Consider the following 72,089-nt stretch of genomic DNA (forward strand, 5'->3'; position numbering starts at 1 on the left):
GAACACTTTTTTCAGTGAATTTACTTATAATAATTTTTAATGCATTCACATACTTAAACAAAGAACAAGTATACACACATAAACAAATATGTTATATATATATGTTATAAACAGACAAAAAGAAGTTAAATATTTAGACATAGACAAATAGCAAGGAATTAAATACAGTGACATGCTACATGTCATGGAGCAAGAACTATTATTGTGTTCCATGACTTTTGCCCTCTCCAATATAAGCTAAAATAAAACTGACCTGTGGGATACGTGTGTGGGTCTCCTCCAAGGTGAAGTAAAAATACTTTGTTACATTACTTAAGTAAAAATGTTGGTTTTCTATACTTTACTGTCGTAATATTTTTCAGATATAATCACCCCACACACACTCACACTCCAGCAAGAACATAGCAGACGTATGTAGCCTAGTATGAAGATGATCCTGCAGAGACTCCAGACAAACTCCAGTCCAACTAAGCTTCTTTAATATATTTACATTCTACTAAAATACATTCACTTTCAATGAGCATATATGCAAACATATATGAAACAGGGAGGAGCCTAGTGCATCCCAAATTGTCAACATCAACATTTTAATATAACATTATAGTCATAATGGCTTTTAGAAAAAATGTGTTTTGGGGAGAGGGGGTAGTGCACTATAGGACTCTGTGGGCGTGTCCTAAGCTTTTGCCCTAATGGTATTTTTTTCCTGACATTACTTTTCCTTTTATGCTTTAAGTAGTTTTAAAACCAGTACTTTTACACTTTTACTTAAAGGGTAAAAAGCTTGAGGTGATACTTCAACTTCTACAGACGTATTTTAAACCCTAGTACCTATACTGCTATAATGATCAATTTACAGAAAGTTGTTCCATGACTTTTCAGTCTAGTTTTATTCTAGATTTAGACTAGCAGGAGTCTAGCAGGAGTGGAAATGCTAACTGGCTGAATTTAAAGTGGATCCTGTGATAAACTACCACAGAACTTCATACCAACTGTGAAGCATGGTGGTGGTAATGTGGCAGTCGTAAGACAAGCTATCTTTTGACCATTGAGAAAGTTATGAATTCTATATGATTAAAAGTGATCTTTCTGTGACAAAACAAGAAATTAAAATCTTAAACCTTATTTAATGTGGTATTACTGAAATGAACATTCATGGTTTTGGTTGAAGACACGTCAAATTTCATACAGTTCTTCAAGGAAGAGTGGAACAAAATTCCTCTGTGGTGTGGTAATTAACAATTTTTTTTTGCAGTTATTGAATATGGCAGCTAAGGAGAATGGGATTATCTTAAATAAATACAGGAAATAGCTCCTATCTATTTACTGATGGACAGTAAATACTGATGATCTTACATTCAGGAATTAAGATGTTTTTAAATGCATTTTCTTGGCACTGCAGATAGAAGAATACACTGTATGAACAAATGTATTGTGACATCCGTTCATTAGACAGACAGACAGACAGACAGATAGATAGATAGATAGATAGATAGATAGATAGATAGATAGATAGATAGATAGATAGATAGATAGATAGATAGATAGATAGATAGATAGATAGATAGTTACATATTTATACTAAGAAATAAAGAGATGCTACAAACATGACAGACAGGAAAGGTTTGATTTAAAACATTGATAAACTAATCTACACAGTACCAGTCAAGTTTGGACACGCTGTCAGTGGTTTTTTTATATCTTCTGCATTGTACAAAAATACTAAGTTTCCCAAACTATGAAGATAAATATATTACTTAGTAAACAAAAAAGTGTTAAATAAACCATACTATTTTATATTTTAGATTCTTTAAAATAACACATTTTGCTTAAATTACAGCTTTTGAGGTAGGGTCACCTGGAATGGCTTTCAGTTAACAGCTGTGCTGAACTCGTCAAGCGTTAATTACTTGAATTTCTTAAAAGCATCAGCTGTGTTGTGAAGAAGTATATTTGGTCAACTAAGTAAAGAAAAAAATGTCAATCAATCTGAAACAATAAGAGCTTTTAAAGTATCCCCAAGTGCAGTCGTAAAATCATCCAAAATGTTCTGATGAAACTGGCTCTCATCAGAACCGGCCCAGAAAAGGAAAAGCGAGAGTTACCTCTCTGTTGCAGCACAGGATAAGTTCATCAGCCTCAGAAACAGCAAGTTAACAGCACTGCAGATAAGAGCACCTAAATGCTTCACATTTTGTATTTTGTTATTTTTAACACTTCTAAAATTACTACATGATTCTTTTTGTGTTCATTTATAAATAAAGGAAAATAAACAAACAAAACAAAACAAAAAACATCGAATGAAAAGACATGTGTCCCAAGTTTTGACTGATACTGTCTCTCACAGCGCTGCAGACGGAGCACGCGAGCTGCAGAGCGGGCAGGTGCAGCGCGCGCGCCAGTAAAGGTGGAGTTTGAGCGCTGCGCAGTGTCGGGTGGGCTGGTCTGGGGGTCTGCAGTAGCGCATCCCGCCATCTGTTGGACATCTAGAGGGTGTGTTGTGGTCGGGTTCGCAGAACCGCCAAAAGGGGGAAAAGGCTTATCGATCCAGCTGATAAGAGCAGGGTTTAAAAAGGCCACATGCCACAGACTGCGCCAAAACAGCGCAACGTGCGGCACAAGCGCGCGACACGGACACTCACACGCGCATACACTCAAACACGCGGACACGGGGACAGGGGGACACGGGGAAGACCACCGACATGCTGGTGCTGATACTGATCGCCGTGTGCGGAATTAGCGCTCTGTTCAGCGCTCGCGCCGCCGGGATGCCGCTCTCGGACGCGGGGCCGCACGTGTCGGGGGACTGGGGGGAACCGGTCCGACTGCGGCATCTGTTCGCAGCCAGACCCGGACTGCACCTGCAGATCAGCGCAGACGGCAAGATAGGAGGATCCCACCTGCAGAGCATCCAGAGTGAGTATCACACCTGAGCTACAGAACCCTCAGCACAGGCAGGCAGGTAAAATAACATAAAGGATTTTTCTGAGTAAGAGGCCATCAAGGGCCACAATATTCATATAGGGGTCAACATTATTTCACCAGTCAACTGAACTGCTAACTGAAGCTTCCTATGAATCTTATCAGACACTTAATTTCTACATTTTCACCATTTTTGACCAACTAAATAATGAGGGCACTACAATGAACTACAGAAAAGCAGCTATACTGAAAAAGAGGATTGTACCTTGAACCAACTTAATATATTAGTTTTTCTAAATTTATATTTATGATTTAGTTAGAATCTAACATTATTAATTAAAATTAATAAAAATATTATTAAAATATTACACAAGGACCAAAAAAAAATGAATTCTCAGGCTTAATATTAAGTGTTTCACTTTTTACTTTGGAAAAAAAACTTATTTTCTATTACAAGAATATATTGTCTTTACCTTTGAAAAAACTAATTAAATCACTTAATTTATTTTTTTGATTCAGTACAAACTACAAACTAAATTTTCTAATTATACCTTCATATATTTTCTTTGAGGTTTAAATAAATTAAAAAAGCCTCAATACTCCAATCAAATCTTTGACCAAGCCCAACCATCAACGGAAGGTGGATGATTTTAAAGTCTTTTAGTATTTCATTTTTCACACAAAGACAGTGGAATTGTGTGATAATGAAAGTATAAGCACAGTAGTGCTCAGCAACAAAGAAAATCGCAGCTTGCTCTTACAGCCTACAACACTGAGACCAAGCAGTCAACTATCACATAAAGCTTACCTCGGGAGTTAAGAGAAGGGAGTCTGAGGAATACAATGCCACACTGATGGTACTTCCACAATCTGGCAAACATTTTAGTAGAAATGTAGAATAGAGTACTATTTGATTCAGTGTATTCTTGTCATATTAAAGTGAAAAAATGCACTGTAATATGGATTAGGAAACACTTGCAAAATTACGTGCACAGTTTATTTATCTAGCTACTTTATCTGGCAGAAATGCTGATACCTAGCTACCTCTGTCTCTGAATTTATACTTCTAACAATTACAACCAACCAGTGAAATAACTAAATAAACAAGAATTTGTCATTTAAAACATTAACTATCATATAACTGCCAGACAAAATCATTTAAATGTTTATTCTAACTTATGTTTATTAAACTTCTAAACCTGCATTTTTTATTTAAAAACGCATATAGCATTTTTAGTTTGTAATAAGCACAAAATTGCTTAACTATGAGTTGCCATTAAAATGTTACTTGAATGATTTCAAATACAGAAATCTGTATGTGTTTTTTTGGTGCATGGAGTGCAAGGGGGCAGAAAACACGAATCTGAAATTATTAAATAAGTATTATTATTATTATTATTATTATAATCAACAAAATAACACACTATTTTTGCAGAGGTCTGAAACATGCATTAAAAATCATACATTTATACCATATACAAGAAAACAGTACACATATATTCTCTGATGTATCGTTCAAAATCTTTATTTTAACCAGTTCACAATAACACTCCTGCTAATACCTATTTTCAAAAGGTCTTAGATGGCCTAACTGTTTAATAATTGGTAAAATCAGATAAAAGTTTGCCGTTAAACTAATTAACATGCGAAGCAAATTATTTTATTTGAGTTGAGTTGGAAGGACTACTGCCTCTATCACCTGGTCTAAACAATTGGTCAATAAGCTGGGTTATCCTGATTGATAGCTTGGTGAGGATGGACATGCTGACACCAGAGAAACCATCAAACCCAAACTAAATCATACCCTATGCTGGCTAAAATATTATCTTTAATCTAGGCCTGGGAGGTTATTTGAATTAATTGAATTACTGTTTTAATGTGATTTTTAAAATAAGATAATGGTCATTTGTAATGAAATGTAATAGAAACAATTTTATGAAAAAAGTTATGTAAGAACTAAAATACTCACAATAGTAACTGTCAGTCATATAATTGAAGAATATCAAGATTATTTGTTTTTAAAACATTACCCAGCCGTATTCCAACCATTTATACTATTATGACTAGCATGACTAGCTAGTATGTTCTAGTTTACGTGTTTAGGATCCACATTTGGCCCATTAGATTTTAGTAGATATTTTAATGACGTGATTCTAATTGAAACTAAACTCTTATTACAGGTCTGGTGGAGATTCGCAGTGTAGACACTGGCTATGTGGTTATCAAAGGAGTGGCCAGCTCCCGCTATCTCTGCATGGAGGCAAATGGGAAGCTGTATGGATCGGTGAGTAGCCCACCTATTATTAATAAACACAGTTCACACCTGCCAGTATTAATGCATCTGTAAACTGGCAGAATATTTATTATGCTAATTTACTGTAGGCTGCTGGGTCGTAACTCTAAACGCTAAACCCAGACTCAAGTAAAAGTACCGATGATAAAGTGACAGAGTGAGTCAAGTAACATTCTATACCAAATATATACACAAAACTTGGCAGAGGAATAAAAGTCATAAGCCAAAATACAGAAGAATTCATTAAGCATGATTTAGGCATGATTTCAGGAGTTTTTAGTAGTTAATACAGTGGTTCTTGATAAATTAATGACACCTGTTTTTTTATCTGGATAAATGGTTCTTCACAGTTTATACATTTGAAAGGGTTCTATACAGTATCAGAAATATTTCTGTGTATACTGTATACTGCACAGAATATTCAACAATTGCAATGATTTAGTCCAAAATAGCGAAAAAATAACTTTCGCTACAGGAAAAACGTAAAGAAATAGAATAGTTCTAATCGGACTTTTGCAGAATATCGGAGTGTGACTAATGACTCCAGCATATCCGATTTTAAAAACAGCCTAACTAAATGGAATGGCATATTAAAGATTAAACATGGGCTAAATGATGTATTTGCTTCAGTAAGAGAACTTTGGAAATGGTTAAATACTCAGGTATAACAAGTACATCACGTCCATCACGCTTGTATTTAATGCAACTGACTGAATGAAAATACCGCCCACCTCTAGTGCACGCATTAGTGAAGGGAGCATTTCAGTTTTTGGGGTTAAGGGTTACAGGGAGGTTTGCAGGGAGGCTATTTGAGTTTATCAACATTCAGGAGCCCAAGGTTAATTTCACCCAGTAAACACATGTGTCTATTATTTTGCCAATACCAGTCAGCATGTTGGATAGCCAGGATCATATATACCAAGCTGCTACTGTCCTGAGTGACCTAAAAAAATAAATTTCCCAGGATATAACAAATGACGTCTTAAATACCACAGACATAAGAGCATTTTCCTCTTGGTTTTAATAACACCCACAGACTCGTAATGAACTCTGTGTCAATGTAAGTGAACTCTGTGGTTGGTTTGCTTGGCTGTTCCAATTTATAAAGTAATTCATCTTACAAAATTGACCAAATATGCTTAGTGACGTCATACGAGCAACCTTTGTCCTCTGCTGGGTATGTTTGCTGAGCAAAAAAGCTGAATGAAAAGAAACAGGAAAACAACCTTGGCCCCTGTATGTGCAGGGCAAACAGCCATCGAAGAACCTAAAGTGAGGGCATGGCTGATAAAACGGGCCAACCAGAGACCTAGTTTTCACACCATGTGACCTATATGACTTTCTGCCAGCATATAATTAAATCCCTTCTGTTTTTATTTCTTACCTTTAGCACATCTATGTGAAAGAAGACTGCTCGTTTCTGGAGCGGATTCAACCAGACGGGTTCAACATCTACATGTCAGACAAACACGGGACTTATCTGAGCCTGGGTGGTGGGAAAAAACGGCCCCACAGTGATCTCGCCCAGTTCCTGCCTATGGTCAATACCTTGACACAGGAGCCAAAAGACTTCAGCTCAAGAGAAGGGCACTCTCCGCTTGACCCAGAACAGAATCGTCACTTAGGCCTCCATGTAGGCAGCATGGAGTCCTTTGGGAGGTTCTCTCAGATTGTCATTCAGAGCCCCAGTTTCAACAAAAGATGATTAGAGGATTCGCTCAGAGACTTTCAAAAGATCTGACTCAGGAGTTCAATCCAAAGGCAAGAGGCTGAATGGCAGCAGCCTGCTTTTAAAGAGAAGAACAGAGGAACTCTCTCTTTCTCAAAACTCCACAGACTGTGGCAAGACGAGGATCGAGTTTCCAAAGGCCAATTTCCATCATGGACACACAGGGGGATACGCAGAACAACGGCATGCTTCAAGCTCACGTTAAATCACTCCAAATGTTGAAGCTCAAAAGAGAAGAAAAGACGTAAAAGAAGAAGAAAAAACTATAGTAAATAAAACACTATTTGAGTATCAACAGCAGCTTAGATTTATTTATTTATAATGGTGATCTTCATCATTAATGTAATGCGCAGACTTGTATTAGTCTCATAGTGAAACGCTTACTTAAGTGCACTCATATCTACACTGTGTAGAACTTTCAACAACCACTGTTTGTAGACAGGCTTTTGTACTATTATTGTATTTATCTTAGGCTGTGTTCAGCAAATGATTGTTTGTTATAAGATCCTAAATGTTCTCAATAAAATACAGATTTATTTTAAAGCTGCAGTCCTAAATATTATTTTTTTTGTATTTAGAAATAGTAGTCTTCCTGAGTGAGAAAAGGGCAAAATGTTATAAAAAAAAAAATAGCATCATTGTGCTTCTGATATCATTTCTTCAAAGCCACATATATAGATTTAAAATAAAAGATTGTCTGGTAGATCCCAGGACCTTTGCTTTTTTACCTGAGCAACCATGGTGCTGATATAAGAGCTACTGTGAACACAGAGATAACATAACAGCAAACTCAGTCTTCATTTGCTAATTCACACATCATTAAAACAAAGAAATGCAGAATTAGAACTAAAGAGAGCTGGCAAGATAAATGAGATTGTAACATATTCCTTGTTAAAAAGACCAGATTTATCCACTCTGAAAAGAGACGGCACCACAATGCATGTTTTAAAAGTACTTTCTAGCATGCTCGATGCAATTAGCTCACACACTGTCACCTAGGGTGTCACGATTTAGATATTTAATCGGAATGGATTGAAATTATGTCATGGTCTCGAGCTTCAAAGTCAAAAAGAGGATTGACGATCCCTCCTTCTAAGCTATGCAAGCATGTGCGCGCTACGCAAATGGCGCAGCACACTGTAGCCGCGGACATTGTGACTGCTCAAAGAGCAGCCCTTTCTCCAGAGAGTGTGGACATTTCATCTCATTAAAGAAAAACTTTAAAATATAAAAATAACAGAAAAAAGTCTTATTTTTCATGTTTAACTGCTATAGTAGGATAGAGTTCAGTTTGTTAAGGCTCCAGTTGTTCTATTATTTTGTACATGACTGTTACTGTATTTTTTTATTATTTATTTTGTTATGTTGCTGTTTTAATAGTGCACACTGCTGCTACCAAAAAAAGCCACTAGATAGCATTACATATATATCTTAATTAAATTGTTTAAATTTGACCATTAGTGCCTAATGTGGTGTATTACAGATCACTTGTATCACTTTGCATCACTTATATCAAGCCCACCTTTTGAAATAAGACATTGTAAATTTGATTAATCAAACCAATGACTAACTTATCTAAATTTAGATTTAGAGAATCGTGACACCTCTAGTGTCACCGAAAACCTACAGCCTGTCTCTTTAAGTTTCTTTTAGCAGTGTCTGATCAGGATAAAAACTTTTAACATTAATCAATCACAGAGAAAAGAGAAAAAACAATCCCCATGCCACATGTCATGGGACTGGGGAGAATTATGTCCCATGACTTTTGCCATGTCCTGTGGAAGCTTAGGAGCTTAGCTGCTGCACTTACCTGTGTGATGTGTGTGTGGTCTTTTGCATTAAATGTGGATTTGATTTCTGCATTTGAGGTGTATTTGGTGGTGGTACGGACAATTCTAGCAAGACAGGTGAGTTAAGGGCTTATAATGTGGCTTTGCCTCTAGATCAGGTTCTAGATCTTTATTCAGCATATCTGGAGATAACTGGAGGACAGTGGCTCTAAAAGTGGTTCTCAGCAGATTCTGCATACAGACAATCACCCAAATATTGCCCAGATAACTAAGGAGGTAAAAAGAGTGGATCATTTAAAAACAGGTCATTTAAAAAATAAGGTGTATAGCTTGATTCAGGGTCAGTGGTCCCCATGTTGAGCTTTATCCCATGTGCTGTTAGTAAAAAATAAAGGCCACCCGTGGGTCACTGTGGACACATCTAAGAACAATTTGATTTTAGTTTTAATTTTAGTTTTTCAAGTTTTTTAAATAGGTAATTTTTCTAGGTAACAGTTGAAGTTGCATTTGTATAAAACAATTTTATTTATTTTAAAGTAAGATTTTAATGCCATCCCAATTAAAAGTCCATAACAGAGGATGTTTGTACTTTTTTAAGGGACTAATCATAGGTCTTTATTTTTTGTAAGTAAGGGTATTTATTAATCTGATAAATGATTAAGATTAACTGAAAATAAGTAAACAGAAATATGATATTTAGATAAATAACAATTCTCTGCATATGTCAAATAGAAAAATAAAAAAACTGCATCATTATCTATTATATTATATTATATTATATTTAACACCCATCACATGTAATGATTCTTTTATGCTATTAAATAGCACTTGTGCTTTAGATCACACTTCCACAAAATGATAAATAAAATGATAAAATCAACAAAATATTTATGAAGTGTTTTCAGTACTTGAGGTAGTCACTTACCACTGATTAAGGTGTGTATCAGGTCCCTAATGCCCATCCATACAGCAGGCTCCTGCCACAGTAAAGGGACTGCAGATTGCTGGTCCTCTGGCTCTCTCCAGTGGTGATCATGTTAAACTGCATTTTTTTCCTCCACAGCTGGACCTGAAACACAGAGACACTGAGTAAGAATCTAGAAAAGTTACTAGTTACATTTCTAAAATATTTATAAACACTACTCACTAACTGCTTTCATAATTACATACATAAATATATGTTAATTAATGGAAAGTGACAGAATGTTATAGAAAGTTGGTCCACCCTTTTAAATAAAACCCATGATTATTCAAGAAATAATGAACGAGAAGGCGTCCCAACCCAATACTTTTTTTTCCATATAGTGTATATTATAATCTTACTAATAATAATATTGGAGTACATCCACAGACTGATGCTCTCAAACACATTAAGAGCAAAGAAATTCAAGTAATTAACTCTTGGACGAGTTCAGCACAGCTGTTAACTGAAAGTCATTTCAGGTGACTCTCATAAAGCTAAGGAAATCCAGCCAAGTTGTGCAAAACTGCCATCTAAGCAAAAAAAACAAAAACAAAAAAACATATAAAATATTTATAACATATCCTGGATTGTTTAATTCTTTTTTCGTTACTAAACGTCTTAAATAATGAAAAAAAAAAAAAACCTGAATGGTGTCCCAACCTTTAGAATTGTCTATTTCTACATGAATATGATACTGAAAGCAAAGACTCATTTTGCCACTCACAAATGTGTAATATTGAATCCTTTTCCGCAACAAATAAATTACTAAGTCTCATTTGTTTAACTGGAATCTATTGATCTTCTTTTAGAACTGATTTTAGTTAATATATATTTAGAAATATAGAAAATTCTAAGGGTTCACAAACGTTCAAGCAGCACTGTACATAAACAGACTTAACTACTAACACATGAATAAACACAAAACTGTGAGGTGACTAATAGTGAGCTAATGCTGTGGTAAAACCCATGTTTAAAAAGGAGTTTGAAATGCTTTTAACTGGAGTTTGAGTACATGTTTTAGTCACAAAATATCAAACAAACATTCATTAACTGTGCTCAAACGTTTTCTATGAACCATATACCTATATACACAGCCTGCTGTATGAAATCATTAACTTTACATAATCTAGGGTGCGAAAATCTAAGTATCTAATCATATTTATGCAGGAATATAGAAAATTCCAAAGGGTCCACAAACGTTTAAGCACTACAGTATATAAACAAAACTAACTACCAAACAAAGAAACACAAAAACATTATACCTGAGTACCTGTATACCTGCCTACTTCCTATCCCACCTGTTATCTAGGTGAATGAAGCTAAACGGATAAAACTCAGATATAAAACAGTTTAATCTGTTTGTACAGGATGTTACTTTAATTTTAGAAAGATTAGAAAGCAGATGGATGTATTTCACTAATAAAGTAAAGGAAACGTACCTGTATATCTTAATTTTCCTTCAGTAAACAGGTTTTGGACAGAAGATACTGTGAGCTGATGCTGAGGTAAAAGCCAAAGCACGTTTAAAAGGCTTTTAACTAGAGTGTGCGCTACGGAAACGATTCTGTGTTGAGGAAATTAGTATTTACAAAATATCAAACATTTGATAAAATGTATAAATGTTGCTCAAACACTCGTATTATACACACGTATTATACACACAGCCTGCTGTATGAACCTATTAATCTTAGAATGACTCAAGTGCGCCCTCTAGTGTCCAAACTAATTATCAAGCGGCAACCCTCCTCTGTAGGTCTTTGATTTATATTTATTTAATAAATAAATAAATATTTTTATGTATTTATTTGAAATAAATAAATAATTAGAGAACGTTTAACAACGTTTAATAATTAAATAAATAAAAGAATAAATAATATTTATTTATTTACATTGCTTATAATATAAAAATATAATTATATAATATAATCATTTTTTATCACTGCAGTATTGTACCAGTCAAAAGTTTAAAAATTATTAAAAGAAAGAAACAGATTGAACGAGAACAAGTGTGTCCAGAAATTTGACTTGTGCTGTACAGCTCTGTGAGAAAAATAAAAGACCACTTAAAACTGATGATTTTCTTAGATTTGACCAAATTCAGAGGATTCAAGAGGAAGATGGATGATCAGAAGTCATCAAACCAGGCTGAACCGCTTAAATTTGTGCACCAGGAGTGACATAAGTTATCCAAAAGCAGTGTGTAAGACTGGTGGAGGAGAACATGTCAAGATGCACGAAAACTGTGATTAAAAACCAGGGTTGATTTCTGAACTCTGAAAACTTTATGAATATAAACTTGTTTTCTTTGCGTTTTTTGAGGTCTGAAAGCTCTGCATCTTGTTTGATATTTCAGCCGTTTCTCATTTTCTGCAAATAAATGACAATATTTGTAATTGGAATTTTGGAGAAATTATGTCTGTAGTTTAAAGAATAAAACAACAATGTTCATTTTACTCAAATATATACCTATAAATAGCAAAATCATTGAAACTGAAGTGGTGTCTTATTTGTATATAAAGCTCCGCTCCACGGGGCGGCGGTACTGACCGGTACAGACCGGCGGCTCTGGAGGAGAACAGCCCCTGTCCTGGTGTTCAGTAACCCGCAGTCAGCGTGTTTTGCTCGGTATCTAAGGAAGGCAGAGGCTGGTATTCCTATTTTACTGAAAATGGCTGTTAGATCATCTTCAGAGGATCTGTTTGACTCCATTCTGATGGCGGATAACAGGTACAGTAACCCTGAAGACAGCAGAGAATAAGCTAAGCTAACTAAAGCTAAAGCAGTTCACCAACCCTTCATCTTCTCTATAGATTTACCTCATTTATCACTGACTTTACCTAATCTATAAAGTTATTAATTACGAAAAGCGAAACCTCCAAACATGGGTAAATTAGTATATAACTAACTGTTATATTTATTATGTTAATATGGGTTGTTTAGAGTAAAGAATAAGTTGAACTAATAGTTAGTTAGCTGTTAGCTATCTTAGCCAGTTAGCCTAACTAACTATCTAATATAAGTTAACGTTACCGGTTTAGTTCTATAACGTTACTCACATATTGTGGTTAGATCTGTTCTTAATGATTTCTGATTTTAAGTTTAAAGTTTTGCTCTTGTTGTACAGTATATAGACATGAGCTCAGATTCTGCTGACCTCAGTATTGCCCATTGTGTTTACTTAGCTTTAGCTAATCTATAGAGAACAAACAGTCCATTAACTCTGTATGGCATAGTGTTGCTCCAGGCAACAAAACACTTTCACTGTTGTTTTAGTGTTAAACAAACCAGAATTTGTTTTATACGTAAGATTAAAAATATACATACACAGCTCAAAAAAAAAAAAACAAGAGGAAGATGGATGACCACAAGCCATCAAACCAAGCTAAACTGCATCAGGAGTGGCATAAAGTTATCCAAAAGCAGTGTGTAAGACTGGTGGAGGAGAACATGCCAAGATGCATGAAAAAATAGTTTTATTCCACCAAATATTGATTTCTGAACTCTTAAAATTACTCTTAGAATATCAGTGAAACGTTACTTTATTTCAGTTATTCAATACAGAATGTGAAACTTATATATTCTATAGATGTATTACACACAAAGTGATCTATTGTAAGTGTTTATTTCTTTTATTGTTGATGATTATGGCTTACAGCCAATAAAAACCCCAATAACCAGTGTCTCATAAAATTGGAATATTATCATATAAGACCAACCTGTGCTTTGGGCAGTGTGCCAAGTCCTGCTGGAAAATGAAATCTGCATCTCCATAAAAGTTGTCAGCAGAGGGAAACATGAAGAGCTGTAGGATTTTCTGGGAAAACACTGCACTGACTTTGGACTCGATATAAGACAGTGCATCAACACCGGCAGATGACATGTCTCTCAAAAAACCATGACTGATTGTAGAAACTTCACACTAGACCTCAAGCAGTTTGAACTGTGTGTCTCTCTCCTCTTCCTCCAGACTCTGATCCCTTGATTTACAAATGAAATGCTAATTTGTCTATTTAAATTGATAAATCTGAAAAATCTGACTTTGTACCATTAAAGCACATTTTTACATCCCAATTCCGATGTCTGAGTACTTGTAATAATTTAATGTTTCTTGCTCTTAAAAGGTGATGTGTGATTCTATTCTTCTTCTTCTGTATTATCATTTATATTCTTGTCATAAAATAGTATTACAATTACTAAATTATTGCAATTATTTCTGGATCAGTATATACAATATACAATAGTACAATATATATTGTACTAAATAGTGAACTATAAACTACAGTATATATAAGCAGCTCATATAAACCATATGCAGTACCAGTCAAAAGTTTGGACACATATTCTCATTAATTTTGGTTCTGTATTTGTATTATTAACTACACTGTAGCTTGATTAGTAAACACTTAAAAGCTATGAATGAACAACTATTCAGTTAGGTAGTAGACAAAAAAAAAGTTGGACCTTCACAAACACCTGATTGTTGAGTGAGAGGATCAGCCAAGAGTGGACAAAGTTAGCATTAAAGCAAAAGGTGCTATTTTAAAGACTTATCTGAAGTGTAGAACATATTTTGGCTTGTTTAACACTTTTTCATGTGGTCTGGCTCTAGGTTTCATATTGAAGGCTACCGAGAAGGTTTTGAGGAGGGAACACGACAAGGAATGATTGAAGGACGAAACCATGGGATGCTCCATGGTGCCAAACTCTCTGCTGAGGTATATAACATTTTATAACACACGTATGTTCAAGTTCTGGATGGTCAAAAGTGCACAACTGTTTCTGATGGTGATGTATATTGTTTCAGGTTTGCTTTTATCATGGATTTGCTCTCGCATGGAAGTGTCTTCTCCAAAACAGTGAGGATGTGAAAGCGAGGTATGCACTTGTGGTGATTGTAAAGAGAAATTACATGATATTGCAGCATTTCATTCAAGTCCAACTTCTCTATTATCTTTGATTCAGGAAACGGTTGAAGGCTGTCGAGTCTTTGGTTGGATTGATCCAAAAGTTCCCATATGAAGACCCAGAGTACGAGAACCTCCAGGAGGATATGGAAAAAGTGAGAGCCAAGTTTAGACAGGTACAACCTTATTCTTTACAATTTTTTCCCACATACTGCCATACACAGTACAAGTAGCAGTGCCATTTTGATGACTGAACACTTGATACAAATAATACATTTGTAGACAGAATATATAAAATATAAAGCTAAAAATTTGAGAATTTTGCAAATATTTCAAATCATTAATATTTCAAAACATAAAAAAAATAGTTAAAGGCACTGGTTTTCTGGTTTACATGTGCTTTATGGTTATTTGTTATCATTGGTTATCATTATTATTGTTAGCATTCAAGCAATGATTTAGCATCAGACAATATTTTAGTGTGTCATCATGATTAAAAAAATCCTGTTAAATTGGATGATTAATACATATTACTGTACTATGCATGAACAGGTATCACTTGTGATGCATTTTGTGTGTGAAAACATTGTGATAAATACTTTTGTATGTCTTTAAATATTGTGATATGATTTTTTTTATACATATAACCCAGTCTTATCAGTTTTTGACATACACCACAATAATTTTATATGGTTAATATTGATATCAGAATTGTATTGTATAGACCAAAATTAAGAAATCTATTGTGATATAGATTTTGCTATTATTTTCCAGTTCTAATTGGTGGTAATACAGTATTTTGCCCATTCACATCTACAACATGTCCACAGATAAAAGTTGGATCTAGTAATTTAGCCACTAATATAAACGTATATCTTGATTCCACAGGTCTGTTCTTTACTGAATGTGGCCGCAGACTTCCGTGAGTACCTCAGTGGATCATCAGGAATGTCCTTCTGAAAGACTGAAGACTTCACTTCAAACCCTGCTATGAAACATGTTGAGCTCTGTGAGATGATCTCTTCATCAAAATGGGAATCGGTCACACAGCCAGTAGTGACAGTGACCCTGGACCAGTGCTGGTACTGGCAATAATGTGAAGAGTTGAGTTTTTCTGGAGTGAATGGGTCAGGCCTGTGTATGGTGTGGAAGTGAAAAAGAGGCTTTCTGACATGCTGATGTGAAGAAAGTCTCAGCTGTCACCAGAATAGTAGTCTGGAAGAGTTCTGAGAGTGCTGTGGAAGAAGCCCACTGTGCTTGAGATGTTTGATGGTGAAAATAAAAAAAGGTAATTTGCAAGGCGTTCTGCTAGCCAAAAAAAAATAAAGAGTTGCATTTATGAACTATTGGTTCTCTGATACTTAATTCCAGTATGTGTTCTCTTGCCTTAAAAACACCTATGGGTGAGGATGTAGGTGAAAAAGCAGGGTCAGCATGGTCTGTACAGACTGCAGAGGAAGTAGTTAGAAGAAGAAGAAAGGAGATGCATCGTATAGTCACATATTGGAGGCTAATCTACACACAGGCATATGTTGGCTTTTTTTTTTTTTTAATTAGAATTTCTGTTCATCCACCTTAAATGCTGTTTATGTAGCTGACATTTACCATGACCAGAATGGATGTGCTGCATAATTTAAGGTGGAATGTAAAATTTAAATAAAGAACTTCCCAATAGAAAGCCACCTTAAGCTTTATGCAGTAGTAGTTAAAGAAGTGCAAGTTTAATTCGATAAATGTAGATATTTCCTTTTTGTGCTTAGGTTTAATTGGCTATTGAAATCATCAGACAAGAGCCAACCAGCACAGACTTATCCAGACTGGCCATTGAGGCTAAAGTGTTTTATAGTGTAACCCTGGATTTGCTAACATCTCCAGCCCTGCCTGTTAAGGGTTAAACCAGTCTCTCTCCATTTTACTGCTTTCTTCCATTAACTTTGTGCTTCATGTTCATGCAGAACACAATGTTGACACTCCCACATTCCAGAATGGCAACCTTAGGGTGCAGAGGTGTGTAACTGGTTCAGCAGACATTATAAATCACTGGAAGACTACAGGTGCTGGTCAACGAATTAGAATCATTTGAAATAGTGCAATCATGAAATTCTTTGAATGCATTTTTTGTGCAGAAAGCAAATCAGGTGTTCACCGCACCTGTCCTACTCGTTAGACTAATCACAGAACTCGTTACCTGGAAAACAATTTGCTCAGCTGAGCTTTCCAAAAGGCCCATTTAGGCCATTTAACTGTGACACTGTTGTTTTATTGAATTAGAATAATGGAGAAACCGTTTCATTGAATTACAATAAATGCTCGAATTTTTGTTTTCTGTGAAGAGTGTTCACTGTGCAGTATAAAGTCAGGGTTGAGTAGAATTTCTAAGTTGTAAAATCAATCATGGGTAAGCAGCGCGACCTCTCAACCGGAATAGTGGCTCAAATTCAAGCCCTTCGCCAACAAGGCTTGACCCAAACTAAAATTGCTGAGCAGCTCGGCATCAGCCAGTCTTCCGTCTGCAAAGCTCTCAAGAAAAACTGCAGCAAGCGCACCACTGTTCCGGCGTCCGAAAAACTTCTGCTCGCGACAACAAGCAGCTGAGAAAGATCGCAGTCAGCAACCGGTTCAAGTCCACTTCCGAGCTCACCGACTTGTGGAACAAGCAGACCGGCGCTGACGTCTCCAGATCAACCACTTACCGTCGTCTGCGCGAACTCGGCTTCAAATCTCGCGTTCCAGCAGTAAAACCGATGCTGAACAAGAAACAAATGGAGAAACGGCTGAAGTGGGCCAAAGAACACGGCGAGTGGACTGCTGAAGACTGGCAGAAAGTGGTCTTCAGTGACGAATCACGCTTCTGCATCTCCTTCGGTGACCAAGGTCCTCGTGTCTGGCGTCGTGGTGGCGAAACCTACAACCACGAGTGCGTGAAAAGATCCGTCAAGTTTCCCCAGAGCGTTATGGTCTGGGGATGCATGTCCGCTCGAGGTGTAGGGAAACTCTGCTTCCTCAAGAAGACTGTCCATGCTGCCGTATATCAAGATGTTCTGGAAACGTTCCTGATTCCGACTGTTGAGGAACAGTTCGGCGAAGAAGACTTCATATTTCAACAGGATCTTGCACCGGCTCATGCGGCAAAGTCGACAAAAGATTGGTTCACTAAAAAACAGCTTGAAGTTTTGGCATGGCCGGCCAACTCGCCTGACCTCAATGTCATTGAAAACCTTTGGGCCATCGTCAAGCGGAAAATTTGCGACAGAAAGCCTACTACGCTGGACCAACTGAAGCAGAACATCGCCACTGCCTGGGAAGCTGTGAGTGCGGAAACTTGCGACAAGCTGGTCAAATCGATGCCGCGGAGACTTCAGGCAGTCATACAAGCCAAGGGGGCAGCCACAAAATACTGAGAAAGTGATGATTGTAATTATAATAAAAATTATTCTAATTCAATGAAATGGTTTCTCCATTATTCTAATTCAATAAAACAACAGTGTCACAGTTAAATGGCCTAAATGGGCCTTTTGGAAAGCTCAGCTGAGCAAATTTTTTTCCAGGTAACGAGTTCTGTGATTAGTCTAACGAGTAGGACAGGTGCGGTGAACACCTGATTTGCTTTCTGCACAAAAAATGCATTCAAAGAATTTCATGATTGCACTATTTCAAATTATTCTAATTCGTTGACCAGCACCTGTAGCTACATTTTAATCAATTATTATTATGAAACATCAGGTAAAATGCTGAAATAACTGAAATGTGCATCCAGTTGATGGAGGTGTGGGTCTAAATGGACAAAAATGATCTAAAGAGACTAATAGACAGGGTTGACGGTCATTGAGGCAGTGGTACTTATCATTAAGTATTGGAAAAGTGATGATATTGGTCTGGTGAACTTTTTAATATCAGTTTTATTCACTGTGGGTGTGTGAATTAATGTGCAGACCCCATCTGGTGGTAAACTTTGAGAATGCTGCTCAGTTTAATATTTAAGTCTCCCTCTGCTGGAGGAAATAAAAACTACTGAACTGTGCCAGACAACTGTAAAGACTTTAAATAGAGAATAAAGAATTTAAATAGTAAATGACAATATATAAGGTGTACCTAAATTTGAAGGTGTAGAAATTGATGACACATTTTTTTCTTATTAATTCAGCAAAAAAAATAATGTTAAATGTACAAAAGAAACATCCTTTATCTACTTTTAAATTGTTTAAAATTATTTGTATTATATTATTGCTGCTCAGTAGAGTTAAACATATCAGCAATGTTAAGGCAGTGAGGATTATTTATTTTTACTTCATTTTTGTTTTCATTGCACAGATTTAAGATGTTCACTAATAATTCTAATTTAAAAAAGATTTTGTACTATCTAATGTGAAAAGACATTCACAAGGCATCCAGAATTTAATTTCAATAACAACATTTAAGAAAAAAAATTTTTTAAGGCCTTTTATTAATAAAAATCATTTTTTATACTGTAAAACTGAATTACTGGCAGTTAAAAAATAAAACTAAAAAAAAAACTAACAAAAACTGATAAATTGCTTCTCCCCACCTTCATACTCATTATTATTTTTGAAATGTTATTTTTTTTATTTTATTAAATTTAGAATTTTTAAAGCAAATAATCTTGCTTCCCACTTCCCACTTTATGGCAGTGTGTCAAAAAAATTATGCCCTGCGCTTAATTGACCTTTAATTGAACTGCTCTTAGATAATTGATTGATTACTTGATTGATATTTGAGCATTCTGATTGTTTGCAGTCATTAAAATAAATATGTACTGAACATAGAGACAGAGGAAAACTTTATGTTGGCTGTGCTGTAGAGGGTTCAGATTAGTTCATATCATTTGAAGCAAATATGAAGGATTGTTTTGACTGTTACCCAAACTATTATGTTGATATTAGAGTGATTAAGTTATTTTTCTTACTTTCTTTTAATAAATACTTGATTTCTCTGATTTCTGGATTTGGTGATTATTTCAAATTAATGTAGTTTTATTTAGTTTATTCCTCTTTTTCTTCTTTTAAAGAATTTGTATTCTATTCTAGCTGGGTTTGTAAAGCTCGGTGTGGTGGCTAAACTTTCCAAGACGTCTCGTGTTTCAGAGGAAGTGCCGCCACACTAGATAGATAACCTTATCTCTTTTTGTGCCTCATGATATAATCAGAAGCTTTGCATTAGTTACCTCTTTCTCTCTCTCTTTCTCTCTTCCCCCCAGAGAGCAAGTGATTTTTCTTTTTTTTTTATAATGTGAACGCTTACACCTGCTGTTGGCACAAATCCCAGTTACCTTTTGTTAGTTTTGGTTAACCAACCCCAGGCCCCATGAAATTCCTCCGCTGGGTCTCTCTCAATACCATTTCACGGGTGGTCAGCAAAGTCTCCTGACAGCTAGCGCTCTGCCCCTCTCCTGGGCCCAGTGTGGGGACAGCCTCTGTGGCCACAACAATGCAGCGGTGGGGCCCGCGCGAGAGGGCAGGGGCTGAGGGACGCGCTGCTGTTTTGTTCTGCTCCCAGTTCCCCCCTCCAGCCCCCCGCCACCTCCATCCCCTGCGTTTTCAGCTGAAGGTGCAGCTCGGGATTCAGGCGGCCGGGAGTTGGCAGGGAATGAGAGGGGTGGTGCTGGAGGTGGCAGCTGGTCTCCGCTCTGGGCAGCAGCAGGTGAACACAGGGGCCCGGTGGCGGCACCTTCAGAGCGCTGACAGATAAAACCCTGCTCTTCCCCAAAGGCGTCCAATCAGCCGCTGAGAGACCCTGCCACTGCTCTGGTCGCCTCGGCTAGCTCCTGTGTGACCTGAGCTCGCGAGTTCATGTGTGCAGTGTATAAAGAAAAGGGTTCCAGCTGTCTTAATTACAGATGTGCTGTCAGGACCAGCGGTTCAGTCAAAAATCACATCTACACTGTCAGAAATACCCTTTAAAAATCACATCTACACTGTCAGATATACCCTTTAAAAATCACATCCACACAGTCAGATATACCCTTTAAAAATCACATCTACACTGTCAGATATACCCTTTAAAAATCACATCCACACAGTCAGATATACCCTATAAAAATCACATCTACATTGTCAGATATACCCTTTACAAATAACATATACACTGTCAGTTATACCCTTTAAACATCATATTTACACAGTTAGATATACCCTTTAAAAATCACATCCACACAGTCAGATATACCCTTTAAAAATCACATCTACACAGTCAGATATACCCTTTAAAAATCACATCCACACAGTCAGATATACCCTTTAAAAATCACATCTACACAGTCAGATACCCTTTAGAAATATCATCTACACAGTCAGATATACCCTTTAAAAATCACATCCACACAGTCAGATATACCCTTTAAAAATCACATCTACACAGTCAGATATACCCTTTAAAAATCACATCTACACAGTCAGATACCCTTTAGAAATATCATCTACACAGTCAGACATACCCTTTAAATATCACATCTACACTGTCAAACATACCCTTTAAAAATCACATTACACTGTCAGACATACCCTTTAAAAATCACATCTACACAGTCATACTGGCTGATATAGCCTGCAGGGATCACAGGTAGTTGCCAATAAACTGCACTAATGAATCTGTGGTATAGTTACTGCGTGTACTGATAGTGTATTGCACCCGTGTCAATATCTCAAATGTAATGCAAAAAAAAAAAACAACAACTGAATTTTCATTTAGATAAACTTCAGTGAAATTTGCTGTAGAGTAATAATGTATACAGTTGTAAATTCACAGTGAATGGACCAAAAGAAATGTACCAAAATCAATTAGACTGAAAATCACATGGTCATGTTTTAGCATCCTGTACAGTTACCAAAGTTTCCATTTTTAGAGAGACAGGCTTTGTTTGGACAGTGACTCTATCAGGGCCTAAAGGTCCTCTGTCCAATTATCAAAAGCTGCAATCCGTGTATATTACACTGTAGTGATTATGTATGGGACAAGCTGACCAAAGTGTGTGTGTGTGTGTGTGTGTGTGTGTGACTAATTCAAAATGCAGAACAGTAGAACATGAACATGAGAGGGAGGGGGTGGATGGAGAAAGAGAGCTGAAAGAAAGCTGGAGGAGCAATGTTTCTTTGGTTTCCTTTCAGCTGGCGGAGCAGAGTGGCTGGGGCCAGCGAGAGGGAGGGAGGCCGAGCAAATGAAGGAGGACGCTGGAAGGTTTCAGAAAATGTTCAGGAATTTCAGGAGCAGGTGGCGAGTGGTGACATGAAAGGAGGACGTGACAAATGCAACCGACGGGCACTCCAGAAAAAAAGCCCCCTGACTGAATGGTGGCATAGTATCTCCCTTTTTGCCTTGGTGCCTCATACCCCCCACCCTCACACACACACACACACACACACACATATACACACACACACGCACAAGCTCCAATCTCAGCATTGAGCCACTCGCTTGCTTGCATAGTTCATGATGTGGATGATAAATGCGCAATTCCTATTCACAGCACAGACAAGAAAGGTCCTGCCACTTCAGTGGGCTAACGGAGGGGGCTCACGGCCTCTGCGGCTGCTCTGCTCTTCACTGCTGCTTATTACGCTTATTAGGATATAGATAAAGGCCGCTAGTTTGGTGATAATATGGTAACATCTGTCGAAACCTCACTGCAGGTGTCTGTTGGAGAAAGTCATCTGCTCCTACTTCAGCGTGTGAGTATATAAATGTACATATAGTCAAGTGCAGGTATTGTTTCCATTGTTCTCTCTTATGCTCATCATATACATCAGGGGTCAGCAATTTAGTTTGGCCGCGGGCCAGATATTTTTCAAGCCATTACGTGGCGGGCCACAAAAAAAAATCTGTTTGAGAAAATGAAGTGTAATGGGATGGAGTGCTATAGAATAGTAGCTCTCCAGCCCAGAGGGTTGTTGAACCCAATTGCAGAACATTTGATGTCAAAGCAGGTAAACCCAAGAAGAAAGGGAACAAAAATAAATAAATAAATACACCCGTGTCATCAGGGTCGTGCTACAACACACTACCTCTGCCCCGGCTAGTGAATTGGGACACAGCTGGAAAAAAAAAACGGAGATGGGGAGCCCAAGAACAGGTGAAAAAACGAGAAGGGGCGGAAACTAAAGTCACGCTGAGCGATAGAGAGACAGGGGAGGAATGTACACAAAAGTTCACCAGAGAAGCATTTTATTTATTTATTTTTTTCCATTACCGTTCATTATAGTTCAAACAACAGAATAATTCTACGATCAAATGTATCCAGATGCTGACCCTTACTATCATTGCCACCACTGCACTGTCCATTGTAGGTAGTAATGCTGGGGTAATGACTTCTATGAGGTATTCCCAGGACACACATGACAATGAACAGGACTTGTTTTATAATATTCAGTTAAATGTGCATTATCCTTTATTATTCCATCACTTTTTCTGGAATGTACAACTGGCAGCAAAACAGCACCAAAGCATAATGCTTCCACCACCATGCTTGACAGCTGGTACAGATGACATAGGGTTAATTGCCTCACTTTTATTTACTGTATCTAAACCTTCTGAACCCTCTGTGCCAAAAAAAAAACATAATATTTGTCTAATCTGACTATAAAACTTTACCCCAGAAACCTTTTCTATCTCCAGAAAAGTTTAGTCATGCATGAAAGTGTCAATCATTTTTGGATGTCAAAAATAAATTGTCTGGTGTTTCAGCGAGTACCAGTTCATGGCAGGCTTTTACCTTGGTGGTTCTTGTTCCTGACTATCTGAACCAATGTATCCTCAGCTACAAGGTAACAGCTTGGATGTCTTCACTACCCAACCACTAGCTTAAACCAATGATCTTGGAATCTGCAGTTGTTCGCAAAAGGCTCCATTAAATATTACTGACTCAGCAAAACTACGATCATTATGTACCACTTTTCATACTGTATTTTTCGGACTATAAGTAGCACTTAAAATCTTTTAATTTTCAAAAAGAATGACAAAGTCCCTTATGTATACATTTTGGTTGTAAATAAATGGAAGCGATTTACCTACAACAATTATGGTTTTCAGGAGATAATTGTGTGTAGATTAACACCCAGGACTCGTTTGAAAGAAAATGTTTTTTTTTTTAAAGAATTACAGTTTTGGTTATGTAGGCGCCCCCAGTGCCTGCTTAAAATATCCTTAATTAACTGGATAATAAGTAAAAACAACTCTTAACCTGATATTAGTGGCTAATAATGTGAGTAATAATGCATATTTTTAAATTGCTGGGGTTATTTGTGTGGACTGCATCTTTGCCCACATCACCTCTGTTCTGTCTGAGAATCCATACACTGATAATATCAGGAAAAAATGGCGACATTCTTGTTCACTTCGATGTAGGCATCCTTAGTAGTGTCCCTTAATGAGCCTTATGATCCGGTGCACCTTATGTATGAAAATAGACCTGTTCATTAATGATGTGCCTCAGTCAGAAAAATATGGTACTTTTAATTTTTATACTATGTGTTGATCAATCCAATGAATGCTGTTAAACAAATCCCATTTTTATATGAGCTAACAGATACCTCCTGTAGACCATCATGATCACTGACAGGAACACTGAATTAATAATGTAAGTGAATGAAGTCACAGGTATTAAAGGAGGTTTTTCCTGGTTTTTGTTGGAGTAACTGTTTCTACAGTCCAGGCAAGAATCTCTACTATATTTTGAAGCACTACTGTTAATATTTTATTGTTCTTAGTGACAAGAGCTGGATGATCACCACCCCATCCTATTTCCCAACTCTCCAACTCAAAATCCCACCCAAAATTACTGGAAGAAACCCAATCAAACCCAACACAGTTCTTCCACTGCTCCACAGCTCAATGCTGGAGGCTTTATACCCCTCTATATAGCCCGTGCCTGGCATTAGGCATGGTGCCAATAGGGTTCATTGTGTTCATACTTCTTTACAGGGACTAGACAAGCTGCGTGTTTGCATTTGCACATCTTTGTCAGCAATAGGTGCAGCTTAATGATTAAATTGTGAGGAATTTATACAGCGCAGTACCACCCAAAGCATGGTATTGATTGGTCTGTCAGCGCTGTGCTAGTGTGAAGTGCCCAGTGTGAGATTACACTATTAATTTATTGTGTTTGACAGCGCACTGTGCTGTGGAATGCAGCAGATTTGGCATCCACACAGTAACAGCCTTAAAAAGGCTTTAGGGAAACCCTGCTCTATAAATTTCTCCTGGACCAGTAGATGTTTTACTCTTCCAGTCTGAGTAAACCCTCATCTGACCTCCGTCTATCGGTTGCTGTTTGGCATAAGCTTTGCTGATGTGCAGCAAATGATATCACTGTACCATTTGGGTCAATATCCCGATAGTGATACCCCAAAAATTTATCTTGGAACAGTAAAAATGCCAAAAGTCATGGGACAGCACTATGTAATTGTATCATAAAGTGCTACCTTGCACCTGTATAAGTTGTGAGATGTTATCTTGTGAGTAAATGAACATTGATTGAGCATTGAGCTCATGGCAAGGCAATGTAAATTAACGCAGCCAGAGTCAGACAGTGACTGCCGGTGTCTGGCTAGAATTGTTCATGCAAACAGACAAGTGACTCACATCCACATTAATGCAGGAGGCCCCACTCACAGGTCAGTGCTGTTTTTTTTAGGGCGTTTTCTCACCAGCACTATTTGGTCCGGTTAAAACGAACTCTGGTCCGTTTTTAACTTTAGTGCGGTTCAATTGAGCAGGTGTGAAAACAGTAATCGCACTCGGGTGCGGATCAAAAGAACCGGACCGAGACCAGCTAGAGGAGGTGTTCTCGGTCCGGTACCAAACGAACTCTGGAGCGGTTTGCTTGTGGTGAGAACGTGATCCGGTCTCGATCAGATCCAGCTATTAAATATAAGCCATTTATTAGAGCTAATCTGCTGATAAAGCAAGCACAGTTTAAACTGATATATTAGCCAGATAACGCTAATTACCACAGCTGTGAACAAACGCTGTGTCCACGCACGCACCGTCTGCGCTGCATTCACTGCTCACAGCCGCGTGACTCTGTTTATTATGTATAAATCTGCGCTGCACATAGAAACACTGTGTTTGAAAGTGCAGTGTTTCAGCGTTCAGTGTTAAAGCACAGATATTTGCGCTGGAACACAAAATCTTCTCGCTGTATTTACTTTTTTCGTATATTTATATTTAACGTACTCCCGTGTCAGACAGCTCTGACCAATCAGAGGACACAGGCTGCTCGCGTGGTTTATTGATGCGCATTTTGGTGTGTTTACATTTATGTCTATGGGAAACCAGACCGAACGCCCTTAGATTTCATGGCATGTGGATGATCTCACAAGACATAATACTAGTCCATTATAAAATTGGTCATTTGTGGTCATGAAGGGACGCACATGGTCAGCAAATGCACATTTCTCACTCAAATAGACTGTGGCATTTAACCAATGACAAACATGTGCCAAGGAAACATTCCCCACACCATTACACCACCTCCACCAGCCTAGATTGTTGAGTTCTGAGTTGACACAAGACAAAATGTTGGCACCAAATGATGGCCCCTACATCTGTGTGCCTCAGCAGAATTGCAGATTAACTGGACCAGGCTCTGTCCATTCTCTGTTTTCCATCTTCAGAACAGACAATCACTACATGTGTTTTCTTTATGACACCATTCTAAGTAAAGTCTAGTAGTGGTTGTGCTGAAAATTCCAAGAGATCAGCAGTTCTAGACATACTCAAACCAAAACATCTGAATGACACCAACAATCATGTTACAGTGGAAATGACTAGCGCTATGTTCCCACAGCAGGTAAAGTGTCTTATTTATCTTATTTTATCACCATATTCATCATTTTTCAGACTATTCACTCCATCTGTTTAATGTGGCCAGTCATCGTAGCAATCATCTGAAAAGTTGATGCGTTTATGAGCAAATGAGCAAGGCTTCACATGAAGTTTCAGTTTCATATTCGGCTACAGATGTGCTTCTATTAAATGTCTTGGTAAGAGTAAATGTACTGTTTTTGTGAGCTCACAAAAACTATTCAAAACAAGCTGTTTTGAAACATTGCTTCCACATATGGACCGTATAAAGCAGGGCATGTGTTTAAATGAGTATGATTTAAAAATGCAGTATGATTCATTAATCACATTACATTAAACATACTCTTATTTCAGAAAGCAACAAGTTTTTCATGTTTTTATGTCACTTTGTCTTGTCTGACTAAAAGATATTTTGTTTGTTAGTGTACACAGTATAAAGCAGGGGTCTGCAAGCTCCAAGCTCTTACATGGCGGGCCACAGCTCTTACTACAGACTAGTAGCTCTCCAGCCCAGAGGGTTGTTTAACTCAATTGAAAAACAGTTGATCTCAAAGCAGGTAAACCCACACGGGATCAAACCTGCGTCATCAGGGTCACGGTCCAATACACTACCGCTGCCCCAGCTAGTGAATTGGGACACGACTGGGTAAAAACGCCATAGGGAGCTCAAGAATGGGCAGAAAAACGAGAAGGGGCGGAAACTAAAGTCACGTCGCGAGCGACAGAGAGAGAGACAGGGGAGTCATGTAAACAAAAGCTCACCAGAGAAGCATTTTTTTACATTTTTGTTTGCTATAGTTTAAACAACTTTGCGGGCTACCTATTGCCGACCCCTGGTAAAAAGAGAACAGAGAGAGAGTGTGAACCTGGTAGTTTGTTCTGTTCACAATTACTTTCTATTTCACTTCTGTCTGCATTAAATATACTTTCACTTTCAATCACATTATTATCCAAAGTGTTTCAAAAGGAATTGGAATCAGAAGCATCCCTATTTCAATATCAATCCGCCCACTCTGACACACCGGAGCTGCCTATAGGTCACGCGTGATCGCTTGATTTTTGCATCTCAGGTCTTCACAGCTCCTCTACACCACATCACTGAGGGCTTCCACTTTGTTGTGAGGTACCAGAGTTGGAGCTGAAGCTCCAGGCGCCAGCCCTGCTGTGGAAGTCGCACTATCTGACCGGCCTTTCACTTCACTTTTTTGTTTCGGAATGTGGGATGCAATGTTGCTCTCCTCTCCGAAACCACGAACACTGGGATGCCAAAAGCTGAAGACACAGTATTATCGCAAACCTCAGACGGTGGCGCAACAGTGCGAAATAGTCCAAGTTCCTTTTCCTTTGCTTTTTCTGTGCAAGCCTGTCTGAGGCCTGTTTGGAACTGGGGGAGACTGATTGTAGCCAGAACCTGAAGTGGCAGAAAAGCTCTGGTCCTCCCCTTATTTACATATGCTAATGTTTGACTCTCCTCAAGTAATATAGAGATTGTGATTAGTTGTGCCTCTCAGTTTGACTCCCTAGATCTCTATTGTCCTAAACAGTGCCCTATTTACTATTCTCTATATATGAAAACCCAGATCACTATAAACAGCACAGAGATGTATAGTAATGAAGTAGTGAACTACTGAACTACTGTAATTAAGTATTAAAATACTGTATCTGCATCTACTGGAGTATTATTTTTACTTCACTGCTGTACTTAAGTACTAAAATACTGTATCTGTATCTACTGGAGTATTATTATTACTTCACTACTGTACTTAAGTACTAAAACACTGTATCTGTATCTACTGGAGTATTATTTTTACTTCACTACTGTACTTAAGTACTAAAATTCTGTATCTACTAGAGTATTATTTTTACTTCACTACTGTACTTAAGTACTAAAACACTGTATCTGTATCTACTGGAGTATTATTATTACTTCACTACTGTACTTAAGTACTAAAATACTGTATCTGTATCTACTGGAGTATTATTATTACTTCACTACTGTACTTGAGTACTACAATTCTGTATCTGTATCTACTGGAGTATTATTATTACTTCACTACTGTACTTAAGTACTAAAATACTGTATCTGTATCTACTGGAGTATTATTTTTACTTCACTACTGTACTTAAGTATTAAAATACTGTATCTATATCTACTGGAGTATTATTTTTTTTACTTCACTACTGTACTTAAGTACTAAAATACTGTATCTATATCTACTGGAGTATTATTTTTACTTTACTACTGTACTTAAGTACTAAAATACTGTATCTGTATCTACTGGAGTATTATTTTTTTACTTCACTACTGTACCTAAGTACTAAAATTCTGTATCTGTATCTACTGGGGTATTATATTTATTTTACTACTGTACTTAAGTACTAAAATACTGTATCTGTATCTACTGTATTATTATTACTTCACTACTGTACTTAAGTACTAAAATACTGTATCTGTATCTACTGTATTATTATTACTTCACTACTGTACTTAAGTACTAAAATACTGTATCTGTATCTACTTGAGTATTATTTTTACTTCACTACTGTACTTAAGTATTAAAATGCTGTATCTGTATCTACTGGAGTATTATTTTTCCTCCTACTTCCACTTTTACTTCACTACATATTTTCCATGAGTTTAATACTTTGATACATTGTTTATGTGCTGCATTGTTACTTGTTTCAGTTATAAAAATGTTAGGAATCATTCTAAACCCACATTATCACTAAAGTCAGCGCAGTAGATCATCATCGAGTGAATTAAGAGATCAAGCTGATCTTATGAGAAGATCTCACTGCTCCCGTTCTGCTTTTAGCACTGCTAACTTTCCACTGCTTTCTGTAAAACTACACTAATAACACAGTACTGTACTTTTACTTTCAGTACTTCACTACCATATTTTACTATAAACTACTTACTGCAATATTTACAAAAAATATTGAATACTTCAGTACTTCTACTTAAGTGTGGAGCTTAAAAAACTCTTCAACTTCTACTCAAGTCACGTTTTTTTTTTTTTAAAAAACTATGTTTACTTCTACTCCAGTCTGGGTCTTTATACACGTCTAAACCAGCACTATCATAGAAACCAGAATCTTCTGTGTGAGCTCATAAATGCTTTCATTGCATGAACGCGTGTGAATCTTCGCGCCAAACAATGCAATGGATGATGAGTTTTCCATTTCTGAAAGTGTACATTGTTTTTTCAACATATAATATGGAGTATTATTTGATTTTTTACAGAAAAGTGCTGTGAACATCTCCTCATGATGTTCATGCATGGACATGTAGACCAATAGAGGCAGTGAGAAGGGGGGACTTAAAGAGATTTGTTTGATCCTGTGAGATCCTGTTCATTTTATGCATTTCTAACATATTATTTTATGTAGTCCTCATTTACACCTGCTCAGTTCATGCACTCTGAGTATTTGGAGAATTCCTAACTAAAGATACATATTATAACAGTCTTTCTACAACTTCTCTATAAGACACATTCAACAGCCATAACTCCTCCCAGAACAAAAACAAAAAATGGCGGCGCATGATATTTATAATATGCATAATAATGTAATAATAATAGTTATTATTAGTTCTATTACACATGCACAAGCACACTTATTCTGTCTGAACCACACAATTACAAAATCACTATTTGTTCCATAATGACGTCTGCGACTGACATGTATAAAAGCGAAGTGCAGTACATCTTTGCATAAAGTAAAAAGTAAAAAAAAAGTCTTTTTTGCACTCTCACATCTTTCACTCAAATATGTCTCTTTGTGGAATCAAAATCCATGCAATTAAATCATATGAACCCTTAATAATATGTAATCCCTAAAATTCAGATGTGAACGCTATATTCAGATTAAAACACTTGACGGGGTGTTAAACTGCATTCAAACAATATCCACAGCTCTTCGTGTACACATGGCAATTAATTTGAAATGTATTTTTCTTTGCAATAAAAATGAAAAAAGTCGAAATGAAACGATTCACATTATCATTTTGTGCAGGACGGGGTGGTTGGGTTGACTAACCCGCTGTCTAACATTAAAATGCACAATTTTAAAACAATGTAAAACAGTTTGGTCTGGTGTTATTTCTTCAAAATAAGCTAATTTGAAGAATTTGTCAAACACAGCAATCAGATTTTAATCTGACTAATCACAGATGCATTTGACTACCAATTTACAAGAAGTGACCAGGTATAAACAGGGTCCTAGGTCAGTACTATTACTGAACTATTTTTAATATGCAGTATCATATGTGGGAGAGGATGGGGAATATTTCAGGCATTAACATTTAGAAAAAAAGACATGAATATAATAGATTATATAATGTATGTTTGTTCTCACATTGTGTGACGGGGTGGTGTTAGGGTACATTTCTGGCCAAATCAAACGTCCTGAGGGGCCAAGACCGGCTCACAGACCACACTTTGGGCAGCTCTGGTTTATATATAGCTGTGTTGAATAATGCGCCTGGCATAACTCAGCAACATTTTTTAAATGAACTCGGACAGAAAAGAATTTGTGACGGGAAGCGGAGTCATGTCCGCTGGGCATACCGCTGTGGCTTTCAGAGTTCGGTCATTTTTATCGACCACACTGACTGTCTAAAGCTGTTCTGGATGTTCTGAACAGATGTATCTGTTTGTTTTTGGTGGAGAACCACAAAAATGAGCTGATGCTCCAACAGGGCAATACAGGGTGTCACACCGCTCACACTGACTGATGGAGGGGGAAGAGGAAAGAGGTAGTTCAGATGATGTCATGGGGGAGAATTGAACACCACTAAGAAGCTGTGTGGAGACTTTAAATGCAGAAAGTTTATGGGTACGTCAACAGAGGTAAGAAAAATGTGTGAATTGGCGAGTTGAGTTTGATTGAGGTGTTTATAACCTCGCTAATATTCTTGTTGCTGAATGCATTTAGATCCTCACAGATTCTCCATGCTCCAAAGTCCTATAGAAAGCATTCCATAGAACGTGAAATTAGTTACTCTAACAAAAAGCAGGATAAACTCATTTTAACCTATTAACATGTCTTCACCTGTATACAGGCTACAGTTGTAATTGATACAAAATCCTTATTCTCTGCAGTAAAATAAATTATTTATATTCAGAAAATTTTAGAGATTTTAAATCTCCTACAGGACACTTGGAGAAGCTTCCTGTTTTCTCTCTACTCTACTTAATAATTCCAGATTAGTAACAGAAATCAGCCCAAATTCTGCATCTTTGAAAATAGACATAAAAACTAGACAAACATTATGAAACTAAAAGTTTGGAGGACATGAACTGTTAGATTTTTTTATTCAGGATTTGTATCGTCTTAAAAAAAAGTTCAGGAAGGAGCCAGTTTTATGATTTTATTATATTATATTTTGACAGTTGCAGATTTACTTGATTATTATATTTTTAAATTTCTATTACAATTACAATTATGATTTTCAGTAACGTTCCTTATAAACATGAAAGCTTTTTATGTAATGCTTGAATAGAAATCCTCAAGATTTAGTGGTTTAATATCAGGCAGAAAATTGACAAAAATCCCGGCTTTTTAAGGAGTTAATCCCTTTGATTTAAGAAGCAACAATGAATGAGCAGGCGTCCCAATACTTTTGTCCATATTGTATAGCGCTGAGAGGCGTTCTTATTTTTCTGTTTTTTGTTTTAGCATTGAGCATGAGTTTTAGCATTTTTATTTTTGCAAAAGTATAATAAATAACTTCTGCTCAGATTTACTTTAAAGTAATTCCTCTGCTGTATATAATGATAATCTGAACACTAAAGACAATAGGAAGATTTTCCCTAATTTTTGCACAATTATTATTTTTTTAATTCAACCCTTTAATGAACAAAAAGGGGATTTCTTTTTAACATGTCAGATTTATTCTAGTATTTGGAACATTACTCTGAGGATCTGAACGCATTTTTACGAGCAGTCTGGCCTCTTTTCTATTTAGTACACACAATAGGATGGACAAATGTTTTGAGACACCTGTTCACTTAATTATTTTGTTCTGAAATCATCAAGGGTATTAAAATTCTTTATCCTGCTTTTGTTGGGAGTCATTGTTTCTATTATCCAGGGAAGGATTTCAACTCATTGTTGTGAGGATTTGATTGCATTCAGCAACAAGGGTGTTAGTAGGGCCGGGGTGTTGGGTGATGTTAGAGCAGGTTTATTTTTTTATGTGCTATCCTATTTCTATTTTATTTTATCTGCTATCCTAGTGCGATTTTATTGGCAATACTTCTGAGCAGGGACTTGATAAGCTGTGTGAGTGTGTGTACATTTCAACATAATTGTCAGCAGTGCGTGCAACTTAATAAATTAGCTTATGGCATTCATTTGGACATATGAACAAAAATACTGAGACATGCTTATTGTTTCTCCTGAAACATACACACACACATTAATGTATTTAGAAAGACACAAAACACACACTGTAAGTTGGTTTTTGAAGCTCAAGTTTAATTCTAGCTAACATCATGTCTAGAATGGGTCTGCAGGTAAAGATTGTGCATTTCAGACCAGCAACTGGTAACAAAACAAAACGAAACAAAAAGAAAATAGACATGAAGCGACATTTTTTATTTCCGGGTCATCACCGCTCATCTACTCTAGAGTGTCCTCGCTTGGCCTCTGACCCTTTGGAACGAAACACCATTCAGGACTAAAAAAAAAGAAAAAGACTAAGAGCAAAGCGCCCTCATTTACAACAGAATCGACACACAAAAGCCGAGCTTTTTCAGGGTGTGGGGAGGAAGGGAGGATGCCATCACTTTTCAGTCCACTGAGCCCTTATCGCCTTTAAGGCACGGCGGAGAAGAAAGCGAGGGTGAAGACCTCCACGCACACCGGCCTGTGTTTTCTTTCTTTCTTTCTTCTTTTCTTTCATTTCTTTCTTATAACTCCTTATTAATGCACAGCAAGTGTGTCCTGGCGTGTGAATCGCACGAGTTTGTGCCAGCTCTTGTTAGACACTGTACTTGTTGTTGTTTAATTGTCTTGAGGTAACGAACATTCCTGATACTATACAGAGGATACTATGTTTTTCTGTCCCCCTGGGTCCTGGGTTAGCCGGTAGCTCATCCTCAAAGCTCAAAGCTGCACCTCTATATAAATTACTATCTCCAGTCACAATACAGGACATCATATAGCAGCACCATGTCTATGGCTAAAGGGGAAAGAGGGGGGAGGTAAGAGTTAGCTCTGATTGTATTGTGTGGTTGGCAAAGTGAAAGAGCATGCCAATAAAACAATAAAAACGTGTGTGTGTGTGTGTGTGGGGTGAATGCAATATGAAAAAGAAAAGAACCGCTGGTGATTCTATCTATAATTTCCATTTATTGTGATATATCGACACATGTGATGGAAACATGTCAAGCCTTTTTTCTGTGTTTGAAACAAGACCGCCCAGCTGCTGATCCATTATCATGATCCATTATAATGAAGGCTGGGTGAAGCGACCACAAATCAACACTATGGCTTCGTAAATCGACATGGCATTCACATCAAAGCTCTTATCTGCTTTCAATTTGAACCAAAGCTTCATAAATACATTAAGGTCGGGCCACAAGCGGCCTAAAGGGGGGCATATAATAATAGTCTCTTTCAATGAAACAGTTAAAAACTCCAACCAGGAGTTATTATATAAATGAGCTGTTTTATGGCACCAATTTCATTAAATGCTCTCTCTACTTGCTCATATCAGGACCCAGAAGGATGATGAGTAATGCGTGTCCATTTGTATTAGGACTAGCAGGCACTGTATGACCAAGTACATACCAAAATAAAAGACTTGAAATAATTGATGAAAATTCAAATAAAATAAAATAAAATAAAAATCCCAGGCTAAATCATCCATCATTGCTAAATCATGACTGTGTTTGAGGTATTGTGGGTAAGACAGGAACAATTGTCTATTTTTTCCATTTTTCCATTTTTTTGGAATAGCGCAGAAATCACATTAATAAAAACTGATCACATAAAAAAACCTACCAAAAAAAAACCAAACAAACAAAAAACAAAAGATGTCAATAATATCATAATTTTCTATGAGAAAATTAAAACCTATTGCATGGCAGTATATTGACATTTTACATAGACAAAACCAAAAAAATAGCAGCAAAACAAGACAAGAGAACGAAGCATGTCTTTTTTTTCTTTTTTGTTGGTTATTTTCTTTTTTCCATTTCAAAGTTTTTTTTTTCATACTTGCTGGAAATCCCTCCATCATAGCAGCTAAATACGAGGAGTGTGTGCTCCCATGTTCTCTTCTTTTCTCAATTGTACAAACACCTCAGTTCTGCAGTTACTTTCTGATGTCCAGATGTCCAGGTGTCCACCCCGTGCTTTTTTTTTTCTGTGTACTTTTTCCGCTCTTTCTTTTTCCGAGTCTCCCTCAGCCACCTCTAGCTTTCCCACTAGGTCGTCTTGCTTTGGCCCCTTCGCTGAGAGCTCAGAGAAGATACTGTGAGATACATCTTTTGGGAGGGGAGGGGGGGATCTGTGCAAAAAATCTTCTAGAAGCCACAACACTTTTTTGTTTCAGTTTTTAGTTTTCTCCTAGAGTTCTTTTCAAGTTCTGGAAAAGACAATGCTGATGTTCATGATGCATGGTGTTTCTCCGGCATTTCGAACTGAGCTCTCGAAATGGTAAAAAAAAAAAGGTAGAAGACACCAAAAACACTCCATACTGGCCTCATGAGGGGAAAACAGAAAAAAAACTAAATAAATAGTTCTCAATCTTTGATATAGCTATGTTAGGTACTTTAGTGTTGTATAAACGCTGCGCTGCGTCTGAAGCTATCAGGGGTGGGACGCTCTCATCAGGATTGCACCTTGACGTACATTCTCCAGCATCTAACTGTCTGTCTGTCTGTCCGTCTTCTCGGGCAGTAGTAGTAGGACGGCGGTGGTCACTGTACTGCTGCTCCTTGAGGCTTCAAAAAGTCTACAACTCATTCTGAGAGTATTGAAAGTATTGTGTCTTCTTCTCAAACTCTCTTTCTCTCTTTTCTCTCTCACACACTCTCTTCCTCTCTCTCTCGTTCACTCTTTTACTAACCTATAACACCATAAAGAGACCTGCTCCATGCTGCAGACAGGATATAAAACAAGCCTGTCGTGATCAACTCCTACTCCATTCCATGTTTTTTTTTCAGTTTTGTTTAACAAATGTGGATTTTTTTTTTCATAAGTCAGCCTTACAAGACGGACCGAAAGTGCTTTTTTAAAATGGAATGGTTTTCTTAGATTACAACAAATAAATCTAAACAGAAAGTAGACTGTGGATTGCACTGTGAGAGCGTAGTAACAAAGGGAGCGGGTATAAGAGAGAAGCTTATTGTGTCATAACCAGTGATGGCATTGGCAGTGAGGACAATCAAACAAGCAAAAAAAAAAAAAAAAAGAATATGTCAATGGTTCTGTTTGATGTTAAGTTAAAAAACCTCAGCTTTGGCAATCCACAGGCCCCTAAATCATAACATAGATAATAACACATGCTTAACAAAATATACTAGGGTTACACAAACCATTTTGAAAGAGAAGAGAAACTTAGTTTAGTAGAGATTTTTTTTCTAGACAATAAGAATAAAGTGACTAAACGCATAAGCAAAGCAGGGATACATACACATGCCTAGACTGCAAATGGCTGGGGAAACTGTTGTAAGCATGTGTAACAATATACTAGCTAGGAAAACAGAGAGATTAACAACATCAACATACCAATAATGCCTCTTCTCTTTCAAGAATGGTTTTAGACACACTTGAAATAAAATAATCAACCTAGTTTCTTGCAGATCTGTACATCTGACAAAAGCCGCAGCTACACAAGTGAAGTATGCAGCTGATGTAATAATAATAAAATAATAATAATAATAATAAAAAAAATCCTAGATTAACCTAAACATTGTTTGTTTTTTTTGTCTCGTATTTTAAAACTCAAGTTATGTGGAGAGGGCCTGAAAGAGAGAGTAACGAGGAGTAATGCGGAAGGGATTTCTTCTGGGTTTTTCAACAAGGTTTTCTTTCATCCTTTCATCCCTTGTCCTCTGCTGGCTGTCCTGGCCAGCAACAGCCCAATCATGAAGGCCACAGGGGGCGCCACTGAGGGCTAAACAGTGAGGGCACTCTGGGGGGCTGATTATGATTGGATGAGGTGTCGGAACTGGTTCCGAGGGTCTTCTGGTGCCTTCCTGTCCCGAGAAACCTCTGGTCAAAGCCCCTACCCCACAGAAAATAAGACTCTAGAGATGCGAGCGTTCCCCTCAGATGTTAATGTCCCTGACGTCTGTGGGAGTGCATGAGAGGTCCACGTCCTCCTCCACTCGTTTGGTTTCTGTGGAGATGCTGTGCTGCTGAGCCTGTCTCAGACTGGACTCCAGCAGTGACTCGATCTGCTCCTGGCATGACCGCAGACAGTCCTGTGAAACAGAAACAAAACCAATTAAATTACTACTTGCTAAACTTTATCAAATGCAGCAAAAGTCAATATTCAATACTAAATTCATAGATATGGCGGCACAAAGACTTTGCTTGTGCTGAACTCGCCTGGAATGCAAAAAGGGACTTACCGGGTCACTTCTGATGACCTGCGAGAGGAAGTTGGTGAGGTTCTGGGAGGAGAGAGAGCTGTCGCTGTTCTTCAAGTAAAGCCCTTGCACCGCTGCAGCCACGCTGCCTGCCGCGATCATGGAGGGAGGGCTTGCAATGAAGTTGACGTCTGCAGGGGGGAGAAATGATGGACGTCTGATTAGATCTCAAATCAAACATCTTACATTTTACATGTGAAAACCCAGCGTGGTCTGAGCATTGTTTGGTGGACACAGCCTAGCCTCAAGTGCATAACAGTGCAAAAAAAGCCACAGAAAGACACATTCTTGGCCACTGAAAAGAGGAAATGCACAAGTTGGGAGCTGTCGAGGGGGGTTATAATGAAGCGTAGCATGACTAAATCATAATGAGGGCGGTGGTGGCAGGGGACAGTCCGTGACATTTTGGGGTGACACCATGCTGGGGCAGGGCTCCAAGCATTTAGGGGTTTTGAGGGGGTGGGGAGGACTGTGCTGTAGGTCTCGCTGCCCCACACCCTTTTGCAACTTTCACCCCCACATTGAATTGACTCTCTAATAAATCAAAGGCCTCCCTTCACCATATCCGACATATCTAAGCAATATGTGCAGCAACAAGTGCATATAAGATATTTAAAGATGGACTTATAAACTAGAACATAAATGAAGCCACACTCAAAAGAAAAGGACTTCCTCGCTACACAAAGTGACTGAAACGCTGAAACGTGAGTGCTTGTTCGGCGGTAACTTGTCTTCCCACACTGCTAGCATGAGAGCAGAGACATTATAAATCAAAGTAGGGACTTTCCCCCTCTCCCTCGCTCTCTCTCTCACTATGGGTTCTGCCCACACATGGAGAGTGTAGCAACATACAGCACAACAGCCCCTCTCATAGGTAACAACTCTACCATTTCTAGCCCAGCGACGAGAGGGCAATTGTTAAGACAAATTGAACATAAAGGCACAGGAGCCATCACCCGAAGCCATTCATGTCAAAGGCTAGCCCCCTTCTGCACTACCCACCCGACCGCAATCTTCCTGGCTGCCATCCCAGGCCACTTCCCAAAGAAACGGAGGTCATAAACATAAAAGGGGAGCAAGTCACAGTGATACCCACCATGTGAAAAGAGGGACAAAGAAAGAATGAAAGGGGTATACCGGAGAGATTCCTTCCTGAGACACTAAGGGCCATTTCAGGCAGACGATAAATTGAGCAAAAAAGCTGACTGCAAGAGGTTACATAACAAGAGAGGCTGATTGGGGTTCCACTTCTCACAAACCGAGAGAAGGATCCTTTTTTTATGGAAGAAATGTAGCATTCAAACCAGCACTGGTCCACTCACTTCATTCATGAAAGACGCACAAGTACCACCAAAGACCAATGAATTACACAGTATGTTGTATAGGCAGCTCGGTCCTTTGGTGTCAAATTAGACTCGTTCGCAACGTCTGCATTAACAGGCTGCTGCCGTGAGGCACTTGGGCCTCTCTGCAGAGGCACGGTGCAGACACAGCAATCACCACAAAAGGAAACAGACTTCTCTTGCTCACAGATGCTCACGTCAGTTTATAATACCTCCGCACAAGGAATTAGGGCAGTTCTTTCCATCCAAATAAAAAAAGTCTTTCTGATTGCAAATTCAAAGGGGAAACCGAACTGAAGTCCATAAATGCATGGTGTGGATTCATGCAATCGCTCACACAAAAGATCCTATTTTAGTTTCAGCAAACAAAAGATCCGCCTGGTATGTCATGTCGCAAACAGGCAAAGATCAAATGCTGTTGACCTTCAGCACACAACCACAAAAACATATTGGTCAAAAGAAGAAAAAAACAAGAGAGAGAGGTATAAATGTGGATCACGCATACATACCTGTTGCACATAGAGCCACGAACGTCTGGGCATGCTTGCGCAGGATCTGCTTGGTGCCCTGGTGTATCTGCAGCTTGGTGAGGAAATGTTCAATGAAGTCGTGTGGTGTCACTGAGGCTAGATCCCACTTCAGCTTGTTCAGCGCCAGCAGCTCCATTTGCTGTGAGAAAGACACACGAGAACAGAGCGGCGGTTTACATAAAGGACTTCAAAAAGTTCTTCACGCTTCCACCATGTGTGCTCTCACTGAGCAGAAGCAGTCAGTAGTCTAACGGTCGACCACTAGATGGGGTCATATCTCAGGAGCTACAATAGCACTGTGCTATTCAATTGATTTAAGCTATTCAATTAGCAGTACATTTCAACCCACAACCATTTAAATGCTGACATGCAGGGAGTTTCCATTCTGAAACGCTCTCTCTCTCACTTTCTGGGTTTGTCTATGACTAAAAACTAAAATGCAGAACTGCACTGCAACACTGCATGCATCCTGCAAAACCTTAATGCAAGCAAAAAAAGCTCCCAAGAGTGATTAACCCTCTCAACCTCATAAACTTCAGTGTATTACTGTGTTGTTATAATTAATGTAATTAATTACCAAGAGCTCGCATGGACGAATAGAGTTGTCTGTGTATATGCAGAGCTTCTCAGCTGTGAGAGGAACGGTTTCCTTCATCTTGGAGGCCAGGAACATGCAGGCAGCTCCAAGCAACTGCAGCCTGCTCTTCTTAGTGGGCTCCACAGACAAGAATCTGTCCAGGTAGTTCATAGCCAAGGGAAAAACCTCCTCTTCACATTTCTGCTCTTCACACACCTTAAAAGAGAGAAGAGTTTTTGAGTCAGGAGTCACAAAAGTTGAGAAACAAAGCCATAAAGCCGACAACTTACATATGATTTCTAATGTAAGAAAAGAAGAAAATAAATACAAGAAAGACAAGCAGTGAGATTGATTGCACTTAGTCTTAAACGAAGTATTTGTAAAAGAAGACATTAAACATTAGGCCTGATTAAAAAAAAAAAATTTTATTCTCGGAAAAAATGGACTTGTGGAAGTCCCACGTGCTTTGTGTGCACCGGGCATAGCTTTAATACTGAAAAGCCTAAAAAAAATCCATCTATTGCAGTGCAAATAAATGTATTAATAATTAGATTAAAGAGAAGCATTAGCTAGCTGATAACACGGCTTTAGCACCAGAGGCTTTCTAGAGAGCGCGAGCAGTGGTGCACATGCTAGCAGCGGCTGCTTCCTTCAGAATGCTACAAAGGTGTCGTCACAATTTCTAGTTCGTCATCTTTTCAAAAAATATTTAAAAATATAACAAAATTGTTGCGGCGCACCTAAATAGTCTCTAAATATCCTTTGACGTATATTCTATCGCTTCCGATCGAAAAACGTCGAATTTGTGAAGGTTAAAGGGGTAAATTTAATTTAAATGTCACCGACAGTGAAAATGTGGACTGAAGGACATGCTCGACGCCGCGAGCGCGCTTTGAAAAATTAATATAAATTATTCTTGCGCACTAAACCCCACTTTATACACGTCTAAATCCGCCTCACACCCTAAGGAACCGAACCCGAACCGTTTCGGGCTTGTGTTCGGCTTCAGAAACGTAAAAAATAACATTTTTGTACGTCTTGGAGCTTCAGAAGCCGACAAGCGGAGGGGCTCGTGTCTGAACTGAAAGTAAAGTTTTAAGAGCTTAAACCACTACATTGCACCTCAAAATTCACCTCAGTCCCCAAACACTAAGTTAAATGTGCGATAAAGAGTGATTCTCGCACATTGTCTTCAAATGTTATAATCGTTTGAGGTGTTTTTTTAACATATTATTAGAACTTGTGTCGGCGCGGCAGCAAAGATGGCGCATAATAGGCTACTGGCACGAGTGGGATTGCATACGTGTACATCGATATTAAATCGAAATAAATTCGATTAAATGTTTTTGAGGATCTTTCTTTGGGTGGGGAAGAAAACGAAGCGAAAGTGGTCACATCTCTGCGAGGCTTTTTTATTTTTATTTTTTAAAGCGGAAAGGAGACCTCCTCGCAAAAAAAAAATCGCTCGAGACTTCCTATAGCTAACTTACTTTCCTGAGGTGTTTTTTTTATTTTCTCAAAATAAAAAAAGCAAAGTGGCTTAGAAAGTGTATTTCGGACACTTTTCGAGCATTAAAATCCACTTTTATAGCTTTTAAGCCGTGACAAACTGATAGAGAATGTTTTTTTAAAGCGTTTCCTCCGGTTTCTACCAGGCCTGTGCGGAGAGATAGAGGTCCAAAGAGCGTGAGGAGAATCGTCTTGAGAAAGGGAGAGGAAGAGAATAAAGCGCAAAAAAGTTGTGCAATGTTAAAGACATGGGATTAAAACGCCTCTGTCTGAAAACACAAACCTCCAGCATCCATGTGGCGACGATTTTCCTCATTTTAGGCACGATTTCCTTCTGAACGCACTTGAAGTAGTTTGGAGAGGGGAGGTAGGTCTCTTCAGCCCTCAGCATGGTCTGTAAAACTCGGTCGTTCAGCAGGTTCGTGTCGTGGTAGGCTCTCCGCACGGCGTCCACCTCGCAGCACAGCAGCTGGTGCTCCATGATTTTCGGGGTAATCACAGTTTTAGCGGCAGATAATTTAATTGAAGCACTTGATTAAAGCGTGCGTCCCGCGGATGATGCTCTTGTTGCGGCTGCTGTTGTTGCTGCTGCTGCTGCGGTTGCTATACTCAGTGTGTGAGAGAGTGTGCGTCTGTCTGTATGAGAGACTGAAAGAGAGAGAGAGAGAAAAATCCACCGCTTGACCAAAGAAAAAAAATCCTTTGGATGACGTGACTGTTGTTAAGGAAGATCAAAGCGCCGCGCGCGGCCTGAGAGAGATAGAGAGAGAGGGAGGTGGAGAGAGAGAGAGGGAGTGTACGAAGGAGAGAGAACTTTGTGGTCGTTTCTATTGCCGCCAGTGTGGAAATGGGAGGTCCTTTTTTTTTTACTTTTACCCCGGGTGGCGAACGGCTGAGGGGTAGACGGTGGGGGGTAGGCAACAGAGGAGGAGCGAGGGGGCTTTTGAGGAGGAGGAGGTGTAGCTAGGCTGGAGGGGGAGGGGGGGGTATCAAATGAGTATGAGTGAGAGAGTGCTGCTGGTGCTTTTGGTGCTTTTGGTGGTGGTGGTGTAAAGATGTGTAAATGTCTAGAAATGTTGGTAGGGGGCGGTATAACAGGACAAATCACCGACCCTAATTATTATCAGTTAAAGCGCAATGGAGCTGGACTTTCTAGAAACTGTCAGGCTTTAGGTTTATTATTAGTATATTAGTGCGTTATTAGAGTGCGTTTATGCATGTTCACAATTTCTACAGTAATATTATAGGCTCAAAAATAAGTTTAAAATAAAACTGTGTGATTAAAAAATAAAAACAAATGCTGCCATTCTATTACAATTGTATTTGTAAATGCGTTTTCTACTTCTCTTGTGGCGCATTCTTTTAGATACAGGCTGCCATAAAACTTGTGAAACTTAGGGGAAATGAGGTTTTAAACGCTGTAGCAGCTCTTTGTCTTCCACACCAAGAAAAGAGAAAAAGAGGAGGAAGCCGAAATTAGCGTGAACCAATGAGCGCAAACTTCAGTTGCCAGGCAGAACTGCGGCTGGAGCTGTGGAGCTTTTTATCTCAGCCCCTCATTGGGTGAACGTGTGTGGGAATGTGAAAAAAGTAAAAAGAGACAAAAAGACAACAACTACCGCAGTTTGATCACAGACAGGAAGAGAAAAGTAAAGACAGAAGTCAATAAAGAGACTCGCAGTTTAACACTCTGCATTATCAGAAAAGGGGAAAAAAAGTTAAAAACATTACATCAAATAATTTCAAGTTATTTCTAATTAAAGTAGACAAGTCGAAAAAATATTAAAGATTTATTTAAGGGATCTATGATAAGTTTTTTTTTTAAATATATATATCTATTTTTTATGCGTCTCTCAAGTCTCAGACTTGTGTGTGAGTGTGTGATGTTAACAGTTTTGCTCAAATAGGGGCGCTCTCACTTTAAAGACCTCACTGCTGGCTGTCGCTGGGATGAATTGGAGCCTTTGAAATTCCTCACATTCCTGACTGGACACTTTTGGATACCGTATAACATCTAATACAGTCGCGCTAAAAAAAACGGAAAGAAAAGTTGCCTGTTGCTTCTTACATAAACAATGTAAACTTTTTTAAACTCTGTTTTAGATTGCACACGGAGCTGTTTCGCTGCATATACGAAGTTTTAAACCGTGGTTAAAAAAGGAGGCTGTTTAAAATGCAGAAAAACACTGCTGTAAATGTGGAAAAGGGCACAAAAGTTTTCACACAGTAACAAAGCAACTACAAAGCAGTTACATACCAGCATGACACGAACAAGGAAGTGCTAAACAGTTTGAAACTAAAAAAATATATAAAGTATGTTTTTTTGCTAATGTTTTGTTACATTTTTATTCACATATTATAAGCTGTATTATATCTGTAGAAGGCGCTGTTTTAAAGTACTTATAATCATAGTTTATTTTCACAGTAAACATTAACCCTTCTAAATTAAATAACCAAATACAAGAATCATATAACTCAAGAAAGCCTACCCATATTTGCTTTGCTTTTTCCATGTTTACTACTGAATAATTATAAATTTACTACTGAATAATTATAATTATAATAGTACATATGATATGTATTAAAAGTCTGAGATAGATTATATGCACGCATTGTATAAGGTCTAATAAAATGTTAATTTAACGTTAGATAAACCATATAAAGAAAAAAAAGCCTCTAGGTTAAACAAGACATAGATAAATAATCTGAAAAAGATAAATCATATGCATGTAAGTGGGTCTCAACCTGTTACTTGCTAAAATGTAAGCCCATCCAAATATCCTAAAACCGATTCCACAGTTTATATATAGTTCTGCATTGTTCTGCATGTTCACCCTGCACCCACATGCATGAGCTACAACACAGAGTCTTTGTTGAATGAAAGACCATGTGAGTTTGTGCCTGTGCTGCTCTTCCTGCTAATACGGTAAACTGAATAGAAAGTTTTAAGGCCTTGCAAATGTCCCTTTCAGCAGAGACCATTCTCACATGTTCTCAGAGTTTAAAAGACTTGCATCATAAATGCAGAGCAGTGTTTTATTTCTTCATTTAAAAGAAGAACTGGATGCAGTGTTGCTACATTCGTTCATTTCCTCAGATATTTTTAATGAACGTTGTTTCAATATGTTCCTTTTTTTGATCAGGGAGCTCCAGCTAAGCATGAATAAAAGTGAACTCAGATGATACTTCAGACTGAGTTACAATTTTATTGTAACTAGTGAATTTACCATTTATTTAAGTACAGCTGTATAATGTTGTGTCATAAAACCAGGGGGTTAAAAACTAAGGGTTATTAAAATATGGCAGTTTTTTTTTTTTTTTTACAGAAATAATGAATGTGTGTAGTATTGCTGCTGGCCTGTTCTGCAAGTTGAAAGGACATTCTCTGAGTTTCAGAGAAAAAACAGCTGTTTAAAAAGCGATTTCAATTAAACTTTTCAATTAAACTTAACGACTTAATTAAACATAAAACACAAAAACTTACCTTAATAATCAATTGTTTTTGATTATCTGACATTGATTTAATTTTCCTACAAAATGTACGTTATTTGGACACTTTGAAAAAAGTTACCTAAACAATAAATAGATAACAATAAATAGACTCACTCACTCAGAATCCTGACCCCCCACTAATACAGTACTGAAACTCTGCACTACAATGCACAAAGTACTGGTCCCTTCCAAACGGACTTGCACTACACACCCAAACCTGCACTACTGATATACTTGCACTGTCAATTCGCACTTTAATTCCCCATAAACTGTGAACTTTAAGAACTTTACGCACTCATTCACTTTACCAGCCTTAAGCTATATACCATATACCGTATTTGCACTACTGATATATACTATTTATACTGTCATTCCATCTCAATCACCATCAATATTGCACTATTGTCTTACGTATGTTTATTGTGTCTTGTTGTATTGTACATATAGTGTCTCCCACTCTTTTATAGTATATATCTATTTCTTTTTTTACTTATATTTATATATCTATTTCTCCCCACACCACTGCACCTTGTTTCTGTCTCATGTATGTCTATTTGTGTCCCTGCTGTATTGTACCCATAATTTCTCCCATTCTCTTTTACTATATCTATTATCTGTACTTGCTGTAAAATTGGGAAGGAGAGTAACGTAATTTCAATTCTCTGTATGTCCTGTACATATGCAGTATTGACAATAAAACTACTTGACTTGACTTGACTAGATTTTTTAGATAACAGAGTGCAATACATTATATTGGAGTAAAAAGTCTCCTTTACAGTAAAACACATGCCGCACATACAATAAACACTTATTTTATTAATATAATACATTTTAAAGACTGCAGTGAAGAACACAGGATTGTGTTTTTTAATATCTGTTACACATACACTGTTTTAAAACATAATTTAACAAAATAAAAACACAATTATTGTTCTAATAATGGTTAAAAATTCTAACTAATTGAATTAAAGTTTATATGATATAAAGAGTGAAAAGCTAGGATAATAGGATGAACTATATAACTTTTAAAAAACAAGATCTCATTTAATAACAAATAATAACATAAAATATAATATTAATGAAAGAATAATAAAGGAAACAAATACTGAAAGGTAAAAAATATATTTAATTTTAGGTATGTACAATATAGAATTTGATTTAGTATGCAATGTAAGGATGAATGGTCAAGTATGTTTAGTGCAAAAGTATATATATATATATATATATATATATATATATACTAAGTAATTTATTATTCAGTGTGTGTAAGAGTTTACCGCTAAAATGTATGCATTAAGCTAACTCTCAACAACTTTAAAAATGATTAAATGGCTTTTAAATTATTTTGGAACCGAAACCCTTAAATAATGTTTACCTCATATAATGGATTATAAATGCTAACACATAACTATTGTACTGTTTCTTTGCATGTATTTTAATATTATTTTCAAACAAATAATACCTGTCATTAACTCAGAAGGCCTGCATAAATACCATTTGCATGTTATTTATGCATATACGTCAATTAGCCATAACAATAATACCACAGAGAGGGAACATAAATAATATAGACTGTCTGGTTACAATGGCAGCTGTCTAGGTTTGGGATCTATGTTTTAGGCAGCAAGTGACCAGTCCGTACTGCTGGAGAGGAAAAATAGGCAGGCATAAACATTTAATCACAGGGACAAGAACCTATTTGTATTTTAGAAGAAATATTTAGTTTCACAAGTCAGCATGGGGGACATGCCAAACAATCTGCCATCCACATCAAAGAGAAGAGTATCTAATGTACCACAATTCTTCAAAGTGAAGGAAACATTCCATAATATTAGTGAAATGTTTTAATTCAGAGTAAATGTTGAAAAATAAAATGTTAGACTGGGTTTGTATGTAATTTAAACAACTATGCTGTGGACACAAAATTGTTATATTGATATCTTTTATAATATTCAACAGTAACCAGATATATAAAGTACTAGAGACTCAGACTTGAGTAAAAGTGCTCTAATCAAAAAAGCGATGAGAGTAGAAGTTGAAGTGCTCTTTAAGCTCCACACTTACTTTAGGTATTGCAAGTAGTTTAGTAAAAATGTAATAGTGAAGTACTGAAAGTAAAAGTACAGTACTGTGTTATGCAGTCACTACAGAAACCAATGGAAAATTCTCAAGTAAAAGTGGAAGTAGGAGAAAAAAATAATACTGCATTTTACAGTAGTGAAGTAAAAATAATACTCCAGTAGATTCAGATATAGTATATTAGTACTTAAGTACAGTAGTAAAGGAAAAATAATACTACAGTAGATACAGATACAGTATTTTAGTACTTAAGTACAGTAGTGTAGGGAAAATAATACTCCAGTAGATACAGATACAGTATTTTAGTACTTAAGTACAGTAGTGAAGTAAAAGTAATACTCCACTCCAGTAGATACAGATACAGAGTTTTAGTATTTAAGTACAGTAGTAAAGGAAAAATAATACTACAGTAGATACAGATACAGTATTTTAGTACTTAAGTACAGTAGTGAAGTAAATAAAAAATAATACTCCAGTAGATACAGATAGAGTATTTTAGTATTTAAGTACAGTAGTGAAGTAAATAAAATAATACTCCAGTAGATACAGATACAGTATTTTAGTACTTAAGTACAGTAGTGAAGGAAAAATAATACTACAGTAGATACAGATGGAGTATTTTAGTACTTAAGTACAGTAGGGATGTAGTTTTTGTTAACAGTCCTTAATTAGAGTGAAACGGCTGTCCTTAATGACAGGTCACAATACAGCAGAGACTCAGGTGCACATGGTGGGCAGAGTATACCTATGTAAGAATGTGAAGGTGGGGGAATAATAAATAACTCTCTCTGGATACCTGGGGGGGAGGGGGCAGTGGTACCTGGAGAGAGCACAGATTAGGAAACAAAAGGTTTGGGACAAAAGATGGTCCTCGTTTTCACGTTTCAAGCGGGGTGTCGGTCTAATTGCTGCAGAGCACCCCTCTTCCCCTCCCAGAACCATCTGAATCATTTCAGTGCTAATTCTGACCCATTATGCGCAGCATGATCTGCATGCAAATGGAACGATTCGCACATACGAACACATCATGTTACAGGTTACTTTATGCGAACCAGTCTGTATACCCATCTGCTGCTTTCACAAAACCTACAAACTCTCATTAAGGGAGATTTGATCAGTTCCTGCTCAGTAAAGCCTCAGAACCCTACTGTATTTTTCTCAATTGGAAAAAAGTAAGAAATATTAGGCTTCAAATAACTGCTAGTTTCAGTTTAGCAGGTTAAAATGTAGTTTTAGAAGTTTTTTTAAATTCAGCTTTGTCCAATTTGATTAAAAAATAAAACATACAAGTAAGTACAGTTTACATTAATTTACATGATATGGTATATGCGGTACTGTGCTAAAGCTTTAGGCACCTAAACAAATTACACTAATTCATTTATCTCAGCAATATGAGTGTTTTTGTCTGAAAAAACACCACATATGATTTAAACAGATGCAAATAAACATAAATACAGTAAAAAGTAAATGAGAATTTCACATTTTAGGTAAGTAGGTTGTATCCTGAGCCAAGCTGAATAACAATAGCCAGCATGTGCATGTTCAGTTCCATCAGCAGCTCACCTGATTTACCATCAGTAAGATTTGATTTACCAAAACACGTGTTGATATGATGAGAACTAGAAATAACACTATTAAACTCAGATAAGGAGGAGAGATTAGGAGATGTTTTAAGAAAAACAGTGATGTTAAAGCTCTGCTTTTTGTAAAATTGCTGTTTGTATTTATTGTAATGTTAGTGTTTTACTTAGATAATAAACTACGGTGGCCGAGAAAGCCCAACGCAGTGCAAATTGAAAAGCGCTGCAAAAGCACAAAACACATCCATCAAAATTACAACACAGGTGCAGCAACTAGAAAAACGCGCTGCAAAAAGAAAAACGCGCTGCAAATAGAAAAACGCGCTGCAAATAGAACCACAACACAACGGAAGTGAGTCACAACACAACGGAATTTTCCCGGGGGACCTTAAAAGATACTGTACCAGCTAAGCTGCGTCTTCAGTAACGTCTCGGACTTCACTATGTGTACAAAGGACAATAAGTGGCAAACAAGGCGTTTTGTGAAGCAGAACTTTTAATAATATGCACACAACCGTGGTAATCACAGGTAATAAACATAACTTACTTTTCAGAAGCTTGTTTGCCACTTATTGTCCTTTGTATACAGCTGGTACAGCATCTTTTAAGGTCCCCCGGGAAAATTCCGTTGTGTTGTGGTTGTATTTGCAGCGCGTTTTTCTATTTGCAGCGCGTTTTTCTATTTGCAGCGCCTGTGTTGTAATTTTGATGGATGTGTTTTGTGCTTTTGCAGCGCTTTTCAATTTGCACTGCGTTGGACTTTCTCGGCCACCGTAATAAACACTTACTTCACAGATTAAAAGCTTTTTCTTTACTTAAAATTCTAAAACATTTGCACAATATTGTACGTGTGGTTATTAACCTGTTAAAACCAAGATAGTCAAGCTGGCTAAACTGGTTGTCCAGCTCTGCTCTTGACCAGCACAGAGTATGTTATTGAATAGGGTCAATATTTGACCATGCTGATTAGCCACTGTGGCCAAGCTAGTCAACCAGCATGAGCTGTATCCCAGTATCACCAAGCAGATTAAGCATGTTGGTCTTGCTGGTCATGTGAATCCAAGTTGGTCAACCAGCATGACCAAGCTTGACCTTACTTATATACGATGTGTTTTAGCCTGAATGTCCAGATTTTCAACCACCTTCATCAACAAAGGCCAGCTTAGACCACCCGAATCCAGTTAAAGCTGGTCTTGAGCTGGATTCAAAAGTTTCAGCCATTTAAAAGTTTGTAATCTGTCACTACACATATAAATGTGTATTCTTGCTTGTGATTTTAATAGATTAAAAATAATCCATTGAACTAAATGCTGTAATGAACTGTAATTAATTAATCTAAATTAACTGCATTCATCACTTTTTTTTGCTAAGAATATATTTTAAACTGCACCATTCAAATGAATTTAAGCTGAGGAGCAAATAAATGGAGGAATAACTGCAAAGACCTAAAATTCCCCATCTCTTTATTTCGGTTGTATACTATACCTGGCATCTTTAAGCCAAAATTATAACCCAATCCCATTAACTTCCAAACTGCTTCTCAAACAGTGTGTGCCTAAATAAAATCAGGCAACATACTGTAATTATCAACATTTCAAGCTTAACATTTGAATTCTTTTGACCATAGACCTTAAAAAATGATCAGATTCACTTAAAGTAAAAAAGGCAATAGCTTCCCATTTTTCCTCAATCAACAGAAATGACCACATACATTTTTAATGCATTATTGTGTTTTCTGTAAATAATTAATTAATAAAAAATAAATTAATGCAGTCATTTGACATGCCTCAATTCTTGATTACATTCCAAACTACCATATCTTTTGATCTGCTATTTATCTATCTGTTTATCTTTATTCATTTGGAATATTTATTCATCCAACCATTCATCCACATCCACTCATCTATATACACATATTGTTTTCACAATAAACAGTGTTATGCTTTAGAATGTGCAGAATAATTCGTGAAGAATAAAAACATATTTAACCCTTCTGTTACGGGTCAAATTGACTTTTAAAGTTTGAAGACCTAGGAAAAAAAAAAATATATATATATATATATATTTTTTTCTGTATGAAACTTTTTCTGCTTGCCTTAATTAGTGTAATCAACATATAATATGGAAATGGTTCATCTTACAAATTTGCAACCACCCCCTGCTAAAACTAAAATAAAACAACATTATATGTTGGTCTTTCAAAAGTAATAAATAATAAAAGTTGTACGTTTTTTTTTTATGAAAAATAAGTGAATTATCCTAATTGAACCATTACCTGTTAGAGGTAAAGAACACCATTGCACTAAATATTGAGAGAATAATTAGTAGTGAAGTTTGTAATGAAATATTCACACTGCTTTTTCTTAGGCATCTTTTGGATAATTAAATATGCACCAGTTCAAAATGACTCTGGAACATCATTGCTGTTCCTGATAAATGAACATAACAGGAGGATTCACGTGCCCATGTGGTGCTCAAACTTTTCCATAAGACTGTATAATAATATATAATATAAATATAATATGTATATTTTACTATATACATATATACAAATATACTGTATATATTTTTTCTAGATTAAACTAGAATAAACAAAAAATAAAATAAAATGTACTCATAATATACAGTATATGTAATATATACATCACAAACACAGAAACTATGAGGTAGTACAAAGACAAGTATAATATTGTAATATGTATTTCGGGCTGATTAATATATTAGTAACGTCATGCAATACACACTGTTATTTGAGATACTATTATTTGAGATCACTTTTTTTTTTAGACAGATTAAAGAGCCGAGATGATGAACCAGAGCTGCTGCAAGCCTGTAAACATGTATCCAGTCCACAGGTACACAGTAACTCACCCACATCACAGCACCAGAGGCAAGCGTTTAATTGTAACGGCTGTTAAGTGGCATCACTGCACACTCCAGCACCATCAGTGACCTAATTATGAGGGCATTACACATTGTCAATCACCTGAACTAATCCTGTAGCCTGCACTAAACCAGCAGGCCCCTCTGACCCTACCTGTCCCCTCTGTGTCCTCCGCCGCCCCACACTGCTTCTCGTTAAGCTCCTGCTGGTTGAGTTAAGCCCTCAGGTGTGCTGGTCATGAGCTCCTCCATTCTGGAGCATTAGCCAGCCCCTCTAATGCAGTGTTTTATTACATGCGGGACTGAAGCAGCATGGGGAGCAGGACAATGAGTAAATAAGTGGAATAAACACAATATTGCCACTGTTAAATAAACCACGAGATACACAGAGATTATTTTATATTAACTTAAATCTCTCCAAAATATCCAAATAAAGAGCAGCTTTTGCTGATACAAGGTTTCAGATGGTCTATGCTGGTTTTTGACACTAAAGACAGCTTGAATTGAATTGGCCATGAAGACTATAACATACAATATACCGATAGGCTAGCTTGCATAGTGTCTGCTCTATATATGGGATGTTGGTCATGCTGATTGACCAGCTCGTTCATTTTTTTGGTGATTTCGATTTTCTTTTTTTTAAATATCAGATATAAACTTTATTAAAAATATCACATACGAAAGATTAAGTAAACGCATAAAATTAGTATAGAAAGACCAGTTTATTAAGGTTTTATACCTTTGTGAAACACAGTCCAATCCTTATGAACACCAGATCCTTTCAGATAATAATGCAATAGGGCAAATATGGATTCATAAACTATATTTTATTATAGTAGGTCGATGAATAAGAAAAGCTAATTTTTTTATAGAAGTGTGTTGTGATTTAATGAGAAAAGTGCAATAAATTAATTATACATATATTTTAATAGCTTTTAGACACAGTACTTATTGTGAAAAGTGTGTTATGTTAAAATAAAAATGTAATTTGCAAACATAACAAAACTAATTTAGTTATGTTGATAATTTATTGTCGACTACAGTTTATAACTGCAAGAAAATACGCAAAGAATAACGTAATGTTTGAACAAAATGATTGTAAAAATTACAATTTTCTAGCAGCAGGGTTCCAGAAAATTACCACTTTTTATAGGCATTTTTATGTTGTGAATCTCCCGTCATTGTGAAGCCTATAACAGGGCTTAAATTTAAGGACTATGAAGATCTGCCACAGAAGATCACTAAACTTATTGTCATGTTCATGAAAAGAGTTTGAGACATTGTTCAAACTGTAGACATGAAGGGATGCACAGGGTCAGTAGCAGTTATTACATACTGGAGAAAATGAGATTCCAACAATTAGAGATGGCTATTAAACGTTTGCAGCTATTAAACGTTTGTAGCTATTAAGAGTTTGTTAGCATGATGTAACAAAGACAATCACCCAGCATACAAAAGAACACTGAAAATGAGGCTGAACCTCAGGCCAAATTGCTCCACATATCTTAAGAAGAGGCCTGAGACAAAGCTATCTGGGGAACATGGGTTAAGGTTCCTGGAGGACTCCAGCGAGGGCCACCAGGGAGGCTCTTCTGCTCGTAGCTCTCGGATGAATGAGGCCTGAGCTGCGATGTCTCTGAAATCATAAATCCTGGCCCCTGGAAATGGCCCCCCCAAAGTACCCCCTCCAACCCATCCGACGATAAATCACAGCTCTATAATGGAAAACCAACTACACAGGCAGTGGTAAAGCACCATGTAACAGGTATCGAAGATTAATGGCTGGCTTTGCAGTATTTCGCCAACGGCTCTCGGCCCAGCCCCCAGAAGGTACGCCATTGGACATTTGGGGTAATGACCAGAGTTCAAAGAGACTCGTCCTCCCATCTTATCATATTCACTGTCAGGGGATTCAGAGGGATGGCTCACACTGAAAGGCAGGGATTGAGATCTTAAGTAATAAAATGATTTGTCCAGAAGATTTCTGTGATTTAACACGAGAGATCTTATCTGCTTTTACACCTGCCACCATCATTCATTCACGTTTTTAAACACTTTTCCGGAACTGCTGCTCAGTGAACTTTCATCTTCCACCCCCTTTATGAGCCACAGTGGACTCTTTGAGACCCTTTGCCCCCGAAACTCCATTGTGTGGGCATCCATCGCTTCCAAAGCCAGTGCATTCTCTTCCAATAGTCATCTTTTATTCCACTAATGGCGATGAAGATAAATGTGGTGCCAAATGAAGGTAAATGGACGCACCCCCCACCCCACCCCAAACACACACTCAGACACACACCCAAACGCTCTCGTCCCCTTAACAGCAGGCTCCTCACTTTCAAAAGAGACAAATGGATTAAAAGAAGTTTTCAAGTTTTCCCCCTCTCTCTGCTTACTGCCTTCATTTGTATCTTTCAGATGGTGTCGAACAATAAACCAATAACCCACAAAAGCCTTACTGTCCTTTTACTTGGGATGCGCAGATATGGGAACTATGGGCTTACGACAATGTGTGATATTTTTTATGCACATATCTGACAATACAGACAATTGTGGACTAAATTGGTATTTTAATTTAATTTATAAATCTTTCTAATGCTCACAATTTGAATAGAATTAATTTCCTTTTTATACCGAGATATGATTTTAATATCATCATATATCCCTACTTACTTTATCTCGGATGATGGGTCATAATGGGATGATGGGTTACATACAGCGCAAAGCTTTATATAAAAAAAACTTGGTACAATACTGTATAATAAAATGTATCAATGTTAAATTAATAATTCTACTTGCAACTGAAAAAAACTTGAACTTATTTTAACTTTCACAAAAGCAGTTTTCAAACTGTGCTCATTAAGAGATGCACATGGTCAGCATCAGTATTTAAAAAGCAATAAACCACACAAAGTTTACATCCATTTTTAGAGATGCTCAGATGTTAAAATTGTGGGCTGATGCTAATACATGATATTTCATGGTTCAACATTTCTGTCGACACCTAAACATAAAAAAATAATACATGCAAAAATGTATTATTATAGTAGTTTTATATTTTGGTAATCTGGAGTAAATAAAACCTCATTAAATAATATTTTAATATATCAGACAAATGTAATTTACATAGATTATTATTATTATTATTATTATTATTATTATTATTATTATTATTAATATTATTATTTCAGTAGTTTCACATTCTGGTCTAAAGTTAAAAAAATAAATAATCAAAAATATACATTTTCAAATTATGACAAACTGGAGGAAAAATACAATATAATCAAGCACATCAATATCACATGGACAGTTCTATTTACTTTAAATAGTAACAGAAATTCTATTAAGCAACATATTTTTTTAATGGTATGACTGATATATATTTATTTGCTTCACAATTCTAGCTTTATTGAAAAAAGTCACAACTTCAACTTTGAATAAGAAAACACATACATTAGACTATAATGCATATATTTGTACCATTTAATAATTACTGTTATTAATCAAGTAAAAAAAAATGCTTACTGAACTATCTGAATTAACCTTGGAATTAGCTTTCACATTGGCTTAAATAATACAGCATATCCAACAATAAGGGCAGCCTTGTGTATTTTATTCTGTAAATAGTGATTTGATATAGTATAAGTCGAGTATCCTATATAATGATTAAGCAAAAAGGGTTCTAAATAGAACTAAAAAATCATTTTTGTCGAATTATTTTTGATGCTGCATAAATCCATTTTCTAAAGATTCTATGTAAAACCATCTTTACTGTTTTGCAACAATTTGAAGAACTCTTTAAACAGGCATATAATTATTGGCTCTTTGAATTATTGGTCTTGATTACATATTGAACCTTTGACTAACCCTTTTTTATAAAACATGGGTTTTATAATGATTCTATTCTGCTGATTTGTTTTATTATTCCCAACGTGACTATACATACACAAGTCGTAACTCCTGGGGTGTCGGGTTTAAACGAGGTGAAGAGGCCATCAACTAAGTCTCTGAATGGATTGGCAGCAAGACCAAGACATTTGGTTTGAGAAGGGTTAATTAATAACTCAGCACATTCAGCCAGAGTTCAGCTGATGTGTGTGGTCATACAGTGGGTTCCACAAGTCTGACACCTGGAATAAACAGAACTTTTTAGTCTAATAAGAACAAATAGAGTCATCTGGTTGATGTATCAGACTTTATCTTGTTGTCTTTAACAATAACAATTGACTTTAATTCAATTTGACTTGCTTAATGGTACTCAATAATGGTAATGTTCAGGACCTTCAGCAAAATGAGTTCTACATAACTAATGTATAGATGAAAAAAGGTTATTTGCCTTGTAACCATTGTAGAACCTTATACTTATTTCAAACTATCTACAAAATGTTTTCCACCAATCCAAAGAACTTTTAACAAGACAAAGAACAATTTAGTAAATTTAAAAAAATATATATAAAGTTTTTTTTTATAAAGTTTATATAGAACAAAAAAGTTTTGGGAATTTTAAATTGATAAATCTGACATTAAACTGTAGATCACCTGAACTTTAAAAGGTTTTTCACACTCATCCGTCTCTATTACAAATTCATACTCATACATAACAAAACATCTGTGACTTACTTAATGAGTTACTACATCTAAAGTAACGCAAACTGCCTAAGGTTGTTCCTAAGTGTAACAGTAGTATTTGAAACCATGAAACACTGGTTTAAGTGGGAATTAGAGAGATATATACTGTATATTAATCAATGAATAAACCTTTATTTTCACTCGGTAACACATTGAGGGTAACCCTCGTTTTCAATGCAGCTGAGCATTTACAGGTTAAAGGGACTGAAAAATAGGTGAGCTACAATAAGTAACTTCATAAAGAAAACAATCAAAATTAAATGGTAAAAGCATTAGAAAATAAGCACATAATATAAGATTAAATTAAGAAGAAATTAAATAATTCAGAATTAAAGAATGAGATAAAGAGATAAATAATTAGAATAATAAAATATCTAAAATAAAAATAAATAAAAGGATAAAATAAATAAAATAAGAAGGTGAAAGGTCAAAAGTAAACAAGAAAAAACATAAATAAAAGAGAAAATGAATAAATAAATAATAAAATAAATAAATTAAACAAAAAGAATAAAAGAAAATTAAAAGAAAATTAGATGAATAAAAAGACAAAATAAATAAAATAAATACAAGATAAAATAAAAACTCAACTAAAACAGTTACATGCTGTCTGAAGGTGGTTAGAAACTTATGCAACTTATGCAATCATCTACATGAGTTATGACAGGGTGTAGCAAATTACAGTGTAAAACTTAAAACCTATGTAAAAGAATGATTTAGGTGTTTTATTGTCTTTTACTGGTTAAATGGTTCCTTAAAAAAACTAAATGTTACCTCCTGAAACTGGAGTAAAGTGTTGCAATATCATACCAGTCTAAAAACATCTTTAAATGAAGTTTATATTACTGGAGGTGTTTTCCTTTTAGCACTACAGAAACACTTTGCCCACAATAGGTTTTCTAAAAAGTATCCTGTATAAGAAGGGTCCCACCATAGTGCTAAATGAACATGGATAATATTAGTAGAACAATTTGGATCCCTATAGAACCAAATCCTTTAGAGAAGAGCCTTAAATATAGAGTATGTTACAAAGCTCAGACATTTGAATGTTTCAGTCTGGTCCAAATAGCAAATGTAAAGGATGCTGCAAACCACAGTCTGCACCAAACAGACCAAAAGAAATGGTCTCAATCTGGATCAACTGAACTATGATTCGGTTAGTTTGCAGTCTAAAAAAAAAAAACATTTTTTTAGATGGTTTAAACTTTTGGACCAGTTGAGGCAGGCTATAACTCCTGATTAAACAATAGAAAAAGAAAAATAGCCTGTGTTGCGCTGAAAACACATTTGACTTGAACACTTGCGTCATGCAGCAGTATGAGTATAACAGATTAGGCTGGTGATTCCTGTATCTACTGTAACTGTAGATTACCTATTATTTTCAACCAGAAACAAACTAATTTGGACATTTGCCTGCACTCAAAGGGAGTTGAACTCTATAGGAAAGCATCTTACATATGCTCTTCTACAATCCAATCAGTGTCACGTAAAGGAAGATACAGCTCAAGTACTGTAGGTGATCATGACAGGAGGTAGAAATTTACAGTGTGAAACTTAAAACAATCAGACAAACAGATCAAATGTACATGATGTGACAACAAATAGAATATTGGTATGGAACTTAAGGAGTAACATTCTTAGAAAGTGTTCTCAAATGTTAAAATCTGAACTATTCTGCTCTTAACTCAATTATGCAGATAAAAGCATTTGAAATGAAAGGAATACATAGTTTGTAAGTAAGGAATAGAAGCACTGTAACTTGCTCATATATCGAGTGTTCTGGATTTTAGAACTGGAAGCGTGGGTTTACGTATATAATCACGCTTTTGTCTTCCTAAGTCTGACATTTGACGACATTTTCTTAAGCCATAACTGACTTCAGAACAAGCTCAGAAATAGCGCGCCGAGAGAAACAGCGCAGATACTCTCGTTTGACTCGTTTGACGTTATGCAATTCTGCAGGAGCCTTCAAGGAAGCCTCTATTCAGAGCTTGGGACATCGTCACGGCTCAACAAAGACATACTGTACGGGGTGAGGAAAGAGAAAAGGTCGGGAGGTCAGCCCCTTTCTCCGCAGTGCTGTGTCAATTAGCGCGCATAGAGCCCGCATTATCTGACCGCCATTCCCTAACACTCAAACCATCCAGCGGTTCAAGGGCCAAAAATTGCGCTCATGCAGATCGGCCGTAGTTAGTGGACATTACACTTGTTTCGGCCTCTGACACGCTGAGGAATGCGGCTCGGTATGCATGCATAATCGCATGTCTCGAGCCTGTTGTTGGTGGATGGGTTCTGGCAGCGCTGCTCTGAGTCTTTCTGCAGCACACAGCGCTCGCTCTCCGCTCCTTTAAGATCAGATCTCACAGACAATGCTCCATCCTCCTGCTCTGAGCGCTTGACTGTGAGATTAGGATTTGAAGGCCTCTTCAAAGGGAGCTTTTGTTTTGTGAAAGCTGCCTCTTGCTTCAGGACATTTTCCCCCTAAACTTTACATTACGCAATGCTAATTCGTATGTATTTACTAACCAAATACACAAGCAATCACGTCTGAGTTCCACACGAGTGGACGCCGTTGCAGCCCACCCCAGCCCAGCAAACACTGCAGATTTAAAGAATGGTTTAGAGGCATGTACAAATATGTGGCAACCCTTTAGGGCTAATTTGGAAAATAAGCAGCCCTATAATGCTGTAAAACAACACGTCGTTTCAATGGGATCCTCTGCATTGTCATGAAAATGCAGGCAGCGCTCCACAGCTCAGCTGTCTCGTTTACAATCCCACCTTTTAACCATCAAAGTCTGCTTGTGTGTAGAGTTGGTGAAGCTAAAGCAGTGGATCAAGGCTTTTGCTGGAATACCACAGTAAATGAGAGTGTGTGTGTGTGTGTGTGACTGTTTCTGTGTTCAGGAGTTACTCACTGGTGTTATAAATGTTCTGAATAATGTTTTATTGACAACTTTTAGAATGTTACCATTTAAAACTTTACTGTGCAGAAAAGAAACTTACTATTGTTACTTCTTACTAATAAATAGTTTTGCCTCGAAAAGCTTCCACACAAAAGGTTGAATACTTTTCTTTCTTTCTATTTCTTTTTATGACAAATCGATTTGATCTGTACTATACACGTTTTAGGCACATAACCACATTATTTAGTATATTAATATAATATGTAAAGTCAAGTGAAGTCAAAAATAATACAGTGAACAGTAAAAAAAAATCCTCATGTTGAAAAAAGTAATTGTAATTAGTAATTTATCACAGATTGTTTTCTGAATTATTACTTTCTGGAATATTATTCCCTTAAACATTCATACAATAATTTACATGCAAAGCGTTTTAAAGCCAAATAGCACTTTTTTACTTTAGATTGACAACTAGGTTTACCGCTGGTCCCTGGTTCCCATTACCACCACTGTAAAGTATGAATTGTTATAGTTTCTCTGAATTATTCTATGCCATTAAACAGTTAAATTACCCATAAATTTAATGATAACTGAGATCTATCATCTAAACATCTAAAATTGTCTGTATTTAAACTTATAATATTTCTTTATTCATTGGGGTACATACAACAAAATAACTCAGTAGCCTCAGTTACTCGGTAATTCTTTCTTTTTTATACATTTTAGACGTTTAATGTATAAAATAAATTGCAAAATGGATTTGTAATTGTTTAATTATGGAAGCACATAGAATGAAATATCTGATTTCTCCCAAAAGGATACAATGATCAATATATGATTCATTGGGAGAGCTAAGTTACTCAGTTATTTTTTTTGACATTTTTATACATACAATTAGATATTTAATGTATAAAAATGTAAAATGGCCTATTTAGACTTGTACCTCTATATTCATGGAAGCACATAGAATAAAAGTGATTAAACTGATTTCTTCCAAAAGGATGAAATAATAATATAGGGTTATTTATTGGAAGGGCTCAATTATTATCACACATTATAAATAAAATTATTGATGCATTCAGGAAATTCATTTGCTTAATTGAAATCGTACTTCCCCGCACCATCCAGCAGCGGCCCTGTTCCTCTTTTGGGGGGACGCTATTCTCACACTCTCACACACTGCAAGTCCATCTGCAGCTTTGAAGTCCTGACTCCTCTTCATATCCTTGATATGTGCTAGAATAGGACAGAAGGAGGGGGGCTTCCAATAACGGACACAAAGTTTGAGGGGGTGCTCTCTCTCTCTTTCAGGACATCAGAATTCTCCCCTTCTGCCCCCAAGAAAGAGAGAGAGAGAGACATACAGACAGAGAGAGAGAGAGAGAGAGAGAGAGAGAGAGACAGTGGAATGAACGAGCAGAAAGAGAGAGAGAGAGGAAAAAAGTTCCCCCACTGAAAGAGTCCCTTTCTCAAGCCAGGGTGGCAACACAATGGCCCATGAAAAGATGGATAGAGCAATTGTCCTGTTTAGTGATCCGCAAACGGGGGAGAGCTGGGGTTCCTCAGGCAGTGCAGGGGTGGCCTGAGCCGTCCCTTCACTCACTCTGTCTGAGGAACGGGGGAGGGCGAGAGAGACAGAAAGAGAGATAGAGAGATAGTGATCGAGAGAGAGAGAGAGAGAGAGAGAGAGAGAGGAAAAGTAAGAGAGAGACAGAAAGAAGGTCCAAGGGCATTCAACAGAGGAAAAGACCCCACCGGACAATGGAGGTCCCTAGAAGAGACGACAGATCACCAGGGGCCCTAAATGCAACAAGGCTCCGGCTGCCGAGGGCCAACCGCAAGGGGGCCAAACCAAGTGGAAAAAACCCGACACTTCCTCTGAGGAATTACCCAGTGTGCTCTCTCTATAACACTGGTGGGAGATGATTTCAGCGGCTTTATCTAGATCAAAAGTGTGAACACAAAGCTGCATTAATGTTAGTACATTCCCAGCTAACAGAACATGTTAAAAAAGAACATTTAGCAACATTTTGAAGAGATTCCAGGAAGATTAGCCTATAATTTTACAAAAATAATGTTCTGAAAACACAATAATGCGACACAATAATGATTTGCATGACAAATTTCCCAGTCCCAGTTGAAGATGAATATTAACATTGTGAAAATGTTAAAAGTAACATTCCTAAAACTAAGAATATAAACACTGACACTAAGGTGATGTTGCAAAAAAGTTACAAAGAATACCCAGAAAACTTGATAGATTAATAGATTGAACGTTCTAAAATGTTAACTGTAACTTTTTTAAAAAACATTCTACTAACCCAAAATTATTAGCTGAGACTATAGGTTTTAAAAAGGTAAATAGACATGTTCTAATTACATACAGAGTGTGACAGAATAAACATTCTAAGAATGTTAACTGTAACATTTAGAAAAGATTCTACTAATCATAAATGATTAGCTGAGAAGTATGTTTAAAAAAGTTACATAAAAACGTTATAAGAACATTCAGAATACTTGACAGATTGAACATTCTAAGAATGTTAACAGTAGTGTTTAGGTAAATGTTCTACTAACCCAAAGTTGTTAGTTGGGAAGATTGTTTTAAAAAGGTCAATAATGATGTTTGAAGAACATCCAAAAAAACAGACAAATTGAACTTTCTAAGAATGTTAACAGTAGTGTTTAAAAAACATTCTACTAACCAAAAATTACTAGCTGGGAAGAATATTTAAAAAAGTTAGATAAAAACGTTATAAGAACATTCAGAATACTTGACAGATTGAACATTCTAAGAATGTTAACTGGAATGTTTACAAAACATTCTACTAAGCAAAAAATGTTAGCTGAGAAGAATGTTATATAAACATATTCTAAAAACATTAATTGTAACATTCAGAAAAGGTTGCTTACCAAGAACTATTAGCTGTTTTAACCCTGATAACTAATTGGCTTATTAGTCAGTACTGAAGACAATGTGATCACTAGAATATCTTATCATGTGGCGTCCCACAGGGTTCTATTTAAAGTTAATTGGAGCAATATTGTAATTTTGAGAGTAAATAAATTAAGCATGCACTTTAGTGCATGGTCTAAAGGGTTAACGAACACCACAATTTGTTTCTTTTCAATTTCTGTACATTAAGATAATAACTATACATACATTACAAGCACTTAAGTATTGGAACACTTATTTATCATTTATCGTTTCTTCCAAAATTAAAGTATGTTCTGCTTTTGTTGTAGTAACGGTTTCCTGTTTCCAGGGAAGACTTTCTAATTGATATTGGAGAAGCATTGTTGTAAGGATTTGATTGCATTCATAGACAACAGGTAGAATTAGAGAGATCAAGATGTTGGATGATGATCACCACCTCATCTCATCATCCCCATCTCATCCCATCATCCCTATCTCATCAGTTAGGGACCAGAAGTACTGGATGGAGCTCCATCATTCCAGAGAACACAGTTTTACTGCTCCACAGCTCAATACTGGGGGTCTATACTAGTCTAGTCGAGCCCATGCCTGACAATAGGCTTGTTCCTATAGGTTAATGTTCAACTGCTCAAGATAGTTTTACTAGATTGGCAATACTTTGCTGCAGAGACTAGATAAGCTGATTGGATTTTATGGCATCACCAAAACAATGCATTAAAAACTGGCTACTTATGCTGCTTTATTCACATAAAATTTATGTTTGGAAAATTTAACAATGTTTACACACTGTTTCACACTCTTATATACCATAAAAGCATTAGAAAAAAATATTTTTTTCAATTATATGCATGTTTTGAAGGCTATTAGATCATTCTAGAGGCCGAGATTGTCTCCTCCATCACATCGCTTGCAGTTTTATGTTAAGAAGTATAAGAATACAACTTAAATATTAGCTTTACTGCAGCTGATAAATAGTTTAGATTTATATGTACCAGATAATAAGGCTAATAACAGAATAATGGGCCAGTAATTTAAGGGGTTAAGCTCTGAAATCTTTCTTTCCGACTCTTTCAGACACACACAGGCCATATTTACACATGTGCTGGAGGGGCTCTGATTGATCAGGCAGCGCCATTCTTCTGGCCGGGGTTGGCACCGTTCACTTTCCTCCAGGAATGTTGTTTACGTTGTCAGCGCAGAAAGGGGCAGATGGAGAATTAAAACATTCAAAGCCAATTAGAATGGAGGAATGCCATCATCCATCTTGTTTTCCAGTCACTCCGACAATGCCATGGTGGCCTAATAGGAGAATCCCATTTGCATGTGGAGGTTTAACTGTATTACAACTTGTAATAGTGTTTCCACGCTGAGAATATCTCGCATGCCTGTTGGGAAGGGCTGTATACGGGTCTACACACCAAGTCCTCACTCTCAGATACAAGCTAAATCAGTGAAATGTGGGACAGGATGGAAAATGTTGAAAAAGATGTAGATATTTCAAGATATCATCATAGAAGAAATATCATTTGTTTAGAAACTACACTTCCAATCCTGCCATTTGGGTGAAAGATGAATTTCAAAAGACATTACAGCACAAGTATACTGTCTACTGATTGTGATTGGTGTGGCGCAGTGGATAACACCACTACTTCACACTGAGCTACCACATTGTGTGGGAGGCTGGGGTTCAATTCCTGGTCTGGGTGACTGGATGCTGTGTTACACTGATAAGAGTCCTTGGGCAAGACTCCTAACACTACATTGGCCCAACTCTGTAACAGGAATAACTGTGTGAGGTGCTCTGGAAAAGAGTGTCAGATAAATGTTGTAAATGTAAATGTAAATTATTAATCTCATCACAATACTGCAATGTTTCTACTGTGTGATCCAGTTCCATCCCAGATGCTTCTGAGCCCAGAAAAGTTGGTACCACTTTTAGACATTAGGCTTCTGTTTGGGACAGTAATATTTTAGATGGTATTTGTGAATATAAGTCAGTTTTATAGTACTTTGACAAAAGTGTGCCAAAGTAAGGCTGGTCCTTTTCTCACAAATTTGTTGACCTACCAGATGCCTCCACCCTTTTGTAGGCACCTCTTTTTTTACCAAATGATGATTACAATCACAAAATGTGGATTATAATCGGTTGACATCATCTGTGTGTGAAATTATATCATTATTTAGTTATTTTTACCTTATAATTAGTCTGAAACTGAACTGAAGTTTACATTGGGGTGTAACATGTTTTATTAAATCACTATTACATTATTAATGTACATATCAAATTATAAATCCAAAGATCTGATACCCCCTCCCCAGACCCTGTATTCCATACCTCTTCACTATCAAAGCCACATTACTGTCATATTTACTGTAGGCAACATTCGGAATGCAGCAGCACATCTGGTCTTCAACCAGCCAAAACGGGCACATGTCACCCCGCTGCTCATTGAGCTCCATTGGCTACCAGTTGCTGCTCATATCAAATTCAAAGCTCTTACAATCGCCTACAAGGTGATGACAGAACAGCTCCTTCCTACCTGCACTCACTCCTGAAGGCTTACGCTACCTCCCGGCCGCTGCGCTCCTCCAATAAACGTCGCCTCACTTTACCAAACATTCACACAAAGCAATCCAGACTGTTCTCATACAGAGTTCCCCAATGGTGGAACAAACTACCTTCCACTACCAGATCAGGAGAATCTCTCACTATCTTTAATAAACTCCTGACGACAGAACTCTTCAAAGAGCACTTACTCTCCTAACACCTCTAACACCTCTAACTAACTACCTTCTACTACCAGATCAGGAGAATCTCTCACTATCTTTAATAAACTCCTGACGACAGAGCTCTTCAAAGAGCACTTACTCTCCTAACACCTCTAACTAACTAACTACTTCTAACCCCATTACCTTCTTCCCCTCCTCTACTCCTCTATCCCATTATTTGACCTCCTTTATGCCCTGTCTAAAGATGTTTTAACCTTCTATTACTTTTTGTACTTCACTATTGTAAGTCGTTTTGGACAAAAGCATCTGCCAAATGTAATGTAATGTAATGCAACAACTTTCATAGGTCTTTAAAAATCACAATAGATTATGCCTTAAAATTAACCACTAAAAAATAATAATAAGTACAAGTTGATATGGGTGAACATGGGGTAAACAAGCTAAAGCTGGCCAAATCTGTGGAGTTCCAACCAACAAACAGAAAAATATTGGATGCTTAACAACCGTCAATTGAAATGTTATTTATTGAAACAAATGTTGTTCTACTAAAGCATCACCTAAATGTGCCTAAGACCGCAGCACAGCAGTGCCAGTATTACACATTATAGATTAATTAATAATAATTAATCTTGTGTTCAGTTGGTTAAGGGTGAAAAGGGGGATAACAGATGTTAAAGCTGGCTAAACTTGAGGAGCTCTAACAGACAAATGGAAAAATAGCGGACATTTGGATCCATCCAGTTTGGCCACAATAAAAAAATACCCAACCAAGGCTGGTATAGTTGAGTTTAGAAAGATCTATCTTTGTGTTAATTACTCCGGCAGATTCACTGTCACTCTGGAACATGCATCAGCTGTCAGCAAGAGACAATTCAGCCATGATTAAAAAAAAAAAAAAAAAAATCCCTCTCTTTTTCTTCGCTAATCAAAACCGAACTGTCACATCCCGCACAAAGCTCGGGCCTGATGCTAAATGAACAATAGCGTGTTATACATATTTATCTCCTGCGATGGCACAGTTGACCCGCGGCTCTGCTCTGGCTGGAGCGTCCCGCTCCCCTCTGAGGCCTTTTCTCACGGACTATCTCCAAGCTGCCAGTCCCCGCCTCATTTGCCTCTGAATGCCCTTCGAACCCGGCGTTCCCCTGTGTGGAGGTACACACTTACAAAGAGGACTCACTTTCTGACATGCTGACACACACCCACACCCTCACTGTATGAGCATGCTGGGGAGGTGTGTGTGTGTGTGTGTGTGTGTGTGTGTGTGTGTGTGTGTGTGTGTGTGTGTGTGTGCTCGTATGCAGGGGGGTTGGGAACTGTTGCCCTGTTATCACCTGCTCCTTTTCTCTACAGTTATTTGTATGTACTTCTCAAAAGCTGTCAGCCCGGCCCCAGGTGATCTGATAAATCTTTACAACTCTCTCCATTTGCACCCCCACCCCCCAAAAAAACCCTCAATGACCCCCCCACCTCAATATCTCAAGTGCCTCTCAGTCTCCACACTGTATTTGCATACATAATTCTGCCGCCAGCTTTGAGTTAAACAATGGAGGTAAAACTGACCATACTAACCCAACAATATCAGGCAGGATATTATAAGAATAGGGTAAGAAAAGGCAGAGATGACAGCTTTAACCCCTAACAAAAGCCCTCAAACTTTAATTATTCTGTGTATAATTACGTGTTAATTATTGTACGGGTGATTGAAAGATGTGGCAGATTCTAATTCAACACCATGACACCATCAACAAAGATAATATTTAAGCATAATTTGAAATTCAAAATGTTTAAGATGCTAATAAAATAAATTATGAGAGTTTCTAGAAGTAACCTAATGTTTTAAGTCCCAAATTGTTTTATTTGTTTCATTTATTTTTCCAGATTTATTTCGATTTTCAAGTCTATGTTATGTTGTTTAACAGTTACAATTAAGGATAAGCCTAATTCATAAGTAAGGAAACCCACCAGGAATCTCTTTAACCCCCCGGGTCTAAATGACGTCTTACTGAATGTTTACCCTTCAGATAGAATCTAAATCTCTCCAAAGCCATTTGGTCATTAATCAGGGTCACGCCAGGAGAGGAAGATCTGCCCTTAACTCTTTTGTCACATTTTAAAGTATTTATGTTTACTCTACTACTTACCTTAATAGTGTTTTTGCATGGAGTGCACTGATTTGGGAATTCTGCAATGATAGTGATATAATATATAAAATTAATATATAACGGTTTATTTAAAATATCAGTCAAAATGTATTTGTCTTCTCCTTATGGATGATTCTTCACTTCAGCTGTTTTGTCCAGTGCAGATGATATCTTACTCCTCTTACAGCTGAAAAAAACTATTCTACAGTTTTTTTTAACCCCACTTTGTTTTATTCTTCCCTTATTATACCTGGATTTCCCATATTCCATATTCCCATATCAGGCACTAGACTCCAGGGAGCTTCAGGTAAACCCATATTATTGATTATTTATTTTTCATATTAATTCAATTGTTTATCTGTTTCCTCCCCATTATAATTATTCTTCTTTTACCATGATTACTTTTACCATGATTATTTTCCTGCTGCTATAAGACTAAATGTATGTATATTAAGTATGTCGATGTTAAACATTACCATCTACTGTTTTTACTAACCTGTCCCACTGCTTATCTAATTTTAATGAACAAAAAGCAATGGTATCCATGGCGGTTTCTCTGGTGTTGCTAGTTGGTTGCTAAGGTGTTGCTATGTCTCTGTGGTGTTTGCTATGGTGTTGCTAAGTGGTTGCTAAGGTGTTAGGTGGTTGCCAACGTGTTGCTATGTATCCGTGGTGGTTGCTAAAGTGTTGTTAGGTGGTTGGTAAGGTGTTGTAAGCTGGTTGCTAAGGTGTTGCTCTGTATCTGCGTTGTTTGCTATGGTTTTGCTAAGTGGATGCTAAGGTGTTTTAGACGGTCTCCAATGTGTTGCATTGTATACGTGGTGGTTGCTAAAGTATTGTTATGTGGTTGGTAAGGTGTTGCTATGTATCCATGATGGTTGCTAATATAAATATATAAATAATATATAAAAATATATGTGTATATATACCTATATATATATATATATATATATATATATATATATATATATATATATATATATATATATATACCTATATATGTATATACCTATGTCATCTGTCTTAAGATTTTTTATAGTTTTTAAAATTTTATATTTTGTACAGTCAACTTAATTTTATTTTACATTTTCGGCAATAAACTGTTTTACCTGTTATGCTGTCACGTTCCTTGTCTTAAGATTGTCGCCTTCACAATTTTGTACTTCAAATTTCTCCACAAATTCTTTATAGGGAAAAGTTTAGCACTGCATGCAGGCTAGTCCCATTTTTGGCAACATATTCATTGTTTGAAATGTGCTGCACTTAAAAAATACAAGAATGAATGTATTAATTGTTATTTATTAGCCAAATCAAATAAACTTTTTTTTTTTTTTTTTTTAGATGTGCTGGAAAAAGTTTTACATTAACTATTCCATTAACTACCATTATTAACATAACCTCTAACTGCGAACCCTTTATCTACAATGAGTCTACAATCAGTTTGGACCTCTTTTAGAGAGGTAAAGTTAAAGGCTACTGTGTTAAATGTACTGCAGGCCTTCATTGGGATTCAGTGTGAGCGTGAGTGTGAGCGCGAGTGTGAGCGTGGGTTTCCCCCTCACAGCTCAGAAATCCAATCCAGCGGGGTCTACCCCAGAGCACCAGCAGAGCCAGGGAGCAAACCAGGCTGCAGGCTTCAGCCTGACCCCTTACAAGTATGCTGATGTGCTCGCGGCACGTTCCGGGACAGGTCATTTGCATAACTTTGCATAAGTTTTGCCTTGGCTAGAAAGAACGGGGTTCGTTCCTTTGCACAGATAATAAGTGCTTGTGTGATTACCCATGTGAAAAATGCTGGAAAAGTACTGGGATTCCCGCTGCAGGAGATACTGTGTTTATTAGATCAGGTCGTGTCGGTGTGCTGAAGGCTGTATTTGAATTTCACGTTAATGATTATTATGGAATGAAAGCTTTGTTGTGGCAAGTAAATGACAGTTAAAATAGCAGGGGAAGTTGAATAAATTATTATTAAATTAAAGCAGGAGAGAGACAACTGGGTGAATATAAATATTGCAAACACTGAGCAGAAGAATGTTAATCTTCACTTTAAATAACTTTTTGTACATTTTCTTGATGTGGGGGTTGAGGTTTTTGCCTTTTTAAAATGAACTTTATTAAAGCTTTCAAAGTACAGTACAAAATCACATCATACATTTACATCATAATCAACAGTATCAGAGCATCCATAACATTTTATAATATTTGTTTTAAATATGTATACCTAATATCTAGAAAATATTAAAATTTTAATATTGACCAGGTGTATTGTTTTGCAGTATTTTGTCCAAAATTCTTAATCTTTTGAATTAGAAAATGATTCGTTTGAAAACTATTTTTTGTGGGTATTTGTGGATATTTGTAATGTTTAATAATCATTGTGTGGCTTTTGCCATGTCTACAGCTCTGTCTTGTTACATGGTTCTTTTAAGTGGTTAAATAACATTTACAGCTCTGAAAAAAATAAGAGACCACTTAAAATTAAGAATTTCTTTGATTTTACCAAATTGAAAACCTCTGGAATATAATCAAGAGGAAGATGGATGATCACAAGCCATCAAACCAAACTGAACTGCTTGAAATGTTGTACCAGGAGTAAAGGCATAACGTTATCCAAAAGCAGTGTGTAAGACTGGTGGAGGAGAACATGCCAAGATGCATGAGACTGTGATTAAAAACCAGGGTTATTCCACCAAATATTGATTTCTGAACTCTTAAAACTTTATGAATATGAACTTGTTTTCTTTGCATTATTTGAGGTCTGAAAGCTCTGCATCTTTTTTGTTATTTTGGCCATTTCTCATTTTCTGCAAATAAATGCTCTGAATTACTATATTTTTATTTGGAATTTGGGAGAAATGTTGTCTGTAGTTTATAGAAAAAAAAAACATGTTCATTTTACTCAAACATATACGTATAAATAGCAAAATCAGAGAAACTGATTCAGAAACTGAAGTGGTATTTTGTTTTTATTATATTTTCAAAAATCTTTTTTTTTAAAACAAATTAGCCCCGCCCCTTTAAGAATAAAGTAACCACTGACAACAGTGACATCACATCATTCATACTGTTTTATTTTTTTAAGCGACTGAAGAAAATTGCTGCATGTTCACTGATTAATAATAATAATTTCACATAATATTTCTCACATACTAGAATTTCCCCTCTGGGATCAATAAAGTATCTATCTATCTATCTATGGTAGTATATTATGATAAATATATAATTATAATATATAGAATCTATACTTAATTAGGTAAAGCTTAAGCTGTCCACCCTGTCATGGAAAAATAGAACAGTAATTAAAATAATTTTAGAAAATCAAAATACAGCTCTAAAATAAATTTAAAAAGTCAGCATGAACATGATCAGATTAAATGCTAATGTTTGCTAAAATTGTGTTTTTTGGTTGTCTTGCCTAGCTGTGGACAATGCATGCAAGTGGCAATATTAAGTTATTAACTGCTCATCTAATTTCAATGAACAAAAAACAAAGGTATCCATGGTGGTTTCTCTGGTGTTGCTAGTTGGTTGCAAAGGTGTATCCGTGGTGTTTGTTATGGTGTTAATAAGTGGTTGCTAAGGTGTTAGGTGGTTGCCAATGTGATACTATGTATCTGTGGTGGTTGCTAAAGTGTTGTTAGGTGGTTGGTAAGGTGTTGCTATGATATCCATAGTGGTTTCTCTGGTGTTGCTGATTGGTTGCTAAGGTGTTGTTAGTATATTATAATAATTATATAATTATAATATATACTATATATAAGTATAGACTCTATACTTACTGAGGTAAAGCTTAAGCTGTCCACCCTGTCATGGTAAAATAGCACAGTAATAGAAATAATTTGAGAAAATCTAAATACACCTCTAAAATAAATAAAAAAGTCAGCATGAATATGATTATATTAAATGCTATTTTTTGCTGAAATTGTCTTTTTTGTTGTCTTGTCTTGTGCAGCTGTGGGGAATGGACACAAGTGGAAATGTAAAGTTATTAAGCTGGAAAATCATGTCATGGCTTTGTTGTCTGAAGTCAAAACCTGCTCACCCTTTCATTGTCCACCCGGTCAGATGTATGCATGGCAGTAATAATATTAGCCTGAAATTTTATAACTTGCCATAACAGGGTAGATGCATGCATGAAAGGAAATAAAAGTGAAGGTAAAAAGTGGTTAAGCTGGAAAATACGGTTTCTCTGTATTTTTTTTGTCTTATAAACATGACAAATATTCAAAAGAACAAAAAAAAGCACAAGTATTCTGATAATAACCCAACTAATATAAGATGCTATGAAACAGCAGCGACCGATGTGCTTTCGATTCCGTTGTAAAGGAATAAATACAAACAGTTCCACCCAAATCAATTTAATGAGTTTAAAAAAAGGAAGTTTGCTTTGCAGATAGCAGTTACCGGCTTTGAAAACACCTTGTTTGGCCTCGTGTTTACAGCGACATCAGTCATATGTCAGGTACAGGTGCCAATGATAAGGTGGTGGAAGAGCTAATATACACTATGAGTCACGCTCCTCTTGACTCAGCTCTGTGCCAGTGCGTGGGTTTGGGATGAACGCTGATTACCAGGATGCTCAGGTAAGGTGTGGTGGCTCCTCGGGCCACGGCCTGCATCTGCTCACTTCGTTAGCAGCCTCCCCCGTGTTGACACAGCAACCAGACGCATACTTTCAGTTCAGTTTGTTCACGGAACATTCCATGTTATAGCAGGACAACGGGCACATTTTACGCATATATATATATATATATATATATATATAGAGAGAGAGAGAGAGAGAGAGAGAGCAGGGCAGCAGATGTGTAAAAGGGAAAATGTAGAAATTTACTCACCCATGCTAATTTAATACCACAGTGGCATGCATGTACCAGGAATACGTTACAGAAAGCATTACCAACAACAGTGAAGAGTACAGTGGGTGGTAATAATCATGACCTGCGGCTTCTGGCTAAAATCGTCCATGCTAACAGACAAGCAACTCTCATAGAAATCACATCCACATTCGATGCAGGAGATTAGACACACACACACACACACTTCTGTGTACACGACAAATTTCATGGGACATGAAACCACGCTCATGATCCCATGACATGTGGCATATATTAGTGCTTACAGAACTTGAATCTGCTTTTAATGAGTTGCTATCAGACCTATTCAGAGCAACCCATATCTTGATGGGTCAGAGCTATTTTGGTAGAAAATTAGCTTAATGTATGGATGGAAATATAATAAAATATAAAGTAGAGTCTATATAAAAATAGATAACTATATTTGACAGGGGTTACCTTACTAAATGTTACTCCAGTGTTAAAATCAATCTCATTTATAGCCAAGGGTATTAACCTTCCTACCCTCTTTGGCATTAAGTTACAAATAAAAAAATAATAATTTTGTGCTTCATATTTAATAACTTTTCCGAATTTTACCTGAAAAATCAAGTAAAAATAACATTTACAGGATAAGACATTTTCAATATCCTGTACACATTTTGTACACAGCAGTGCTCTTTGATGGGTCAATCTGACCCCAGGCTTTTTTTTTAGATGTATAATTGAAATGTGAATGTGAAATAGCTTAAAAACTAGCAAGAAATAGCTATATTTTACACAAATTTGTGTTGGATAGTATTGAAGTCACTATGACACACCTTAATCTAATAGCACCATACTTGCATTAATGCAAAATACACTGGTGATGCAGCAAAGGTATATAAACTAGTTATAAAC

General features: G+C 36.8%; 3 protein-coding genes across 3 annotated transcripts; 2 read left to right on the forward strand and 1 right to left on the reverse strand.

Moving 5' to 3' along the window:
• Positions 1 to 2,551: 2,551 nt before the first annotated feature.
• Positions 2,552 to 7,487, forward strand: fgf19 (fibroblast growth factor 19). The gene is made up of 3 exons (XM_007254624.4): positions 2,552 to 2,916; positions 5,103 to 5,206; positions 6,606 to 7,487. The coding sequence occupies exons 1-3, from the start codon at positions 2,703 to 2,705 to the stop codon at positions 6,918 to 6,920; spliced, it is 633 nt and encodes a 210-aa protein (XP_007254686.2). The 5' UTR covers positions 2,552 to 2,702; the 3' UTR covers positions 6,921 to 7,487.
• A 4,757-nt stretch (positions 7,488 to 12,244) lies between these two features.
• Positions 12,245 to 15,993, forward strand: lto1 (LTO1 maturation factor of ABCE1). Its single transcript, XM_007254623.4, has 5 exons — positions 12,245 to 12,425; positions 14,308 to 14,413; positions 14,503 to 14,573; positions 14,661 to 14,778; positions 15,491 to 15,993. The coding sequence occupies exons 1-5, from the start codon at positions 12,367 to 12,369 to the stop codon at positions 15,560 to 15,562; spliced, it is 426 nt and encodes a 141-aa protein (XP_007254685.1). The 5' UTR covers positions 12,245 to 12,366; the 3' UTR covers positions 15,563 to 15,993.
• Positions 15,994 to 32,875: 16,882 nt separating this feature from the next.
• Positions 32,876 to 41,816, reverse strand: ccnd1 (cyclin D1). Its single transcript, XM_007254625.3, has 5 exons — positions 41,266 to 41,816; positions 39,474 to 39,689; positions 38,876 to 39,035; positions 37,006 to 37,154; positions 32,876 to 36,855 (listed from the first exon to the last, which is right to left on the reverse strand). The coding sequence occupies exons 1-5, from the start codon at positions 41,461 to 41,463 to the stop codon at positions 36,700 to 36,702; spliced, it is 879 nt and encodes a 292-aa protein (XP_007254687.2). The 5' UTR covers positions 41,464 to 41,816; the 3' UTR covers positions 32,876 to 36,699.
• Positions 41,817 to 72,089: the final 30,273 nt, after the last annotated feature.

Source organism: Astyanax mexicanus, chromosome 16, assembly GCF_023375975.1.
Source record: "Astyanax mexicanus isolate ESR-SI-001 chromosome 16, AstMex3_surface, whole genome shotgun sequence".
Lineage (NCBI taxonomy): Eukaryota > Metazoa > Chordata > Actinopteri > Characiformes > Acestrorhamphidae > Astyanax > Astyanax mexicanus.

Bases quoted from the DNA above. Each gene is read 5' to 3' on its own strand.
- fgf19 (XM_007254624.4), top strand. From the start codon at position 2,703: ATGCTGGTGCTGATACTGATCGCCGTGTGCGGAATTAGCGCTCTGTTC. The intron at 2,917-5,102 runs GTGAGTATCACA...CTCTTATTACAG, and splicing joins CCACCTGCAGAGCATCCAGA to GTCTGGTGGAGATTCGCAGT. The intron at 5,207-6,605 runs GTGAGTAGCCCA...TCTTACCTTTAG, and splicing joins ATGGGAAGCTGTATGGATCG to CACATCTATGTGAAAGAAGA.
- lto1 (XM_007254623.4), top strand. From the start codon at position 12,367: ATGGCTGTTAGATCATCTTCAGAGGATCTGTTTGACTCCATTCTGATG. The intron at 12,426-14,307 runs GTACAGTAACCC...GTCTGGCTCTAG, and splicing joins ATTCTGATGGCGGATAACAG to GTTTCATATTGAAGGCTACC. The intron at 14,779-15,490 runs GTACAACCTTAT...TTGATTCCACAG, and splicing joins TGAGAGCCAAGTTTAGACAG to GTCTGTTCTTTACTGAATGT.
- ccnd1 (XM_007254625.3), bottom strand. From the start codon at position 41,463: ATGGAGCACCAGCTGCTGTGCTGCGAGGTGGACGCCGTGCGGAGAGCC. The intron at 37,155-38,875 runs GTATGTATGCGT...TCCCCCCTGCAG, and splicing joins CGTGGCTCTATGTGCAACAG to ACGTCAACTTCATTGCAAGC. The intron at 36,856-37,005 runs GTAAGTCCCTTT...TCTGTTTCACAG, and splicing joins AGGTCATCAGAAGTGACCCG to GACTGTCTGCGGTCATGCCA.